The sequence below is a fragment of the Dendronephthya gigantea genome, unplaced genomic scaffold, assembly GCF_004324835.1.
Source record: "Dendronephthya gigantea isolate DGI-Jeju-01 unplaced genomic scaffold, DenGig_1.0 000045F, whole genome shotgun sequence".
In the NCBI taxonomy this organism is placed as follows: Eukaryota; Metazoa; Cnidaria; class Anthozoa; order Malacalcyonacea; family Nephtheidae; genus Dendronephthya; species Dendronephthya gigantea.
The window spans coordinates 526,686-587,633 of NW_021163055.1; the positions used below are offsets into that span (position 1 = coordinate 526,686).

The window sequence follows — 60,948 nt, forward strand, 5'->3', positions numbered from 1 at the left end:
CCAATCTGGGGCTGGGAACTGGTGGAGGACCTTTTACAGAAGCATTTAAGACGAGGCCTGAAGAAAATGAGGTATGGGGTTCTGCATACTAACTTAATATCTTCTTAACTTATCTCTCGGAATCCTGTGGAACAACTCGAGGTTCTAAAACGTTTCGTGAGTGGTGTGACACTCGATGTGATCTTTCTTATCGGAGCTTTGAATGAATAAACAAACACGTTAAGTTCTACTTATTTTACGAAAAGTTGCTTTCCATAAACACTTGAAAAAACGTTCACTTTAATTGGCGTAAAATAATATACGAATCATTATACGAAGCACTATATATTGCATGTAAACAATGTAAACTTGTGTTCCAGATTAACGCGTTCATTACACACAGTTCTCGACCAGTGGCTTTAATACGGTGGTTTTTTAATAGAAAAATTTTTCGCCTTATTTTCTTTTCAATTGTGACCTGTCAAGGGAATCTGCTACAGTCGAATTCTCGCAGTTACAATTTAAAGAAATTAGGCGAGAGATTTCTGCTGATTGCAAAATCACGCCTACTGGGAATCATTTGTTTTGTAAAGCCTATCTAATACATTTTAAAACTAATCGTATCCCAACTATAATCTATATTCACTTTATGCAGTAAAATTTCTCCTTTTCAGTCTCATTAAAAACTATGCTTTTCGCTCACTTCAGTTATAACATAAAACTTCAAACTTTATAGTTGTTTACAAACTGTGCATATTTAGATATATACAGCGTATACTTATTTAGAAAGAAAAGAAAGAAAAGTATGACGAATTAAAAAAAGATAATCAAATGCTTCAAGAGTCAAAAGAAAGCGTCTACAAAGACCTTGAGAAATGTAATCAAAACATCAACCACTTGAATGACATTAAAGACGCTCTGGAAAAGAGTTTCAAGGAGTTTCCTAAGGTTCAAACTTTTTGGAGGAAATTGATGCCTATGTTCCATGAGTTTCATTATTTATTTAAACATCGTCTTGAAGTTCATGTGGGGAGGGCGGTAAGTCAGTACCGCGAAAAAGCTGACGCGACGAACGAAGAACTTAATGATAGTCAGGAAATATCAGAAATTACGCGCACGCCGATCATCGAGGAATTCAGAAAAACCATGAAAGTTGCTTTTGTAGTAAAATGGATCTCAAGATTCTACGTTAAGGTTTCAAAGAAGTATTTACTAGTTGCAATAAACGGTTTGCACAGTATGACTTGTTTGACACCTAGCGACCATGAAAGGATGAAGGTATTGTGGAAAAAATTGGAGGAAGATGCAAAGGAAGCTGAGATGGGAATTCCAAAAATTGCTGAAGAAAGAGAAAAAGAATTGAGAAATGAGTTATCTCGTCATAAATTGTAAGTTCGTCCACTACAGTCTCTTTCATCCATATAGGAAACATGAGATTAGACGATTTTTGGTAAGCAATACTTTTATATCTGGTATTATATGGTATTGAGCACTCTCTAGTATTTCGTAAACCAAACGACATTTATATATATATATATATATATATATTACCGTTGTTCGAAAGGCGCTTAATTAACGGCGGTTAAGTGTAAAATGGAAAACACATGTTCAATTATCTATTTAATAAAACAACTGAGCTGAAATATTTCGATGTAAATAGTTTAATTTTGATTGGTGGAACATATTTAATGGATAAAATGGAGGTTCAGTTTTTCACAAGATGTATTAGAGTGTTTTTAAACTTTGGCCCATGCATTGACGTTTATAAGCTAAACACTTTTTGAACATCTGCGGCCCCTGATTGCAGGTTTTTGCAGAAATACAATGCGGAACAGGCCGGTTGGTAGGGTATTCTTAGCTAACTTAGTATATGTAATTTGGTAATTGTAATAAACTTAATATACTGTACTATATTACAGTATTCAAGGATAAACTAATTGAGAAGCTGAAGACTTATAGCTATAAAGAAATAAAAGACGCGAAAAGAAATGTCACATAATTATAGAAACTACCTAAAAAATCAATTTCATTATACAGATGTGGAGTATCGACTGCAAATCTGGGTGATGACGAAAAACCGTTTTCCTCTAAAGGGCTTACTGTCATTGTATGAATGTTATAACATTTTCGCATTAAATCATATATATCCTACTCTTGTCCATTCTTACTTCGCACGCTTGAGTTATTTTGAAATATCCTTGCACTATTAAGCCAAAGAACTATTACCAACTGCGTGTACGTTAAAAATTATTTCTATATAAAACGACTAATTAAGACCCATGCACTAATACATTTACATGCAATCCTTTTACACAGCAAACTGTCATGCAAATTACTTAATCAAAAACAAGCATGCATGGTTGCCGGAGGTTTTTGTTTCATTCTACCCTGGATCTTCAGTATACCTGGGGTTCCGGGAATATCCCCAGCAAAAAAATTGACCCTCCCGGGGCATATTTCCTAGAAAATTTAGCCCCCTCAAAACATATTATACTTTATAGTTTATTGCTGGGATTGGGGAGTTAGCGTTACAAATCGTTAGGGACGCAGGTATACTTGAAAATTTGCATGTATCCTCCGTTAAATGATGAATGGCAATTGAGCATTTTTTTGGCTCAAAATTGACTTTCGAAAATCAAAAAAGCTGGTCCAGGCAATTGATGCCGACGATATTTGCATTGGCACTATCGAAGATATGTACTCTGGCTGAATTCTTTGCAACGACTTACACGTAAATATAATTTTTCAAGTTTCTATCCGTCTGTTTTTTTCAATTATATCAATGCATAGAGATATATTGTGTCTCCTGGAGATATATTGTGTCTCAAGCATGTATTATAGTAGTAAGGACGTTCGGCGCTTAGTTTTAGACGAATTTAATCATCATTGAAGCATCATTTAATCATTTAAATAAAATCTGCTTCCGTTATGATGCATGGTAGAGGGAAAGAAAGGGTAAATCGTGACAGGTTGGGTATAACAAAGTTACCGGCTTGATGAATACTGCATGTCCTATTCAAACTGAACGAGCACGGAGCTTACATGCATGACCATAATTATAGCGTGTTATCGAACTGACCAGAGAAAGTAATTGTTCGTCAAAAAGAAACTGCATGCATGCAGTCATTCATAAATGAATTAAAATGGAGGTTGATTTTGGACCGACAATATTAGGTAACCAGCTTAACTACTGCTTATTGTGTTGCTTATAATTTGAAGACTTCGTTCTTGTTTCATTTCACGAAACGCCGCCGGTGTTAATGTTTTCAGCAGCTTAGCCATGCAGCCTATCAAAATCAACAGCCAGGCTACGACACTAATGTTTTTGTCCCATTTCCAAGAAAAAGCCTATAAACAACTTTTAAATATGCATATGCCACACGTACGTACGTACATAGCAATGCAAAGTAACTTGAAAGCAAGCCGGAAAGAGCGCGTTATTGAACTCTCGTATAAAAAATGCCCTGGAGTGAAGCTCAGAGGAATAGGTTAGCTGCAGAGAAAAGCGTGCTGGATCATTTCTTTCCTGGCAGTGTGAAATGGATTGATCCAACTGGCGATACGAAAGTGGAGATAAATTTGAAAACAAACAACGACAACGAATACACTCTCAGGATTTACATCGGCGATTTTCCAAATTCGATTCCTGATATGGTCGTCGTATCCTCGCCAAAACCCATGCCTGATTGGGGGTTTTTGGTGCACACTTTAGGAAAACGTGACGGGTATTTGCAAATTTGCCACTATCACCCCAGCCAATGGACGGATCGTTCGTCGCTGTATGAAGTCATTATGAAAGGAAGAATTTGGCTCGAAGCCTACGAAGGTCATTTGAGAACAGGGAAACCTATGAGTTATTTCCTTCGAGAAATGGGTACTAGCGGAAGTTTTCCATCTTCGCCAGAAAGTTGGAGTTTCTTGCCGAATCTAACCAGTAGAACAGAGAATAGTATTTACAGTAGTTGCGTATGTCAGTGAGATGAATCATAAATAATTTTAGAAGACTGTTTGCGAGGCTAACTGTTTTGCCTTCGAGACAAAATGTACACAAATAAAAGAAAGATACTCCTTAATTGTTGAGCCAATGGACGTTGCCGACTTAAACAACGACAATCGCACACGGCACACTCTTCATATACAGTTATGCGATAGTTCTGACATTTTAGTAGTATAGTAGTAAACAAATAATGTCTTGATGTATATTGCCAAAAGGCAATTGTAACATAGCTCTCGTTCGTTGTCATGATAATTGATTTCTGTCTGATATATTGCACGACAGCCTAAAGCTTCTATACAACGACATTGTATAATGTCGAATTCACAGTTTGGGTTACAAAGTTTGGTTTAGCTTGGGTTGCATATCACGTACTGATGGCAATATCTCGAGGCCTAAATTTGAAAGTATTGTACTGTTAACATTGCATCTTGATTTTCAAAATCCCTAAAATCTAGCCATTCATTTCACGAAGAAAGTAGTTCATCGGCTGGCCCGTTCTCAAATGACCTTCGTAAGCTTCGAGCCAAACTCTTCCTTTCATAATGACTTCATACAGCGACGAACGATCCGTCCACTGACTTCTGTGATAGTGGCATATTCTCAAATACTCGTCACGTCTTCCTAAAGTGTGCGCCGTAGACGAAAACCCGCAATCAGGCATGGGTTTGGGTGAGGACACAACGACCATAGGAACTGAATTTGGAAAACCACCACCGCCGACGTAAATCCTCGTTGTCATTGTTCGTTTTCAATTTTACTTCCACCTTTGTGTCGCCCATAGGGTCGATCCATTTCACACAACCAGGAAAGAAATGATCCAGCACGCTTTTCTCTGCTGCTAAACGTTTCTTTGAACTTCATTCCAAGGCACGTTTTGATCCCAGAAATAAAAAATATGAAGAAACACTCTTTGGTGAGGCTTTAGCTCGTCCACAGCAAGGGTCATTCAACATTTCCTAATTCTCAGTATTCGTTTTCCAGGAATCAAACTAACGAATCAACATCCAGGTCTCTCGGAATCGGATATGAATGAGCGCGTAGCTATCTGTTACACCAAAATAACTGTAACAAATTCACGAGTTTAAGATCTGAGTACCAAAGCTGTGTAGCATTCGAACAATATTTAATAAAAAATGGCTACGACGCTGACGTTTTTAATTTATCCTATTTCTGGGAAAAAGCGTATCAACAACTTCCAAATATGCATATACCATCGTAGTGCCAGGGTTGCCAACTTGGCTCTTTTTAAGCCAAATTTCTCGATTTTGGCTTATTTTTCTCGCGCTTGGCTTAAGTAAACTTAATTCGTTTGGCTTAAATTTATTATCTGGCTTATTTTGGCTTCTTTTTATAAAATGGAGTTAGAAATCATATATTCGTATTTTTCAATCAAATATAGCTTTTTGTTTTATGATTGATTCAATTTGACCCACTTCCAGCCAATGACAGCAAAGCTCAGACCCTTCTTACTTCGTTGCCGCTGTCATCGTGGACGTCCGACAATCACAAAAAATATTAGATTTTGAAAAAACTAATAAAGTACTTTAAAAACTCGATTGACCTTGCGCGATTTGAACGCGCGCATTCACGCGTGCACACGCTTGAAATGTACACGTCTCCAGGGCGAATATGATGTTTCTAAGGTGAAATTATTCAGTTTTCTCTCAAATACACTTTAAAAATGTTTGAGACTGTGGAGTTACTTGAGTAACAAGTCGACAAAACTGTATGCACTATATATATACTGGGCGATGATAATAAGTTACACAAAGACAAAGTCAAAAACTATAGTAAATTTGTAGTTTCATAGATAATATAACAAAGTCACAACATTTTGAGTGTAAATTTGTAGTCTGCTAATCTTTTTGTCAGACAAAACGGTATCATAGACTTCTCCCCAATCCCCTCATTATAATTTAGTGTTTGGCTCTTTTTGGCTTATTTTGATATTCGGTTTGGCTTTCTCTGTCGCACAAGACCTGGCAACCTGCATCGTACGTATAGCAACACAAATAAACCGCTGAAACCAAGTTAGGAAAGAGCACGTTACATATTGATCCTCGTATCAAAAAATATTCAAGATATGCCCTGGAATGAAGCTCAGAGGAAGCGGTTAGCCGCTGAAAAGACCGTACTGGATCATTACTTTCCTGGCTGCGTGAAGTGGATCGACCCAACTGGCGATACGAAAGTGGAATTAAGTGAGGTTGAACACAAACAACAACAACCAGTACACTCTCAGGATTTACCTCGGTGATTTTCCAAATTCAGTCCCTGTTATGGTCGTTGTCTCCTCACCCAAACCAATGCCTGAGTGGGGAGTTGCAAATCATACTTCACTATATCACGATAGTCAGTGGACGGATCGTTCGTCGCTGTATGAAGTGGTTATGAAAGGAAGAGTTTGGTTCGAAGCCTACGAAGGTCATTTGAGAACAGGCCAGTCTATGAGTTACTTCCTTCGGGAAATGAGCAGTAATGGAAGTTTGCCATGTTCGCCAGAAAGTTCCGTGTCGAGTCGACCCAGGGGAACAGAGAGTAGTTGTGTGTGTCAGTGAGATGAATCATGAACAATTTTAGGAGACTGCAGTGCATGTGCAAAAGCCAACTGTTTTGCCTTCGAGACAAAACGTGCACAAATCATTTAAAGATAGTAGCATCATCACAATATTCATTTCATTTAAAGATATTGTGGACTCGAAACTGCATACAATATAGAACATTGATATCTAAATATGGTTATACTATGTATAGTTGCGTTGACAACAATGTCGATTCCACATGCAGTTGGGGTTATATCTTTGGTTTAGTTCGGGTTGCATGGCATGAATATCACTTATTTATTTATATGTCTCGAGCCTAAATTTAAAGACCTTATCTTGATTTCTCATTTGAAAGTTCCATTTATTTATTGCACAAAAATGGTCGCAATGAATAAGTGGAAACAAAGTTATTGTTAGAAGTTTATAAAAGTGTCTGAAATGTCCAAGGCATTATTAGTAAAACCCGCGTGGTCTTCCACTAACACGATAAGGCAAAGTATCACAGCCCTCTTTGTATCAACAACAGATCAAAGCGCTAACAATTACTTTCACTATTTCATACAAAAAACGTATCCGGACTTCCAGGAAAAACCACAGGGGGGTTCGTCGTAAACAGTGGTGTTTTATTGCAACTTGCTGTAACTCGATCAGCTTCAGCTCAAATTGTCCACCATTCCAATAATTATGCGATCAATTTTATACTAGATTTGGCTGAAGTTTGAATGAGAGAGAGAGAGAGTGAAGCTATAACTGCAAGGAGATCACCATTTAGTTATGACTATAGTACAACAAACTTTCGAGTGTCGACCTTCCACCAAAAATATGATTTCTTTGTCATGGTACATTTTAACGACTAATCACAGATAAATTCTGAGTAATAACTTCACGGATTTCAAGAATAATTGAGGTTCAAAAAGTATGCAAATTTATTAAAGTGAAACTAAACAAATACTTATAATTTTTATGCGACAATTGTTCATATAAAATATACTAATGGAATAAATATCTAGTGTATTATGAAATAAAGTAAGGGCCTGTAAGGCAGGTTCACAGGGAACGTGAAGTTCGTCTTTATAAACACATACAAGTGTTTTAAAACAAATACAACTCAATTGTTTACGAGAAAATTTATGCATTAGCTAGAAGCCATAACAATAGCCAACAGCTAGTCTGTTTATTGATTATTCCGTGCCTTCTTCACGCCAGGATTATTTCATCCGTTGTAGACCATGTCTATTTAAAACTGAAACAACTAAGTTGAAATTTAATCTTTAATATACTCAAATACAATGGTGTATGGACCTCACGGTGACATTGAAGCTATACCGGTTGCTGCATGGGGACGAAAGCGTGATGACAATCGGACATGAAATCGCCGATGTAAACCCTGATAGTGTACTGCATGGTTTTCTGCAGGGGTTATTCAATATTTCCAAATTCCTAGTACTCGTTTTCTCGCAGATATGAACAACCGCATGTCTGTCCAAATAAATCACTGTCTACCTGGGTATAGTCACTCGCACCTACACCAAATAATTGACAAATTCAACAGTGTAAGGGCCAGCCAGCCCTTATAATATATTATACTGTTTTCGACATTCAGCCATATAGATATGAAAATTAAGACTACAGCGGGGCGTATAATTTAGAACAGTACTCGTCAAGGATGATGAATATCATAATTGGAAAAGGCCGAGTAACATGTCGTTTTTCAACGTGGCACTGAAAATCTTTATACCTGAAAACAAACATTGCCACGTTCAGGCTCCCTGCGGTTATATTTTTTCATGTTTTCCGTTTGCCATTAAAATTGAACAATTCAGATGCAACTATGCAAACAAGAAAAACCACTAGTGATATTTTTTCCGCGAAGTGAATTTCTTCTTTTGTGTATTTCAGCAGTTTGTCTCAGATGGTACAGTTGACAGCTAAGAAACGACGAACTTATAAACCCTTCAATCTTGGGAAAAACAATAATATAAATTCAAAATCATTTTAAATTCAAAACACCTTAATAACAACGCCATTGCATGGTTATAGATTTGAAAAGAATATTTTTACATTAAAATCTACAAATGCGATACTGATTTTAAGCTGTAGTAATTTATTCTGCACACCCCTATATATCCACCACTGCTGCATTTGTATAATAAAAAATGAATTACCCCTGTAACTGTATCCATAGAGCATGATTGCATTTTATAAAATATCATGAAAATGCAACAATATTTGGAGAAACTAATTATAGAAAATCAAAAGAGCCCTAATTTAATTGCAAAATTCTGCGTATATATTGGGCCTGATGAGTCCCTGAAGGAACAGTATAAAGTGAATGGCTCCTAGCGCTCCACCAAGGCCACACCAAGTAGGTTAGTATAGCTAGGTCTTTATCATATTTGAAAACTAAAATTGTTGAGTTTCAACATTTTCTGAGATCGACAGGTCTTAAACTTCTCCGAAGTACACATATATACGATGCACAGTAAATTCCGTAAATTCTTTGAAATAGAAAAACAACTTCGGACAACACGTACAATTCATATAAACTAGGATAATTTCCGGACTGTTTGAGAAGTTAAAAAAAGCGAAATATATACTTGAGAATTATACCAGCACAGCTTTAATTATTTCTGTACGTTTCTGTTAGCTTTTCCGTATATTTTGATAACACAACATCAAGCTAGGTCTCAAGCTACCTTCAATGAACTTTAAACCAGTTTAAACAGGTTAATTAAGCACAACCAGCTGCGACAAAATGAAAAAGTGCGTCAAAATAGAAATCAGTTAAGTATAGAGAAAATTTGGAGAATTTAAAGCGGTTTCAACGCCAAAGCTCCATTGGCCTAAGAGCGAAACTGTCAAAGGAGGAGGCGAAAATAAGACGCGAAAATGTCATTAGCAGTTTGTTAAAGAGCAATAAACAGGAAAGGTTAGTGAAAGTGCGAAAGCTGTGAGGTGAACTTACGCGGCCGCGGACCACTAGTTGATTGTGTTTATAAGATATAAAACGATGATAACAATCATGATGATAGGCAAAAGCCAATCAATGTATTACATGGGTTTAACATGATAAAGAATAAAAGTTAACACATTTAGGGCTACCACACATGTCATGTCATGTTACTTGCATGAAGCATCAAAATATCCTCAAAATATCCTCAAACAAGTTTAGGCTAAGTCGAAAGCATTTCATCGCTCAATTTACGCCAAAATTAGTAGACAAGAAAATTTCTTTAGAAATACATTATGTCGTGATGTGCCTATACATATTGAGTTTTCCTAGTGACAATGTTCACTCTAAAATTAAACACGAAAACGTCTTTAGAAATACTTTATGTTGTACAGATTTCGATTTCGACAACTGCTTGTGATCAACGAAATCGGGCTAAGTACAATTCTTGGTATTCCAGAGCACGGTCAGTGATTTTCTCATATTAACATGCACACATCTTTACATTTCACGTAGAGTTTAACAATTTCAACATTTTTTTCGTTTCGGGTCTTTGTCTCTGTGCAATCTATCACCAATATTGATTTGTAAACGTGGCTATATCTATCTTGTTTAAACCGGTTAAACAATTGCATCTTCTGTAGATTGGTTATGCAAAATAGTTCTATAATTTGATCTCAAAACGAAAGTAGAATTGGTATTGTAGAATTGAGCTTTAATTATTTCTGTACGATTCTGTTAGCTTTTCTGTATATTTTGATACCACAACATCAAGCTAGGTCTCAAGCTAACCTCACAGCTGACTTCAACATATGTTCCACAGCGAATATTATTATTTATGCGGTTCATTGCTAAAGAAAAGTTCAAAATTATTCTTTCCTTGCATCGACAGACAATTTCGTCATGTAGTGGTTGGATGTAAAAGCACTAATTGCAGCGAATCGTGATTTTTCTAGCAAAAGGTACACTATAATTTGTTCGATACCTTCAATGAATCTTGTTTAAACCGGTTGAACACAGCTGCGTCGAAAAAGTTGCGTCAGAATAGAAGTCAGTGAAGTATAGAAAAAATTTTGGGAATTTTAAGTTGAAACTCACAAAATTTACCAACGCCAAAGCTTGTTCGGCACAAGAGTGTAACTGTAAAAGGAGGAGATGAAAATAAGACGCGGAAATAAAATTGCAGTGATTAGCAGACGAGTGTGTTAAAGAGCAATAAACGAGAAAGGTTAGTGAACGTGTGAAAGCTTTAACTTTACGAGGCCGGGCCACTGGCTGATTGTGTTTATAAGATATAAAACGACGATAGCAATGATGATAGGAAAAAGCCAATGTATTACATGCCTTTGGGTTTGATATGATAAAGAATAAAAGTTAAAATATTTAGAGCTACTACACATGTCATGTTACTGAAGCATCAAAATAACTAAAAACATTTTGACTGTACTCTTCAACTGGTATAGCTAAAAGATAATGTGCTATATTTAATACATGTTCATGGTATTTTTAATCTGAACTAGTATATATTATATCCCAAGACAAAGTCGAAAGCATGTTTTCCTTGTTTCATATTATTTTGACTGTAATGTGGAGGTTGTGTTTTTCTATAGTATGACAAAATTTACACCAAAATTTATTTATAGATAAAAATTATGTTGTAATGTACCATGAGTTTATCTATAGTGACAAAGTGTTTACGCCAAAATTAAACACAAAAAGTTGCGTCAAAGTATAGTGAAGTAAAAATTTAGGGAATCTCAAGTTTCAACTCACAAATTTACTGTGAGGTGAACTTTACGAGGCCGGACCACTGGTTGTGTTTTTAAAATATAAAACGACGATAACAATCACGAAGGCAAAAGCCGATCAATGTATTACATGGGTTTGACATGATATAGAGAATAAAAGTTAACACATTTAGAGCTACTATATACATATGTCATGTTACTGAAGCATCAAAATAAATAAAAACTTTTTGACTGTAATCTTCAACTTGTATAGCTATAAACTGTAGCTATATCCCCAGACAAAGTCGAAAGCATATTTCATTTTTAGACCGTGATTTGGAAGTTGTGTTTCTCTAGTGCATGACAAAATTTACGCCAAATGTTGTAATGTTGTGATGTGTCTACATATTGAGAGTTTCTAGTGACAATGTTCACGCTAAAATTCAAACACGAAAACGTCTTTAGAAATACTTTATGTTGTACAGATTTCGATTTCGACAACTGCTTGTGATCAACGAAATCGGGCTAAGTACAATTCTTGGTATTCCAGAGCACGGTCAGTGATTTTCTCATATTAACATGCATACATCTTTACATTTCACGTAGAGTTTAACAATTTCAACATTTTTTTTGTTTTGGGTCTTTGTCTCTGCAGTGCAATCTATCACCAATATTGATTTGTAAGCGGTTTTATATTGGCCATTCCAACTATACCACATACTTCGCCTATATATAGCAGCGTCGTTAAATAAGTGTTTTGAAGTATTCGTAATACCATATCCAAAATACAATAATAATGCCATTCTCTGAGAAGAACAGTTTAGAACTGATAGAGCTATCCAGTATAAATAAAGTTAGTTTAGTTTATGTTTCCTCCTGTAGTAACACTGGATCAATTGATAGGAGATGATCCTAATATTTACTGGAGCCCTGACCTATAGGAAATTCGCGCAATGTGAAAAAATTTTCGAAATAATAGGGGGAAGCTCAGGCTATGAAATGTAGTTTTGATTTTTAAGAGTGATGTATAATAATTCTCTTTGATTCCATTCACTTTGTGGTGACAAACACAGAAAGACAAAAATACCTGCATGATCATAACTACGTAGCATCGTTTATTCAGAGGGGCTGGGCATGCATATAATTCACAAATAAGCTGGCAAAGCCTACTGGGATTGCGAATTCTTTGTCTGAACCTGTCTTGAACCTGTTTTTACATATATTCTATGACCAAATATGGACAAAACGAATATGCAAAGTCATTCCGCCCCTGCACTTTACCAAAAAAACCATTTCTATATATACCCTTGGGAAGAGTATATGTACTAAGTTATTAAGGGGCTAACCGCCTAGCATACAACATATGACTTGACATAACACAGAATTTCCTAATACAAACAGGTGCAACAGCTGCAGTGAACTTTCAAAAACAAGAGTGAAGATAGAGAAGAATTGAGCATATCAACAGTAGTGACAAACGAGCAAGCAATTAACTCTGATCAAAATAGGAAGGTTGGTAAAGCTATACTTTATCTAAGTAATTTCTGCCCATGAGTTAATTTACCATCATTCCTGAGTTACGATGACCAAAACAAGCCGACTTCAACTTCAGTCTTTTTTACCCACGGTATTATTAATAGCGTTGTTTGATATTTCAAACTGTAAAGCTTGCGTGCATGTTGAGGGATTTTTCACGGACAAAGTTTACGTAATGCACGCTCAGTGCGGACTGCGGAGACCTAAATTATCTTTATTTTGATACTGGATAGCTCTATCAGTTCTAAACTGTTCTTCCTAGAGGTCCAGTAAGGATCTTCTGTTATTGATCTAGTGTTACTACAGGAGGAAACCTAAACTAAACTAACTATATTTTAACTGGATAGCCCTATCACTTCTAAACTGTTCTTGATAGAAGTTGATCATCATCTCTTATTGATCTACAGAATGAAACTTAAACTATTGTTCAATTTTATCCCTTGTTTTAAGTAATCGTAATTATACCTATATTCTCTTGGCATAAAATAGTGAACTTGCTTTAAGAAACAGAATTAGGGGGTTAAGTGCAGAACGGCTTCATATACCCCCAGCCGACTTAAAAATAATGCTTCACAGCAAATTTTATTGTTTAAATGAATTTGATCGATACCTTCAACAAATCTTGTTTAAACCGGTTAAACAGCTGCATCTTTTGTAGATCGAAAATAACCATATATGGACAGGTTTGTTGTGCAAAACAGAAATCAGTGTGCATGGCAGAGAAAAGAATTTAAGGAATTTTAGTTCTATATAATTTGAGCTCAAAACGAAAGTAGAATTGGTATTGTAGAATTGAGCTTTAATTATTTCTGTACGTTTCTGTTAGCTTTTCTGTATATTTTGATACCACAACATCAAGCTAGGTCTCAAGCTAACCTGCACAGCTGACTTCAACATATGTTCCACAGCGAATATTATTGTTTATGCGATTCATTGCTAAAGAAAAGTTCAAAATTATTCTTTCCCTGTATTGACAGACGATTTCGTCATGCAGTGGTTGGATGTAGCTAAAAGCACTAATTGCGTCGAATTGTCATTTTTTAAGAAAAAATTACACTATAATTTGTTCGATACCCTCAATGAGTCTCGTTTAAACCGGTTAAACACAGCTGCGTCAAAAAAAAGTTGCGTCAGAATAGAAATCAGTGAAGTATAGAAAAAATTTAGGGAATTTTAATTTCAAACTCACAAATTTACCAACGCCAAAGCTCGATCGGCACAAGGGTGAAACTGTCAAAGGAGGAGATGAAAATAAGACGCGGAAATAAAATTGCAGTGATTGGCAGACGAGTGTGTTAAAGAGCAATAAACGGGAAAGGTTATAGTGAAAGTGTGAAAGCCTTAACTTTACTAGGCCGGGCCACTGGCTGATTGTGTTTATAAGATATAAAACGACGATAGCAATGATAATAGGAAAAAGCCAATGTATTACATGCCTTTGGGTTTGATATGATAAAGAATAAAAGTTAACACATTTAGAGCTACTACACATGTCATGTTACTGAAGCATCAAAATAACTAACAATGTTTTGATTATACACTTCAACTGGTAGAGCTAAAAAATAATGTGCTATATTTAATACATGTACATGGTATTTTTAATCTGAACTAGTATATATTATATCCCAAGACAAAGTCGAAAGCATTTTTTCCTTGTTTCATATTATTTTGACTGTAATGTGGAGGTTGTGTTTTTCTATAGTATGACAAAATTTACACCAAAATTTATTTATAGATAAAAATTATGTTGTAATGTGCCATGAGTTTATCTATAGTGACAAAGTATTTACGCCAAAATTAAACACGAAAAGTTGCGTCGAAGTATAGTGAACTAAAAATTTAGGGAATTTCAAGTTTCAACTAAGGCAAAATTTGCTGTGAGGTGAACTTTACGAGGCCGGACCACTGGTTGTGTTTTTAAAATATAAAACGACGATAACAATCACGAAGGCAAAAGCCGATCAATATTGTATTACATGGGTTTGACATGATATAGAGAATAAGAGTTAACGAATTTAGAGCTACTATATACATATGTCATGTCACTGAAGCATCAAAATAACTAAAAACTTTTTGACTATACTCTTAAACTTGTATAGCTATACACTGTAGCTATATCCCCAGACAAAGTCGAAAGCATACACGTTTACCTTGTTTCATTTTTAGACCGTATTAAAAGCGGATGTTGCATGTGCTTTTCTAGTGCATGACAAAATTTACGCCAAAATTAGTAGACAATAAAATTTCTTTAGAAATACATTAATTATATGTCGTGATGTGCCTACATATTGAGAGTTTCTAGTGACAATGTTCACTCTAAAATTCAAACACGAAAACGTCTTTAAAAATACTTTATGTTGTACAGATTTCGATTTCGACAACTGCTTGTGATCAACGAAATCGGGCTAAGTACAATTCTTGGTATTCCAGAGCACGTTCAGTGATTTCTCATGACATGCAAATAAGCTGACAAAGCCTAATGGGATTGCGAATTCTTTTTCCTTTTACAGGTTTGAACCTGTTTTTACATATATTCTATCAACAATTTCCTAATACAAACAGGTGCAACTGCTGCAGTAAAACTTTCAAAAATAAGAGTGAAGATAGAGAAGAATTGAGCATATCAACAGTAGTGACAAACGAGCAAGCAATTAACTCTGATCGAAATAGAAAAGTTGGTAAAGCTATGCTTTATATAAGTAATTTCTGCCCATGAGTTAATTTACCATCATTCCTGAGTTATGATGACCAAAACAAGCCGACTTCAACTTCAGTCTTCTCTGCCGACGGTATTACAACAATAGGGTAGTTTGATATTTTGAAACTGTAAAGCTCGTGCATGTTCAGTAATTTTTACAGTTAATCAGCACAATTAGTGCGGACTATCGAGATCTAAACTAACTTTATTTTCCACTGGATAGCTCTATCATTTCTATATGTTTATTTCTCTTCTCCCATGGATCAATTGTTTCAATTATTTTGAGTACATCATACACTTTAATCATCCTTTCATGAGTAAATGAAAATATTGAATGTATATACTCAACTATACAGATCAAAACGGAGTAAACGAAGAATGTACTCAAATCTTCAGTAATCAGGGTCTCAAACATTTATTCAAGAAATTAGTCAGAACACTTTACACGTATTTAAGCCTTGAGTTAACTATAAAATAACTTTTAAACGAATAAAGAGGTCGACAACAACAATGCGCAAAAACATGCAGAGCGAAAGATCAGCCCGTTCGATAAAGAAAACAAATGCGCCCACACACGATTAATCCTCGCAAAATCTCAACCGAAAGCCAAAACATGTCCAGATTCAATTAACAGGGAATATGAGGCATCGCATCAAACCTTGCATAGCAAAGAAACCTGCATGAGGAGTTAATTCTACATGTTGGCACAAATTAACCTGGCGGCTGGCTGACCAAACTACCAAAGTCCTAAGGACATTGTTACTGGGACATTTTGAATATCGCCAAAGAAGAAGAAAGCACTGATCAGGAATCATCTTACCTGAAGTCATTGTGAGGACTGATTAAGTTATGAAGTCCAAGTTATGAACCTAAAATAGGTAAGATCACTGCCAAATTAAATGAGTTTTGCACAGAGGATACTATTTGCCTTTTGAGCATAAAAATATACAAGTAAGCCAGATACATTCGGCTATTGAGAACAAATCAGATAATATAAGAGAGAATATAAGAAATTTACCAGAAATTTTTGGGAATAAGCGTCATTAAGCGACCATAGTCTGATTTATATAGCTATTATATGTCGGAAATTGTCTATTCGAAGAAAAGAGCCATTAAAATAACTATAACAATACAAACACGATAAAAATATGTTTCTTTAGGAAAATAGAAGAGAGATAAAAAAGGATTACTTTACAGAGAGATTGAGTAAAATTAGGAATAACCGGAAGGACATGTGGAAAGTCATCATCGGATACAGTACTGTACAGAAATAAGCTAACAAAAACCGCGGTTAACCTAGGTCACACCTCAGCCTGGTCACGGTTGAACCGAGGTCAGACCGAGGTCCACTCGTGGTGAGACGGAGGTTAAACACCGGCCTGACAGACATTTCTTAAGATTTTCTCGATATGGTTATTGTGTTGTCGTTTTCAGCTGTTCGTAAAATTCCGTTCCGGAGCGAACGGCAACCGCGGTCGTATTTTTCCCTTGTGGTCCTTTGCGGTTTCTATCGGTCGACCGCAACCGAACCGCAACTTGTCCTGATCGCAAACCGAATCGCAAACGCAGTGTTAGGGTATTTCAGGACAGTACTGTAAGTAATAAAACTACCTTCCAAACCGCCTAACATATTTAAATGCATCAATGTTCGCCGATGATACGAATATTACAAAAAATAGTAATTCAAAATAATATCTGTTCAAAATCAATTAAATAATGACTTAATTGGAAAGGATACATACAGGTAGCTGCTTTAACCAAAAAATTAACTCTTAATACAGGAAAAAATGAAGATATGATAATAGGCATCAACAAGATTAGGAAATAATAAGAATTTATTGTCGTTGACTTTTGTTGAAAAATCATATAATTGCAATTGTCTCCAAGGTTTCAAAAGGAATTGGTGTAATAAGACGTATGAAAGCTTATATACGGCATGCAATGAGGACTTTGGTGCAAATTTATAATGCTATAATTTTACCCCATTTCGCCTATTGTAGTCTTATTTGAGATAACTCCTGCAATTATTTGATTAAAAAGTTACAAATAATGCAGGATCACAACGGGTAAATCGTATGAAATAAGATCAAGCGATAGGATGAAAACAAAAAAGCAATTCTCATGCATGTAAAGTAAGATACAACTGCGTAAATCAAGCAATAGCTCAATGTTTGAAGTAAGGGGTAATCAGAGTTTTCAAATTCCGACGCCTAAAATCAATTTTATAATTATGAAAAAGAGAATAAGTTATTCTGGAGCGATGCTGTGGAATACTTAGTTTGCCAAATGTTGTAGTCGTCGGTTAAAAAATGTTCTCAATAGCCAAATATAATGATTTTTCATGAGTGCGTGATATATGATGTGTAATTATACTTTCTTTTGTTTTTTTAATTTACATTTATGTAAAATATATATCTAGTTATAGCTAGGTAAATTTCATGTATATACCAGTCCCTTTTATACTTTACATGCAAACGGCCCCTTGAAAATAATTTTTAATGAAGGACTACATTAAAAAGTTTAAATAATAAGGAGTGTTTTACATGCATACAATTCAAAATTACTTAATTGAGAGATTAGCACTGAAGTCAAGGGATGTTTTTATCTCTGTTATTTAGTTAGTTATGTTGTTTATCTTCCGCAAATATTAATTAGTATTGTGAGACAGATGTATGAAAAATTGCACCGCGTGTATAACAGGGCTTTAAAGAAAAGAAATTAGAAGAACTTCTCACGTGCGTGGAATAAGTGCTTAATAGGAAAGCGGCATAATTTTTATTTAAAATATACGAGTTAACGTTGATGTATATTATTGACAATTATTGGATGAGATTGAGTGTGATATCGAGAATTATCAAGCGGAAGTTTGCATTATTCGCCGAAGCAAAGAGAGGAAGCCTGCGTCATTATTGACCAAATAACTAGCGGCAAAAAATTACGTCACCTACGGATAATTTTCAATGTCGTGTAGGTGGCAAGACATTGAGAATTATCTGTAGGTTTTTAGCCAATCACAATCGAGATTGCATTAGTAATGCATAATAAATACATATTATATGCTCATGCACTTTTTGAGATTAAACATTGAGTAGAGATTAATTTTACTTACACAAGATGGCGTGCAGAAAATGTCCCTTGCGAAGCTTTGACTGATAGTGATAACTATTTAGACCAAAGTGCAATTTGTAAATTTTTATTACCTAATAGTCTAACATCGAATCGCTTATGCTTCAAAATATCAGATCAAAATGTTGTGTGGCTGTTGCAGCAATCCAAAAAACCAAAATTCTCATTTGTCCAAGTTAGAATTTTAAATACAAACGTTTTGCTTAACATTTACAAAACATTTTACATTTACAAAATTTTAGCTACTTTTTCCACCAATGTGCCCCAGTCGAAGTTCACGCATATATATTTGAAACAATATCCTCTTATGGTTAGCATTGGACATTTTGGGGGCACCCTGTACAGAGTGAGTAAAAAAAACTGACACCTTTGAAACTCAAATTGGCTGCGAACTTATGGCTGGAATATGACAATTCCCATGTACAATCAACAAAAACGATTTGATAAAACTGTTCTTTTGTATTTACAGAGCTTAGAATGCATTTTAACTCCCAATGGGAACAAACTTTATGTTTTGGGTTAATTAATTTGATATGCTTCGTATACCCATGAGATATTTTAGGCAACTTCTGTCCCATTACAGCCGCTATGCGGCTAATTTGAATTTCAAAGGTGTCAGTTTTTTTTTACTCATCCCGTATATGCTAATGCATTTTTTCTATCCAACAGATTGAAATGCCTTACTCAGAGGATTTGAAGTTATCTTCTATATCAAGTGCCTGCCAGGTTCTAACTCGGGCGCCATCCATCGTTACAGCAACTTTAGGCCATCTGTTACATACTTCGGCAAAAGATGATTTCAGTTTAAAGGAACATTGCCCAAATGCAAAGCTCAAATATATCAGGCATCCAGATTCGTTCCGTGCGTGCATAGTTCAGATTTCCAATGACGTCTGCGAGGCGTTTGAAGCAGCACACAGGAGCATGAATCTTATTTCCGTGAAATCTGAACACATTGTTACGGACGTGAAAAGAGCATTGGAATTTACAGAGAGTGGCACTCGTCATGAATGGAAACTCGCCCTGCATTATCTTCGCAATGCTCAAACGATTTGCCAGGATTGTGTGAAGATAGCCGCCCCCATAACGGAAGAATTTGAAAAAGTCGACAAAACGGTAAGGGAGCTTGACGAAATCCTTGCTGGATCGGAGGGGAAAATCTACCAAGAAGTAGAGTCAACAAGAAAAGAAATTGATGAAACTAATAAAAAGACAGAACAGATGATGGAGAGTGAAAAGGAACAAGTCGAAATGTGTGATGGAGCAAAAAAAGAATACGAAGATGCAGCCGCAGCTTGTCCATCACCTTGGATAGATACTTTAGTTACATTACTTGATAGTTTCACACACCTCGCTATCAATACCACATTAGAATCAGTGAAGCAAACAACGATGCTACCGCCCGAGGTATGTATAGCTTCATTTTTTGTTTTTAAACGCTTTTAAACTCTTCACGTACATGTTGTTTAAAAACACATGCGCGCTATACTCTAACGTCGTTGTTTAAATTAAACATTTCTATTAGGTTTTAACGTCCACTTTGGGATTGGGAACTGGTGGAGGGCCTTTTACAAAAGCGTTTAAGGATAAGCCTGAAGAAAAAGAGGTATAGGTACTGCATACTAGCGAAGTATCTTCTTAACTTATCTCTCGAAATGTAAATCCAGTGGAAGAATTCACGGTTCTATAAAGGATGTGGCATTTCGAGAAGGGGGGAATTCACCAACCTTTATTATTTGTGAGTGGTGTGACACTCGATGTTACCTTATCGGAAATTTGTACCACAGTAATGCGATAATACATTACCTGAATCTTGAGAGGGGAGAGAAAGGTAAATTATGGGAGATATACACATGCAGTTAGGGGGCATCCTCCCCCAAGACAATTTTGAATTTCAGAGTGCAGCAAATGCAATTCCCTCCGTTTTGGGGGTGAGACTTTTGCAATAAATAGCCAAAACATTTTTCTGAAAGAGGATTATATACTTCCAACAATAGTTTAATTTCATTCTGGTAGCATTTTGGGAGCCCGGCCCTTGCAACACTGGGACGTACGGCAGATTATACGTTTGATTGCAAAATCCCGCCAAGTGCATGCATGAAAATCGTTTGTTTTCAGTAAAGCCCACTTAATATGATTCATCCGTTTAAAACTTTTTTACCCCATGCAACTATAATCTATATTCACTAAAGTTCTCCTTTGCAGTCCTATTGAAAATTAGTTATACCCGGCTACACATGCTTTACACTCACTTCAGTTAAAACATAAAACTTAAAACTTTAGTTGTTTACAAACTATGCATATTTAAACATTGCGTATACTTATTTAGAAAAAAAAGAAAGAAGAGTATGAAGAATTAAAAAAAGCTAAACAAACGCTTCAAGAGTTAAAGGAAATCGCCTCTAAAGACCTTGAGAAATCTAATCAAAAGATCAGCAACTTGAATAAAAATAAAGACGCTCTGGAAACGAGTATCACGGAGTTTTCTAAGGTTAAAGAATTTTGGAGCCAATTGAAGATTATGTTTCAAACGTTTCATGACTTAATTAACGTTCATCTTGAACAAAATATGAGCAAGGTCATACGCGACGGAGAAAAAGTTAAAGCAACGAACGAAGAGCTTAATGATTGCCAGAAAATGTCATATAATACGCGCAAGCCGATCATTGAAGATTCCAAACAAGCCATGAAAGTTGCTTGTGTGGTAAAATGGATCTCAGGATTCTTCGTTGAGGTTTCAAAAAAGTATTTACTGGTTGAAATATACGGTTTGCAGAGTATCACTCGTTTGAAATCAAGTAGCGACCATGCAAGGATGGAGGAGTTAGGGAGAAAATTGAAGGAAGATGCAAAGGAAGCCGAGAGGAGAATTCCAATAATTGCTGAAGAAAGAGAAAAAGAATTGAGAAATGAGTTATCTCATCATCGTTTGTAGCTAAGCATAGTTCAGATCACATATGTGACGATTCAGTTTAAAAAGGTGAATCAGTGCACAAAAAGTCAACCTATTACTGCAACTAAAATATATTATACGTATTTAATAATTACACGTAATTATAACACGTATATATAAAACTCGAATTAGGCACAATGTCATCGTAATGTAGTTTAATCAAAGATTGTTTTGTATTACTTTATTCCAGCGACATTTCCACATTTGAAATCAGCAATCTTTACATAAATGCATGGAAACGTTTGGTATTTTTTCGCACCATTAAGAACTTGTATATGTAGCCATATGTTGTGACGTTTTTCATAATAATAATTCATATACCATTCTACTCTTGTCTATACTTGAATTTGTTATCAATGCACTGTGTTAGTTTTAAGACAGAGTCACATTAACCTCTGCATGATAACAAAGGTAATGGGATTTTGCCGCCAGATAAGACAGTTAGGATTTACATATACATTCACGTTTACATACATTTACGAAACAAATTAGCTTAAGTATCTAAAAGACCACTTCATCATAACATTTCAGATCGAAAAATTTCCAATTCCCAATTCTTCTTCAATTCCCAATTTGTGCTGGACTTCAAGGGATACATTATTCTTGCCTAAACTATATATACAAATCACAAGCAGGAACGCTTTTTATTATAACCTAAGAAATAGAGTATCGTTCCTCCTGTTTTCAGAAATCTAAGTACTGTTAAGTTCATTTACCACGCAAAAGGTTTTGATGGCAAATATCCCGAACTGAACCTCATAATAGTCATAAAATAAAATATGTAGTTAATCAAATTCTGTATAATCAAACTTCACCTTGAATATTGTGTAGTGTTGTGGTATATGCATATATTGCAAGATATTTTTTCCGTGGCAGCCAGGCCCGTGCATAAAAGCTCAGCACAATAATTATGGCGTCGCTCAAACTAAATGAGATCTTTAATATATAAAATACTGTCCATTATTATAATTCATCTTAGGGCAGATGAATTCCGAAATCAGAATATCTTACGAAAAGTATTAGTTTCAAAGAACTTAAAATATAGGACTCATTGTCACTATAGAGATAGTAATCAATAGGCATTTTTTAACAGTAATATTTCTAACGACAGCCTGTTAAATCACAACTTGTTGTCAGTGTTATATACTTACATAAATGTTAAGAAATGTTAAAAATTTGTGTATGTATAGTTAGTGCATATTAATCCATATTTTTCAGATTATACTGACAAATTTGTAGTTTTAATCAGATCCTACTTGGAAACCAGCAATTTGTTGACGTATATATATCCTAATGCATTTCTTCGATCTAACAGATAAAATGGCTCAGTTAGACGACTCGATTCAAGAAACAACTCCCGTTATGGATGATGAAGAAATGGTATCTTTTATATCAAGTGCCTGCAAGCCTCTAGGTCTGGCGTCATCCACCGTTATAGCAACATTGGGCCGTTTGTTACTTACATCGGCAAAACAGGATTTCAGTTTAAAGGAACATTGTGAAAGTACAAATTTCAAATATATCAAGTATCCAGATTCCTTCCGCGCATGTCTAGTTCAGGTTTCCAATGGCGTCTGCGATGCGTTTGATGCAGCACACAGGAGCATGAAGCGTATTTCCGTGAAATCTGAAATCTTTGCTACGGACGTGAAAAGGGCATTGGAATTTATGGAGAGTGGCACTCATCAGGAATGGGTACTCGCCCTGCATTATCTTAAAAACGCTAAAAAGAATTGCCTGGAATGTGTAGAGATCGCCGCTCCTATAACGGAACAACTTGAAGAAATCGGCAAAACGATAGACGAACTAAATGAAGTCCTCGAAAAGTCTGATGAAGCAAAAAAAGAATACCAAGATGCAGCCGAAGCTTCTCCTTCACCTTGGGAAACTGTTGATCGTATCACACACAAACTCATTGATCGTATCACACACTTCGCTATCAATTTCGCAGTAGAATTATTTAGACAAACAATGATACCACAGACACAGGTATGTACAGGGTTGTTTTTTTGTTTTAACACAGTTTAAACTCTTCGCATGTAGCCATGAAAATGCACACGAGCTATACTCCATATAACGTTGTTGTTTGAACCTCTATTTTAGGCCTCAACGCCCAAAGTGGAACTGAGAACGAGTGGGGGACCTTTTACGGGAAAAAATGAGGTATGGGGTACTGCGTACTAAATATCATCTTAACTTATTTCTCGAAATTTAAATCCAGTGGAAGGACTCAAGGTTCTAAAGGACGTGGCATTTCGGGACCGGGGCGGGATTCTCCAACCGCGTTATACCCGTCACGGCAGTTTCGTAGGTTGTGTGTGACACTCGATGCAACCTTTATTTCTTATCGAACCTTTGAATGAATATACAAATAAGTTAGGTTCTACTTATTTTAGGACAAGTTGTTTTTCATAGACAACATGTGTACTTCATTACACACAGCTCTCGACGAGTGCCTTCAATATGGCGGTTTTCCACTAAAACGAACAACCCTTGATTTTCTTTTCAATTAATTTTGACCTGTGAAGGGAATCTGTTACAGTCGAATTCTCGCAATTTGAAAAATTAGGCGAGTCCCGCCTAGTGCATGGAAATCGTTGGTTTTGTAAAGCCAATTTAATATAACGATGCATCGATATTTTTTATCCCAACTGATAGCGATCAATATTGACTTTTATATGCAGTAAAAGTCTAAATGGCTGCAGAAAAGTGTTCTTGAGCTCTATTCCTGCTTTGCAGTCTGATTAATAACTATTTGTTTTTAACCTCAATTATAACATAAAACATCAAACTTCAGTTGTTTAAAACAATGCATATTTAATAATTTTCTTGTATGATTGCATGGCGACTTTAGTAATTATAATAACTTGTAGGTACAAAAAAAATATGCATAAATTAAATGCATATTTAGACATAGCGCATACTTATTTAGAGTGAAAAGAAAGAAAAAAAAGAGAACCAAAGCCTTGAGTCAAAGATCAAAGACGCTCTGGAAGAGGGTACGCGAGTTTCTAAGGTTAAAAAATTTGGAGGCAATTGAAGATTATGTTTCAAACGTTTCATGATTTAATGAAAGATCGTCTTCGAGAAAATGCGAACAAGGCCTTAGGGTTCGGCAAATTAGCTGAAGCAACAAACGAAGAGCTTAATGGTTGCCAGAAAATCTCATATAATACGCGCAAGACGATCATTGAAGATTCCAAATACGCCATGAAAATTGCTTGTATGGTAAAATGGATCTCAGGATTCTACGTTGAGGTTTCAGATAAGTATTTACTGGTTGGAGTGAATGGTTTGCAAAGTTTCGCTGGTTTGAGATCAAGTAGCGGCCATGCAAGGATGGGTGAAGTATGCAGAAAATTGGAGGAAGATGCAAAGAAAGCTGAGAAGGGAATTCCAAAAATTGCTGAAGAAAGAGAAAAAGATTTGAGAAATGAGTTTTCAGTCATAATCAGTTGTAAGCAAAGTTGAGATAACATCTGAAGATTTTAAAAAGGTTTGAAACAGTGCACAAAAATTCTACCTATTACTGCAACTAAAATATTATATATATTTACTAATTTCATTGGTGCGCTTGGACGCATGGAAATTGATTTATAAATAACATGCATATATAACGTGTGTTCTGATTGGTCGAAGCCCGTGTTTGGATCAGGCCATGCAAACACGGAAATTTAAAATTTTTAAAAATTTAAATTTAGATTCAGGCCTTGCCGTTGTTATTTTATAAAACAACTACTTAATGGTTTCCGTGTTCGGATGGCCTGATCAAAACACTAGGGAATGTTGCTCGAGTTAAGAAAAGTAATTGTAATTGTATAATTACATAATTTAAGTAATTGTATAATATACTCGATTTTTACTAATTAGAACACCCGTACAATAATATAATCGAAGATGCTCTGATATTGGTGTGAGGCACAGTGTCACGTAGTTTATAATCAAATATCGTTTTACATCACTTTATTCCACCGACATTTAACTACGTTTGAAATCAACAGTCTTCATCATGCAGTAACCGTTTAGTAATTTTTAGCAGCATTAAGAACTTTCATGTATATATGTAATATGCAATATGTAATCTTTTTCATAATAATTCATATATTATCTTATCCTTGTCTATATTTGCATTTCTTTTCAATGCACTGCGGTTCTCTTAACTATAGATATTCCTCCCCTAAAGAGTATGTTAATTAAGACCAGACATGCACATCTGGAGATTCGGATCTGCGCCGTCATGCCATGTTACTATATATATATAGACAGATTCACATTAATGTCTGGCAACCAAGGTAATGGATTTTGCCGTCGAATAAAGTGGTTAGGTTCATTAAATCTCAATGTCAAAAAGGTCGATCACGTTTATATATAGCTACATTCACGAAACAAATTAGCTATAAACATACCTAAAAGATCACCTATTCATAACATTTCAGAGTCGTGCTCTTTGCGAGGCACGTATACACATTATTGCGTATTCAATTAACAGTTATTGTTGAAGTACATGCTAATGCATATTTTTTATCTAAATGCGTGGAAATGAAGATTTGAAGAGCAATAAAATTTCATCTTTGCATGGAACAAACAATTATTAAAGGATTCTGGATTTAGGAATGCTAATCAAAGGTATACCAAACAACGAGGATTTTAAAGCGATTAAAAATCCACTATTCGGTGGATAGCGCTATCAAGCTTTCATACAAGTGATACAACCGGCTCCTGGCAATTTGGCTAATATATATAGTAGTAAATAAATACAGTGTCTGGGTGTATATCGTTAAAAGGGAATTGTAGCTATAGCATTATAGCTTTTCAGTTCTCGTTGTCATGCAGATATATTGCGCGACAGATTATGTATGCCTATTATGCAACGACACTGAATGTCGAATTCACAGTTTGGGTTACAAAGTTTGGTTTAGTTTGGGTTGCATATCATCTACTGATACAGTATCTTCAGGCCTGAATTTGGAAGTATTTTACACATTTCATCTTGATTTTCCAAAATGAAAGTCCCATTTCAGTATTCATTACACGGAAATAGTCTAGATTGTTCAACGAGGACAAAGCCGTTGATAAGCCATTTACAGAAGTGCCTACGTTAAAGTTTTCAAGCGTGTAAAATAAAGTGCATTTTGTCCTCCAAGTTCCCCACATCGCATCGCGACATGTCAATGGTTCAACGACCGACATAAAATATAAACCTGACGTAAGCACACATGCAAGTTATATAGATGATTCTGAATGGACCTAAGGTCCCTAACAAATATAATTATATTCTAGATACAGCAGAGCTTTTTATTGATTGTTTCATCTTAAAATAAACTTCGCACTTTTGAGGTAGCATAAAAAAAATACAAAAACGTATCTATATATACACAGAAGTGATATCCTTGTGTTGTAAACATGGATTGTTACAGTTATTGTAAGTTATTTATCTCCACTGACATTCTCATCTTCGCGACGATTTTTCAACGCTCAAAATATTAGAATTTATGCAGTATCACTTTCACTTTGCATATACCGCAATACCCAAATACTTAAATTGGACAGGTTTTTCTAAGAACAAAAAACCGAGACCATTTCACACAACCAGGAAAGTAATAATCCATGCAGCACGATCTTCTCTGCAGCTAACCTATTAATTTGAATTTCATTCCAAGGCATGTTTTGTAACCAGAGATGAAATGGATGAAGAAACACACTTTAATATTATGTATACACCAAATTATAATGGCATTAGCTCGTACACAGCAGGGGTTATTCAACATTTCCTAATTCCTAGTATCCCTTTTTCTGGAATCAAACCAAAGAGTCATGCAACAGCCACAAAGTTAATGAGACACTACATGCTCCCGCACCCTGTTTCAATGTTGGGTAGCGATTGTTTTCACTATTCGAGGTGTTAGTCTTTTAACTGTTGAAATACAACATTGAGATAGGGGAAACGGGTGTCAACAATGAGATAGGGGGAACGGGTGTCAAGATTAAGATAGGGAAAAGGGGGTCAACATTGAGATAGGGGGAAGAGGGGCCAACATTGAGATAGGGGAAAGGGGGGGTCAACATTGAGATAGGGGGAAGGGGGGTCAACATTGAGATAGGGGGGTCAACATTGAGATAGGGGGAAGGGGGGTCAACATTGAGATTGGGGGAACGGGTATCAACATTAAGATAGGGAGAAGGGGGGTCAACATTGAGTTAGGGGGAATAGGGGCCAACATTGAGATAGGGGGTAGAGGGATCAACATTGAAAACTCATGGTGGCACATATTATATTGCATGGGATTGCAGGTCTCGCAGATATGAATACCCGCATGCCTGTTTAAATGACGCACCCAAATAAATCACAGTCTACTTGGGTATAGTCATCTGCACCTACACCAAATAATTGACAAATTCACCAGTGTAAGGGCCCTTATAATATATACTGTTTTCGACATTTTCGTTTTAAATTCAGCCATATGGATATGAAAATTAGGACCACAGGGGGACGTATAATTTAGAAACAGTACTCGGAGCCGGAAGCGGAAACGAAACAGAGGTGAATTTTTTTAAATCCAAAGGCATAACGTATGCTTGCATCGACTCGTGCGCGCATGATCATCGCAAAAAATTAAAATATAAGCTCGATAAGTCCGAAAATCATCCACTACAGTTCGTTTTATCCGTATATATAGGAATCTTCAGGTCGTATAAACAAAATCATAAATAAAGTATACTGCTTACTAAAAATTTTAAAAGTTTTATCCGTGTAGGAATCTTTAGGCGGCCCACAACTTAAGCCATAATATGAATAAGACGACCACAAAGCGAACTTGGTCAGGTTCGCGACGCAGACGCGACCACAAAGCGTGTATTTAAACTATCCGCGCACACAAAACGGGACCTAGGGGGAGGGGGTAGCTAGCTACCACTCAAAACCTGAGTTGTCTGAAATGAAAGATTGATTTACAAGACTGAATGATTTACAAATATTAATCAACACTCTCTTCTTTCCAATTTTCTTCAATGAATTATCAATTCTCTTTACGTACTGTTTAACAAACAAGGGAAAGTGTTTATCGAGTGTATATAAAGCCTCTAAAAAGCCACTAAGTCCACGTGATGCATTTTGGTTGCTATGATTTGTCAACTAGCTAATAAATTATTACATATGTTTGAAGCTTCTATATATAAGTTCATCACTCAGCTGTTTATTTTGTCAGCGTGTCTCGTTTCCATGACACCCAGGCCTGTTGACAGACTGGGGGACCGCAAGCATGCACCGTTAGCGAGTTTAACTTACTTAGGAAAATTAATTGCGCAATTATAAAGGTCAAAATGTGCTCAAATTTAAGATTTTTTATCATCATAGCATGCAGCACAATTACAAAAAGAAAATTTCTAATATTAAGAAAAGGTTTTAATATTCAGTCGCACAAACAGCTAGCTATAAACAAACGCTACCATGGAAACTCTTTTTTGAGGTTTACAGGTCTTAAACTTCTTCAAGCACGCTACACGATGCGCAGTAAATTCCGCAGATTCTTTGATTGAGAATTATAGGAATATATTCTGGTATATTAACATGAATACTTAAGACCTATACCTATATATACCTATATACATTTACGACCTATCCGTAGCTTTTGGTCAGGTATTCGACGCAGACGGGACCACAAAGCGGGTATTTAAACTATCCGCGCACACGAAACGAGACCTAGGGTGAGGGGGTAGCTAGCTACCACTCAAAATCTGAGTTGTCTGAAATCAAAGATTGATTTACAAGACTGAATGATTTACAAATATTGATCAACAACACTCTCGTCTTTCCAATTTTCTTCAATGAATTATTAATTCTTTTTACAAACCGTTTAACAAACAAAGGAAGGTGTTCATTGGGTATTTATAAAGCCACTATATCCACGTGATGCATATTGGTTGCTATGATTTGTCAGCTGGCTAATAAATTATTACAAGTCCCATTACCCAGCTGTTTATATTGTCAGCGAGTCACTAGTTACCGTGACAGATCTTGCTCTAACTTACAACTGGTGGCAACGTTGCGTTCTCGCCAAGGACTTGATTTGTTTTTAATTTGGATTGCTTTGACTTTAAGTAATCTTTCGATGTAAGAATATTTCAAGCTGAGAGTTTGGTAAGTGGGAATTATCATTGTTAGTATGGTAATGTAAATGCGTTGAATTACACTACAGGAGAACAGGTGTCCTAGCAAACTTGAGCCTAGAATGCTGTATTCCTTTTTATTATTGAAATTACTGAACAAAGACAGAACGTTTATGATATAGACATATTTTTTTAGCATTCGTACAGTAAACAATTTAATTAAACTCATTGGCAATGCTAGCCGTTGTTAAAAATAACGGATGAATTATCACGCGGTCATTATCACTGCTCTGTAAGTGCCGAGTCTTTAAATAGTAGAATTAAGAAGTAAACATACCATGTCAACTGAATTGTGCTCACAACATGCATTTGTAGTAAACTATGCAAAACGTATACAGGTTTCGATTTTGCGTGGTTTTGGTAGCACGTTTTGAAATCGTTCGCAGTGACTCCGATGTACCTGGCTGGTGGATCGTTGTTGCCCCGGGACACTTCGGGTTGATACACTACGTTTGATGTGAGGCATTTACCTTGAGCTGGGCATTTTTCCGATCGTCTGCAGTTGCATTGTCGTGAGTTGTTTGCGTCGTCTGTGTTTGCGTTTGTCTGTTTTGTGTGTTTACTTAGTATTTTCTTGTTGTGCTTGTTTATGAATGAGAGCATGTTGCCAAGGCAGCCGTAGCTAATTCGTACGTTATGTCGGTTGAAGATTCACGTGGAGTTTGTTGGAAGGTGGGAAGTGTTTGTTTAACAGTTGTAGGAATTGTTGTCCGGTGTTCGTTTTTACGCTCTTCGAGTAAGGGGGCTTGTACCAGTTGTATTGCGTTGCCGTTTCCGTCTTTGGGTTGCGTTGCGATTCTTGATGTTGTCATTGTTAGTTGGTTGCTCGTACGTGAGTGTTGCGTCGTAGTTGCTTTGTCTCAGTGCGTTGTTGTACAGTTGAGATGCAGCGTCATAAGTTGTTTTGTCGCATGATAGTTTGTTGATTCGTTTGTTGATGGATGATGGAAGTTGTCGTTGATGGCAGGTGGGTGATTGGAAAGGCGGTCGATGCATAGTGGGTCGTGGTTTTCTGTAGGGTTAGTATGTTCCGTCAGTCAAGTCAGGTGTGACGTCAAGGAAATTTCCCGCTTCAAGTTAGCCGTGGCGGTGATTTTCAGCCCGAGATTCTTAAAAGTTTCGCTCAACTGTTTTCTAGCTTTGTCAGCTAATCTGCCTGACGTAGTACGTATAGCGGCGAGGCCGTCATCACGGTACAGTCCGACGTTCTTCAGTTGCCCTTTCAGTTTACTCAGGATAAATAAACCAACGCGTTCGCAGATTTCGGCCCCATCAAAACTGCCCATCGTTACATCGAAAGCATCTGCGGTGTTTGTCCACGTCTGGTTGTTGTTATAGATAATAGCGATTGCTTGGCGTATAACTTCATTACATAACAGCTTAGTTTCCAGGTGCGCGTTTCTGTTGGCTTTTCTGTATATTTTGATACCCCACTATTAAGCTACCTTCAATGAATCTTTAAACCAGTTTAAACCGGTTAATTTAACACATCCAGGTGCGGCAAAAAAGTGCGTCAAAATAGAAATCAGTGAAGTATAGAGAAAAATGTACTGAATTTGGAGAGTTTCGTTTCATCTCGTTTCCTTTTTTAGACTGTAATGTGGATGTTGTTAGTTAGTTTCACAGGTTTAAACCTGTTTTTGTATATACATAAATTCCATCGCCAAATATAGACAAATATTACCCGTGGGAAGTAATAATAGGCTAACCGCCTAACATACAACATATGACTTAATATAACACACAGAAATTTCTAATATTAACAGGCGCAACTGCTGTCCTGAAACTTGCGAAATAAAAGTGGAAGTAATAAAAGAAAAATTGTTTAACAACGAGCAAGCAACTTTTAATTAGCCACGGCAGGAAGGTTGGTAACCAATGCTTTATTTAAGTAATTTCTGTCCATTAATTAATTTAGCATAATTCCTGCACGAGTTATGATGCGTATTGAAGACCAAAACGTTAAACCAACTATAACTTTAGACTATTTATTTTCCTTGTTTTATATTTTCAACTGTAAAGTTTGTGTTGAGATTTTTCAGGGACAAAGTTTAGGTAATGCACAATTAGTGCAGGCTGCATGCGGAGACCTACCAACTTTATTTATACTGGATAGCTCTATCAGTTCTAAACTGTTCTTCCTAGAGTTCCAGTAAGGATCATCTCTTATTGATCCAGTGTTACTACGGGAGGAAACCTAAACTAAACTAACTTTATTTAGACTGGATAACTCTATCAGTTCTAAACTGTTCTTCCTAGAGGTCCAGTAAGGATCATCTCTTATTGATCCAGTGTTACTACAGGAGGAAACCTAAACTACTTTTCCCGTGTTTTAAGTAATCGTTACGACGTCAGAACTACTTGAAAAACTGAGACGGTTTTACTTCTGTTCTATGTAGATCAATTTACAGTTTAATTATTCAGTAAATGGAAATATTGGGTAATATTAGTAAATGGAAATATTGGGTAATATTAGTAAATGGAAATATTGGGTAATATTAGTAAGTGGAAATATTGGGTTTGCTCAACTACATCTCGAGTAAAGCTAAAAATTTACTCAAAACGGAGTAAATGAAGAATGTGCTCTGAAATTAGTCAGAATGCATATTATGAAATTGAAATTAATCCTAAACTAATTATTCAGTAATTTATAGAATACGAAATTCTATAAGGAAGGCTGTATTGACCAATATGAGAAAAGCGTTGATAAATCCCCTCAGAGGAAAAAAACAAATGTATTCCGAAAGCTAGTAATCCGTTTGAAGAACAGAAACTGAGGACTTACTCAAACTCACACTCACCGAGGGTGACAAAGTAATTGTGCCATCATTCATCAATGAGATATATCAGTCTCGTTTTCACGGTCGTTCACGCCGTTTCAATTTTGAAATTCAATAAAAACCGCCACAAATCGGAAGCCAGGATTTCTGATCCGAGCCTTTGTTTGTTTCCTCGCCAGAGGAATCGCGGCCTCGGGGAACGAGATTGTGAGACATATATGTTATTTACCGACTGCGAGGTCAGGATAGAAAAATATTTTCCCTTTCCCCATGGCCTGTACCCATGGAAGCAAGGCGATATATATAGACAAACGGGCCGGGCGCTTCGTAGTCCTGATTGGAAACACGTCAATCATCATGTCACCCAACACTACAGACACAGCGGTAAACTATCAAAGGAAAAGTGAACGTTTAAAAGATTGATCCGTAATGAAGAAAGATTGTGCTCATCAGCATTGTGGTCACTAAAAAGGTTAGTGATAGCTATAGTATAGCTAGATTTCTAACAACCTCCACTTTCGCGCGCAAACATGCATGCATGATCATGCGAGGGGAAACTGTGAATGACCAGTTTTTCTTATAAAATTTAACGTATAAGCATAAATAACAAGGGGAAGGGGAACGTTATTTGATTTGCTGTACCATGAAAGCCGTAAATGGAAACGGCAAACCAGGATTTCTGAAGCTCAACAAATTCGGGAAACCGCTGTTTATTAGGCCTCTGTATCAAAAAAAGAAAAATCGTGTATTCTTTTAAATCTAGCTGGATAAGATGCAGTTGAAAGATACGATTTGTTAAGCTTCAACGAAGACTAAGATAGAGATGATCTAGAGTCCTATAGACAGTGTCCTGCGTTTGGGAAAATCTGTCATAATTGCAATAAAATCACTTTGACAGAGCATGTCTCATTTGTAAAAGGAAACAGAAAAGAATGACAATTCTCTTGATATCCTAGAGAAAGAGTTATTTACTGGCACTGTTACTACAGTTGAAGTGCCAACAATCAACCAAGCTAGGCTGGAACAAAATCAACCAAGCTAGGCTGGGAAAAAAACACTCTGCGCAAGGTAAGGAGGTATCTTCTTATGGTGGATTTCGAACTTGACTATAGAACCACCACCTTAAAGAGTACCACCTCCAAGTCAGTTATTTGAAAAATGAAATTTCAGATAGCGAGACATGGTATCTTTGAAGAGTTCATCACAGATAATGGTCCTCGATCAGTTTGGAAGCCAGGGGCCAGTTGTTCAAAGCTAGGTTAGCGCTAATTCTGGGTTAAATTTTAATCCAGTGTTTTAGCTTGCCTGGTTACCCAAAGAGTAAGGGAATGGCAGAATGAGCTGTTCAAACCGCCAAATTAATTATGAAGAAGGCTAAGGAAGACGATACGGATCCTTAGTTGGGACTATTCAATTTCAGAAACACACCAAAAGATGTAACAATTGGTAGGCCGGTGCAAAGATTTACGGGAAGAAGAAAGAAAACTCTACTGCCTGTTGGAGTTAAAAAGGCGTACAGGTGTCTGACAACGCCTGTTGGAGTTCCAACCGATGAATCCAGTTCAAGTTCAGGAGCTTTAGAACAGAAAAAGGGTGGAGCAGAAGACGTTTTATGATAGAAGTGCGAGGCCACTGGACGTGTTGAAGAGAGGGGATGTTGTGCGTGTTTTGACTGACAAAGGATTTCAAAAGAAGGGAGTTATTGTGGAACGCTTACCACAGCCACGAGTAGTTTTTGGACAAGTCGAACAAAGTTCAGTGTCGACGTAATATGGGTCACCTATTAAAAACAAGCGAAAATTCGAAAGAGAAAAACAGATTGAGAACAAAAGAGAAGTCGCAGATTGATATCCACGCGATATGGACATATTTTGTCAAAACATCCATGCAGCTTTTAAGATTTACCTATGACTATACAATTTGAATATTAACTTTATTTAGTGCATATATGCATGCTTTTGGCTAGTTAGGAATTTTCTCTATCCAATGAACCGTTTGTTAAAGACAGAAAAAAAATACCGAAAATAAAAGAATGTGAAACGTTTTGTAAGGTTTATGGGAAGTAAATATATCAAGCCTGGTGTATTACAAAAGCTAAATGGTGTCTGTAACTAAATGTCGCTACCACATGTATAGTCATTCCAAACGACCGTTTATCAGATGTGATGTTGGGCAGCGTTTGTTGATAGGTTTAGAGCAACTAACGGTGCGTATAGTTGCTGTGACTGTTGACGTATTAAAGTACACAATCTGTTCCTTGACCCTGGGTCACGAATGTCGTTAAGGTTCCCATTGTGAAAGACGCGTAAACACGCGTTAAAATCTGAATTCTTTTCTATACTGCTTTTGAAGGACTTATAGGTGAATAAATTAGTTACAAATAAAACGAAGCTATTTTCCGCAGATAGTATTGTGAGACAAGTTGAAAAATTGCACCGTGAAACAGAACCTTAAAAAATTAGCCGCATTCCTCCCATGCTTGCATGCACGTACAGGAAAGCAGTCTAATTTTTATTTTTTTGGCGATTTACCACCCAAAAAATCGTAGAGATTTTACTATTCTGTATCTTACACCATTCATCACTACATTGTTGGGCCATTTGTTATTTTAAGATATTTATAGTAAATCAGGCTCTGCAGTGTCAAACTTGACCATGAATATTGGGTATAGTGTGGTGGTATATGCATAATATATATAATAAATAAAAAATTAAAATCTACTGAAAAAAAAATAAAAATACATACCATAAATATCATGCATGAATATTTCGAACAAATATACTGAGAATGCGCCAGAATGTGCTAATCCTTTTTTTCGATCCAACAGATGGCAAAGGCTGATAAAAAAGATTCGATTGAAAAAACTATTGATGAAACGATTGATGAAAAGATGTTATCTTCTATAACAAGTACCTGCAAGACTCTAACTCAGGCGCCATCCACCGTTACAACATCATTGGGCCATTTGTTACTTATTTCGGCAAGACAGGATTTCAGTTTAAAGGAATGTTGCCCAAATGCAAAGTTCCAATATATCAAGTTTCCAGATTCCTTCCGCGCATGTCTAGTTCAGATTTCCAATGGCGTCTGCGATGCGTTTTATGCAGCACACAGGAGCATGAATCGTATTTCAGTGAAATCTGAACACATTGCGACTTACGCGAAAGCAGCATTGGAATTAATGGAGAAAGGCACTGATCCGGAATGGAGAATCGCCCTGCATCGTCTTCAGAACGCTAAAGAGAGTTGCCAGGAATGCGTGGAAGCAGCCGCATCCATAGCGGAAGAATTTGAAAAAGTCGGTAAAGTGACAAACGAGCTTCAAGAAGCCCTCATTGGAACGGAAGGAGAAACCAAGTTTGAAGAAAAGTCAACAAGAAATAAAATTGAAGAAGCTCGTAAAAAGATGGAACGGATAACTGAGAGTGAAAAAAATCTGGACGAAAAGTGGAATGAGGCGAAAAAAGAATACGCAGCCGTAGCTTCTCTATCGCCTTGGAAAATTATGCTTTGTGAATTCATTGATAGTGTGTCACATCTCCCAATAAATTTAACAATAGAGTCATTGAAGGAAGCCGTGGGACCACAGATGCAGGTAAGTATAGAGTGGGTTTTTGTTTCAAGACTTTTTTAGCCTTTCCCATGTAGCTTGATTGTATATTCTAACGTCCTTGTTTAAATTGAACATATCTATTTTAGATGTCAACGCCCAATTTGGAACTGGGAAGACATGGAGGACCTTTTACAGAAGCACTTAAGGGCGAGTATGAAGAAAGAAAGGTATTGGGAAATTAGTTAAGAAAATATTTAGTATGCGAAATGTAAATCGGTGGCCCTAAACAGTGCATGTTATCTGAAAAACATACTTCAGTGCAAATTGATGAGAGAGTAAATAATTATACGATGCACTGTATATTACATATCAGCAATGTTAGCTAATAAACTAAACATTGTGTTCCATAACAACACATGTACTTCATTACACACAGTCGACCAGTGGCAATGACTTACGGCAGTTTTCCAGTAGAACAAATGAAAATTTTCGCTTAGTTTTTTTTCTAATTATAGCCTATCATGCAAGGGGATCTGCTGCATGCAGTCGAACTTTCGAAATTACAAAATCCCGCGTAGTGGAAACCACTCTGTTCTGTAAAGCCTATTTAACAAAACTCATCTTTTAAAAAAAAATTTAATCCTAACTAATAGCGGTCTATACTAGCTTTATGTAATAAAGTCTAAATAGCCGCATAGGGTAGTCTTATTAAAAACTATTTGTACCTCCAAATGCCCCGCTTTTCGTTCACTACATGTAAAACTTTATACTTTATAGTTGTTTACAAACTATGCATAGTTAGACATAATGTATACCTATATTTAGAGAGAAAAGAAAGTAAAGTATGACGAGTGCACCACAAATCGCAATGAAGCTAAAGAAACGCTTAAAGAGTCAAAGGAAAATGCCTCTAAAGACCTTGAGAAATTTAACCAAAGGATCAACGACATAAATAATATTAAAGAAGTTCTGCAACATAGTATGGAGAAATTTTATTGGGTTAAAACATTTTGGAGGGAATTGAATACTATGTTCGAAACCTTTCATGACTTAATAAAAGAACGTATTGAAAAAAATGTGAGCAATGCCTTAGAGTGTGGTGAAGTGATGAACGAAGAACTTCGTGATGGCCAGGAAATGCCAAAGATTACGGGCAAGCAGATCATTGCGGATTCCAAAAACGCCAGGAAGGTTGCTTGTATCGTAAAATGGATCTCAAGATTCTACGTTGAAGTCTCAAATAAGTATTTACTGGTTGGAGTGGACGGTTTGCACAGTATCAGTCTTTTGGAATCAACTGACGACCATGCAAGGATGGAGGAATTATGGAGAAAATTGGAGGAAGATGCAAAGGAAGCTGAGAGGGAAATTCCAAAACTTGCTGAAGAAAGAAAAGAAGATCTGAGAAATTAGACATCTCAACATCATTTGTAAGCACAGTTCAGATAACACGTGATAATTTAAAAAAAGTTTGAAAGAGCGCACAGAATTCACAAATAAAATAGCTACATTTAATAATTTTTATAACAACGTTTGCATGGAAATTTTATAATGTTCACTCGATTTTTCCTATAATTAAATATGCATCCAATAATCGAAGATGCACTGAGGCACAGTGACTTTATGAATGTTGTTTAATCAAAGATTGCTTTGCATTACTTTATTCCAAGGACATTTAACTAGATCTTAAATAAACAATCTTTATATTTGCGTGGAACCGTTTGGTAATTTTCAGCAGCATTAAGAACTTGTATATGTATATGTTGTAACCTTTTCCATAATGATAATTCATATGTATAATATAATAGTAATAATACTATCCGTGTCTATCTTTGCATTTGTTTTCAATCAAATGCGGTTGCTTTATTCCTGCGCTAAAAAGTATAACGGCGTTAATTGTGATTCGATGGGTTGAAAACTATCTGAAGATTCTTGAGTCTGCGCGGTTACATTTATATAATAACGTTAAGAATTGAAGCAATTTCATTGGTCGAGAGCCATGATATATAAGAGGACAGACCTACGGTATGACACTGAATTTGATCAGTCATCGCTTGTTTATTTTGTCAGCCAATCACATTTTAGCACGTGACTTAAGCTAGCCAATAGCATTTTTTCAATGCTATAGATCCTGTAGACATGTACGCGTGAAATAAGGAAAATTTAAAAACTTTGACAATTTTTCAAGTGTTGGGAAAACTATTTGCCTGTTTAATTTTTGGATTTATTTCGATTTTATTATATAAAAAAAATACCGGGTGTCCCAAATAAGTATTTTTAATTCAACATAACTAACAAACAAACTAAAGAATTGCAATCAAATAACCCATATTGTTATTACAATGTCTAACTTAAAGTTTGATATATTACATATGAGTAGTTTCTGAGATATTCGCGTTTAAAGACACAGTAACTTTTGAAATTTGTCAAAAGTCAGCAAAAATGGCCTGTTAAATTTGTTTCAACGATACCGGTTTGAAACATCGTTTCTTGTAATTTATTTTTTTAGTTTTTTGAGAAAATTCCTTTTTTACTTATTCATCTGGAAATTCATGTCCTCGATGCGCGTCGTTCCCTTTACGCTGGACTCCGAGGCACACATTCTTCCGTTAATAGGAAAATACAAGCAAAAAACTGAAGAAAGCTTCTTATGGTAAGTATCGTTAAGAAAGAGAATCGTTCATCCGTAAACTAATGAACTACGTCTACGACTTTCTGTCCTGCAAAATAATTATATAGTTTATATTATGTAGTATATATCTTTATTCGGTCTCGTTTCCTCGATCTTCCTAACGTTTTTTACAAGTTTTGGGCATAATTCATGAAGCCTGAGATTCGGGTCGATATTTACCCATATTTTTCAGATTATAAATATTTGTAGTTTATGAAATATTTCTTGGTGGATAAGCGTGAATTGATGTTATATATGCATGAATATTTCGAACAAATATACTGAGAATGCGCCAGACTTTTATTATATAAACTGTTGAAGCCGGTATATGCTAATGCTTTTTTCGATCTAACAGATGGAAATAGATGAATTAGAATGTTCGACTGAGGATTCAACTTCCGCTTCATTTCATCGACGTTTACTATCCTCAATACCAAGTATCTGCAAGACTCTAACTCAGGCACCGTCCATCTTTATAACAAGATTGGGCCGTTTGTTACTTATTTCGGCAAGACAGGATTTCAGTTTAAAGGAACTTTGCCCGAGTACAAATTTCGAATATATCAAGTTTCCAGATTCCTTCCGCGCTTGTCTAGTTCAGATTTCCAATGGCGTTGGACTTGCGTTTGATGCAGTACACAGGAGCATGATTCGTATTTCCGTGAAATGTGAACACATTGTTATGGAAGCGAAAGCAGCCTTGGAATTAATGGAGAAAGGCACTCGTCAGGAACGGAAAATCGCCCTGCGTCGTCTTCAGAACGCTAAAGAGAGTTGCCAGGAATGCGTGGAAGCAGCTGAATCCATAACGGAAGAATTTAAAAAAGTCGGTAAAGTGACAAGCGAGCTTCACGAAGCACTCATTGGAACGAAAGAACAAACCGAGGATGAAGAAAAGTCAACAAGAAATAAAATTGAGGAAGCTCGTAAAAAGATGGAACGGATAACTGAGAGTGAAAAAAATCTGGACGAAAAGTGGGATGAGGCGAAAAAAAAAAACGAAGATGCAGCCGCAGCTTCTCCATTACTTCAGTGGAGTATTTTTCCTGACTTGTCTAGTGTGGCACGTCAAGCAGTTAATGTCATAGTAGCATTGAAAAGAACCATTATGATACAGGTATGTATAGGATCGTTTTTTGTTGTTTCGAAATGCAGATTTAAAATGCACACGGACAATTTCCATTTAAGGTTTCAACCAGTGAAACAGCAGGGTCGAGTTCTACAACGTCCGAACAAAAGGATGAAAATGAAATTGGTCAAAAAACTGGACGATCGGTATGTTATATCGTACATAAGGCAACAATTATTGATACATGTATTCGTGTGAACGTTTTCTGCATCTATTGATGTCATTTTTTAGGGGAGGCTAGAGATTTTCGCCCTTCTAGCCTTTCCTTTAGGGGAGACAGGTATCTTAATTATCAGCTTTGAATGGAGATAAATACACGAGACTGCTCTATTTACTGTTCGGATAACTTAGGAAGGTATCCTCAGATGCAGTGGGACACACAAAAAACTCTGCCTATAAAACGTATAACATATATAGAGATTACTTCATGGTTGGCGAGTGCGTACGATTTTTATGCACGAGTTGTGAAGGATCGGAATACGAACGAGTGAGCGCGGCGAACGAGTGAGTTTGCGATCCTTCGCAACGAGTGCATAATAAAAATCGTACAAACGAGCCAACCATGAATTAATTTGTTTATTAAATGTGTATAGAGATCAATTTGATAACGACACGCTTTTAATATATACAAAAACACAGCGAGCAACAAAATCGAAACTTTATGCATGAAAACATATTTATTACCGTTCAGTTTCTTTGTAATTTTGTTCAATAGAAGTTAGACATTCTTTCCGAAAGATTTGAGAATGTGCTGAATGTTAAAATATCTTGAATATGAGAATTATGTTTTGAATCTCACTCCCATATTTCGACACCATCTTGAAAGAAAATGTAAACAAATTGCCGCCAAAATGACATACGACAATTTTTCACGTGTGAAGAATATCGTACGTCCAATCAAAAGCCGTGTATGGCATTTTTTCACACGTGAAAAACATCGTACGTCCAATCAAATTGCATGAAATTAATTTGCACAGTGAAATACGATTTTTATTTCATCATTCTGCTGTGCATAAATCTCTATACACATATAATAAACGGTTCTATCCCTTGGTACAAAGTTGCGTTTGTTCACCAACCACTGAATACAATTAATGATGATTGAACCTATTCAGACAAAGGATCAGGATATGTGGCAATATCCTAACATCGATGATGATCAAGGAATATTCGATCTTGACACTCGCTTAAATAAGGTGATGCATCACTGGGAGATTGTTCGGGAAATATTCCAAAATGTAACCGAGAAATATCTTAAAGGAGCATGCAAAGAACTTCTTGATGGCCAGGAAATGTCAGATAATACGCGCGGGAGGCTCATTCAGGATTCCAAAAACGCCATAAACGTAGCTTGTATGGTGCATTTGATCTCAAGTGTATATGTCGAAGCTTCAAATAAGTATTTACTGGTTGGAGTGGACAGTTTGCACAGTATCACTCTTTTGGAATCAAGTAGCGACGATGCAAGGATGGAGGAAGTACAGAGAAAATTGAAGGAAGATGCAAAGGAAGCTGAGGGGGAAATTTCAAAAATTTTTGAAAAAAAAAGGAAACTATGCATAAAAGAGACCGATGATCTAGTGGATTTGTATTGGTCCTATATGTAAAGATCCTGAAAAGATTCGAAACAACGCAGTGATATGAGTAAGTGTAAAATCTTATCATTTTAAATAAGCAATTTTTTTGACATTGTTGTGTGAAACCGTATACATACATAAACAATTTATTTAAAAACACAATTCTCATCACAAAGAATTTATTTTTTTTCATTCCAGAGAAGCGTCAAGAGAGACAGCTGACTCGTCCCCAGTCGCGTCTTTTTTATGAAATATCATACAGCTATAGTGAAGATATGGAGCCGCTATTTAATTTGAGATCAGTTGATCAACTGGAGCGCAAAAATGTATGCAGAAAAACATATTGCGTCTCCATATGATGCAAATAACGGTAGTTTGAAACTTTCCCGTCATTTGTTGAAAAGTATATTTAAAATCCACAATTTCACAAAACAAGTTAAAAATTTGAACATAAAATACTAAAATGCAATACTAGGCTCACCTACACCTCGTGTTTTACAAGCTTCTCTCGAAATCGTGCATCATTACACCAAAAACGCACGCGCCTCGTTTTTTAATTTTTTACTAAAAATTTTTTACTGAAAATATTACTATTCTTTATTATATAATATGCAGTACGTGTTTTATTGCCGAATCAGCCATTGTGAAACGCGATAATAACAGATGATCGTGTTTGATCCACCAATCAGGAGATAAAAAATTCCATATTTCCGCGCATACTTGCAAATATTATATCGTCTTGATATATTCTGATCGCAGTCTGCCGACTAAAATCGCTTAAAAATGACATCGCACACGCAAGGCTTTAGTCGACCGACTAAAATCGTACGACAAAAAATGGCATCTTGTGCGCCAGGCTTATTGAGAAACACAATTTCACACAGTTGTTACTGGAGATCTGGGTATCAAGTTTATAGCAAATATTGTAATACAATTGAGGGATGTTAATTTGTAAAGAGTGTTCACAATGCTCAGAAAACGTTATCGATCGTAAGAAATGTTCGTATTTGTCAACTTTAGATGCCTCAGAAGTAGATTTGCATTGCATGTTGCAATGGCAAGGAAAGTTGGGTACTGTTACACAGTCATAATGCAGTCATATTTGGAAGGTAGATGTAGTAAGGACGTTCGGTACTTAGTCTTAAACGAATTCAATCATCATTGAAGCATCATTTAAATCACTTAAAAAAGACCCCAATTGGCTTCCGTTATGATGCATGTTGGAGGGAAAGAAGGGTTAAAATTGTGACGGGTTGGGTATAACAAAGTTACCGGCTTGATGAATACTGCTTGTCCTATAGCAAACTGAACGAGCACAGAGCTTACATGACCATAATTATAGCGTGTTATCGATCTGACCAGAGTAAGTAATTGTTCGTCAAAAAGAAACTGCATGCATGCAGTCATTCATAAATAAATGATAATGGAGGTTGATTTTGGACCGACAATATTAGGTAACCAGCTTAACTACCGCTTATTGTGTTGCTTATAATTTGAAGACTTCGCTCTTGTTTCATTTCACGAAACACCGCCGGTGTTAATGTTTACAGCAGCTTAGCCAGCCTATCGAAATCAACAGCCAGGCTACGACATGTTTTTGCTAATGTTTTTGCCCCATTTCCAAGAAAAAGACTATAAACAACTTTTAAATATGCATATGCCACACGTACGTACGTAGCCATGCAAATAGACTTGAAACCAAGTCGGGAAGGAACGCGTTATTGAACTCTCGTATAAAAAATGCCCTGGAGTGAAGCTCAGAGAAATAGGTTAGCTGCAGAGAAAAGTGTGCTGGATCATTTCTTTCCTGGCAGTGTGAAATGGATTGATCCAACTGGCGATACAAAAGTGGAGATAAATTTGAAAACCAACAACGACAACGAATACACTCTCAGGGTTTACATCGGCGATTTTCCAAATTCGATTCCTGATATGGTCGTCATATCCTCGCCAAAACCCATGCCTGATTGGGGGTTTTTGGCGCACACTTTAGGAAAACGTGACGGGTATTTGCAAATTTGCCACTATCACCCCAGCCAATGGACGGATCGTTCGTCGCTGTATGAAGTCATTATGAAAGGAAGAGTTTGGCTCGAAGCCTACGAAGGTCATTTGAGAACAGGGAAACCTATGAGTTATTTCCTTCGAGAAATGGGTGCTAGCGAAAGTTTTCCATCTTCGCCAGAAAGTTCGAGTTCCTTGCCGAATCTAACCAGTAGAACAGAGAGTAGTATTTACAGTAGTTGCGTATGTCAGTGAGATGAATCATGAATAATTCTAGAAGACTGTTGCGAGGCTAACTGTTTTGCCTTCGAGACAAAATGTACACAAATAAATGAAAGACACTCCTTAATTGTTGAGCCAACCGACGTTGCCGACTTAAACAACGACAGTCGCACACGGCACACTCTTAATATACAGTTATGCGATAGCTCTGACATTTTAGCTAGTATAGTAGTAAACAAATAATGTCTTGATGTATATTGCCAAAAGGCAATTGTAACATTATAGCTCTCGTTCGTTGTCATGATATATTTCTGTCTGATATATTGCACGACAGCCTGATGGCTTCTGTACAACGACATTGTATAATGTCGAATTCACAGTTTGGGTTACAAAGTTTGGTTTAATTTGGGTTGCACATCACGTACTAATGGCAATATCTCGAAATTTGAAAGTATTTTACTGTTAACATTGCATCTTGATTTTTCAAAATGAAAGTCCAATTTATTCATTGCACCGAAATAGTCTCGATTGTTCAACGAGGACAAAGCTGTTGATAAGCCATTTACAGAAGTGCCTACGTTATAAAGTTTTCAAGCGTGTAAAATAAAGTACATTTTGTCCTCCATGTTTCCCACATTGCATCGCGACAATGTTCAACGAGCGACATAAACCTGACGTAAGCACACATACAAGTTCTATAGATGATTCTAAATGGACCTAAGGTCCCTAAACAAACATAATTATATTCTAGATACAGCAGAGCTTTTTATTGATTGTTTTATCTTAAAATAACAAAAATACAAACACGTATCTATACATAAACAAAAGTTATATCCTTGTGTTGTAAACCTGGATTGTTAGAGAAGATTAATTGTAAGTTATTTAACAATTTTGTGACTTAGTTATCTCCACTGACATTCTCATCTTCGCGACGATTTCCCAACGCTCAAAATATTAGAATGTATGCAGTATCAGTATCAGTATCAGTATCACTTTCACTTTGCATGAGACTGAATTTGATACATTTTGCAAAAGCTGCATGCATGGTGGTGACTTATCTCGACGAGAACTATTAAACTGTCGCTGTTTTTGCAATACAAAATATCGCCTCAGTTTAAAAGTATATCGCCTCATTTATTGATAAATGATTTATCTATAAGCCAGATCACGTTTTTATACCGCAATACCCAAATATTTAAATAGGACAGGCTTTCTAAGAACAAAAAACAGAGACCATTTTACACAGCAAGGAAAGAAATCATCCAGCACGCTCTTCTCTGCAGCTAACCTATTCCTTTAAATTTCATTCAAAGGCATGTTGTGTAACCAGAGATAAAATGGATGAAGAAACACACTTTGGTAATATGTATACACCAAATTATAATGGCATCAGCTCGTATACAGCAGGGGTTATTCAACATTTCCTAATTCCAGCCTCGTACCCAGGCGCTTTAATAGTAGAATATATAACGTTGCATTCAGTTATTGTATAGTCCTAATTCCTAGTATCCGTTTTCCTAGTATCCTAGTATTGAGATAGGGGGAAGGGGTGTCAACATTGAGATAGGGGGAAGGGGTGTCAAGATTAAAAACGCATGGTGGCACATATTATATTGCATGAGATTGCAGATCTCGCAGATATGAATAACCGCATGCCTGTTTAAATAACGCAGCCAAATAAATCACTGTCTACCTGGAATAGTCATTGGCACCTACACCGAATAATTAACAAATTCATCAGTGTACGTAAGGGCCAGGCCTTATAATATGTACTGTTTTCGACATTTTCGTTTTAAGTTCAGCCATATATGGATATGAAAATTAAGACCAGCACTCGTCAAGGATGATGAATATCATAATTGGAAAAGGCCGAGTAACATGCCGTTTTTCAACGTGGCACTGAAAATCTTTACATTAAAACAAACATTGCCACGTTCAGGCTCCCCGCAGTTATATTTAATTAACTTGTTTCATGTTTTCCATTTGCCATGAAAAATTGAACAATTCAGATGCAATATCAATATGCAAACAAGAAAAACCACAAGCCATATTTTTTTGCGCGAAGCGAATTTCTTCTTTTGTGTAATCGCATGTCGAACTTATTACCCTTCAATTTTGGGAAAAACAATTATATTATAATAACTACAGTAAAACACACAATTTGATTGGTCAATAGGATCAGGTAATCCTGCACGAGGAATTTAAAATGCACTCGCGGGATTTTCGCGGGATTCTCAAAATATTGTTGTTTTACTGTAGTTATTTTATAAAACAATTACAAAATGTTTTCCGTGTCATCCATGCACTCGGGATGCTGCTCGACTTTCGGGAAGCGGAAAATGCAGCTCGTGTTTTTTTTACGCTTTCCAAAAGTCTCGCAACATCCCTCGTGCTTGGATCATTTAATGTATTCGTACAATAAAAAATTATTTCCCCCTGTGACTGCATGCATGGAGAATGATTGCAGTTTATAAAATTTCACATGAACGAAGATTTAATTGCAAAATTCTACGTATAAATTGGACCTGATGAGTCACTGAAGGCACAGTATAAAGTGAATGGCTCCTGACCTAGCACTCAACCAAGGCCACGACAAGTAAGGTTAGTATAGCTAGGTCTTTATCATATTCGAAAACTAAAATATTTTTGAAGTCTATAATATAAAATACCTTTGTATTTTAAACTGTGAATCGCGTTTTGTGTTTTCTATTGATATAAATTACGCCTGATAACCCGACTGCATATTATAGTCTAGCGAATTTATTATTTTTGCTTGGCCTGAAGTAGTAAACTTTAAAGGTGAAAATGTGCTCAAATTTAAGATGTTTTTTATCATCATATCATGCAGCACAATTACAAAAAGAAAAGTTCTAATATTAGGAAAAAGTTTTAATATTCAGTCGCACAAACAGCTAGCTATAAACAAATGCTACCATGGAAACTCTTTTTTGAGGATGACAGGTCTTAAACTTCTTGAAGTACACATATACGATGCGCAGTAAATTCCGTAGATCCTTTTAAATAGAAAAACAACTTTGGATAAACAATTCACAAAAACTAGGATAATTCACGGGACTGTTTGAGATGTTAAAAAAAGCGAAATGTGCGAATTTTGAGAATTATATGAGTAATATTTTACCTTTTTTTCATGGAAAACGGATAATCGAAGAAGTGGAAACTAATAAACAGAGGTGAATTTTTTTAAACCCAAAGGCATAACGTAAGCTTGCATCGACTCGTGCGCTCATGATCATCGCATAAAAATAAAATATAAGCTCCACATGCTTCTGCCAGGTGCATGGGGTTATGGAATCTTTAAACCGGTCTTACAGCGTCTTCGATTCAGATCGAAAATAACCATAGGACAGATTGAATGTGCAAAATACAAATCAGTGAAGTATAGAAAAGAATTTAGGGAATTTCAATTTCTAATTTGAACTCGCAGAATTTGCCAATGCCAACAGCTCGTTTGGTACCACAGTGAAACTGTCAAAGAAAGGTGGAATTGTTATTCTAAACGGCGTAAAGTTAATACCTAATATTCGACCATGTAAAGTTATTCCATGCAGCACAGCTTTTATTATTTCTGCATGCATGTACGTTTCTGTTAGCTTTTCTGCATATTTTGATAACACAATATTAAGCTAGGTTTCAAAGCTACCTTCAATGAATCTTTAAACCAGTTTAAACAGGTTAATCAAACACATCCAGTTGCGGAAAAAAAGTGCGTCAAAATAGAAATCAGTGAAGTATAGAGAAATATTTAGTGTGTTATAAAGAGCAATAAACAGGAAAGGTTAGTGAAAGTGTGAAAGCTGTGAGGTGAACTCACGCGGCCACGGACCACTATGTCTATAGCTGTTGTGTTTATATATGATATAAAATGACGATAACAATCATGATAGGCAAAAGCCAATGTATTACATGGGTTTGACATGATAAAGAATAAAAGTTAACACATTTAGGGCTACAACACATGTCATGTTACTTGCATGAAGTATCAAAATAACTAAAAACCATTTGACTATATACTCGTTAACTGATAGCTAAAAATCACCATGAGTCATCATATATGTGTTTTTTTTAATCTGAACTATATACTCCTCAAACAAGTCAAAAGCATATTTCATTTTTAGGCTGTGATGTGGATGTTGTGTTTTTCTAGTGCATGACAACATTAACGACAAAATTTGTAGACAAGAAAATTTCCTTAGAAATACATTATGTCGTGATAGACTCCGCTTATTAATAACAAAAAACAACGTATTAGATGCTTCGTGGATTTATTACACAGCTAGCGAGTGTCATATTTCAAAACACACAACTTCGTACTCCCATATATTATTCCTTTATGATAGCAATACAGTAGTTCCCTCTAACTCGAACTCGCTTAACTGGAACTCCTCGCTAACTCGTAGTTTTGCTTGGTGTTAGTATTATATGTCGTGTGTGCCTACATATTGAGAGTTTCTAGTGACAATGTTCACGCTAAAATTAAACACGCAAACGTCTTTAGAAATATTCTATGTTGTACAGATTTCGATTTCGACAACTGCTTGTGATCAACGAAATCGGGCTAAGTACAATTCCTGGTATGCCAGAGCAGTCAGTGATTTTCTGATTTACATGTATGCATCTTTACGTTTCACGCGAAGTTTAATAATTTCAACATTTTTTTGTTTCGGGTCTGTAATACCAAAAGAATGCGTTCAGGAATGCTCGGATTTCCTCCTGTAGTAACACTGGATCAACAAGAGATGATCCTTACTGGACCTCTAGGAAGAACAGTTTAGAACTGATAGAGCTATCCAGTATAAATAAAGTTAGTTTAGTTTAAATTTCTTCCTGTAGTAACACTGGATCAATAAGAGATGATCCTTACTGCATGGACATCTAGGAAGAACAGTTCAGAACTGATAGAGCTACTCAGTATAAATAAAGTTAGTTTAGTTTAGGTTTCTCCTGTAGCAACACTGAATCAATTGATAAGAGATGGTCCTTATATTTACTGGAGCCCTCACCTATAGGAAATTCGCGCAATGTGACAAGATTGACGAAATAATAGGGGGATATAAAATGTTCAGGATATAAAATGTAGTTTTGATTTATAAGAGTGATGTATAATAATTCTCTTTGATTCAATTCACTTTGTGGTGACAAACACAGAAAGACGAAAATACCTGTATGATCAGTCATAATTTACGTAGCATCGTTTATCATGTATTCAGAGGGGATGGACATGCATATAATTCACAAATAAGCTGGCAAAGCGTACTGGGATTGCGAATTATTTTTCCTTTTACAGGTTTGAACCTGTTTTTACATACATTCTATGACCAAATATATGGACAAAAAGGTTGACATTCCGCCCCTGCCCTTTACCAAAAAAAACATTTCTATATACCTTTGTAAAGAGTATATGTACTAAGCTAATAAGGGGCTAACCGCCTGGCAAACAACACATGACTTGACAACACAGAATTTCCTAATACAAACAGGTGCAACTGCTGCAATGAAAACTTTCAAAAGTAAGAGTGAAGATAGAGAAGAATTGAGCATATCAACAGTAGCGAAAAACGAGCAAGCAATTGACTCTGATCGCAATAGAAAGGTTGGTAAAGCTATGATTTATCTAAGTAATTTTGCCCATCAGTAAATTTAGCATCATTCCTGAGTTATGATGACCAAAACAAGCCGACTTCAACTTCAGTTTTTTTTACCCACTGACTGGGAAGACCTAAACTAACTTTATTTATACACAGCGGCGGATCTAAGATTTTTCAAACATAAGTCCAGATTGGGAAATTTTGAGAAAATTTTTCAAATCGGCAAATCGGAATTTTGATTAGTTCGGCTCATTTTAGAGATCATAACAATTCCCAGGAAAGACATATTAAACTCCGCTTATTAATAACAAAAACAACGTATTAGATGCTTCGTGGATTTATTGATACAGCTAGCGAGGGTCATATTTCAAAAAACACAACTTCGTACTCCCATATATTATCCCCTTATGATAGCAATACACAGTAGTCCCCCTCTAACTCGAACTCGCTTAACTCGAACTCCTCGCTAACTCGAACTAAATCCAATTCCCCTTGAATTTCACAGTGTTTTTTATAATAATTTACTCCGCTTAACTCGAACTCGCTTAACTCGAACTCCTCGCTAATTCGAACAACTTTTGTTTTCCCTTGGTCAAATATATCCGTTAACTCTAACTTTGGTTTCGAATCATAGATCAGCAAACTTTAAAATGTGAGAAGATAGCATTTTGACAGCTGGAATCTATCGAAATAACAACAAGTTAATTAATGAAAATGTATAATTGATTTCAGAATTTCAAAAGATTTTCTGTAGTGCCACGGTCGTTATTGATCTAATTTTTTTAGTTCCTTTTGTATTCTTTCGATCTTTTTTAATTTTAAAACGTCGTTCACTCTCGGTGACCATTCATATTGGCAGGCCTGATATCTCTTGAAGAATGATTTGATTGAATTTTATACCTTATTATAACATGTATAAAATGAACAGTATAAAATGTAGTTTTGATTAAAAAGAATAATGTATAATAATTATCTTTAATTCAATTCACTTTGTGGTAACAAACACAGAAAGACGAAAATACCTGCATGTATGATCATAATTTACGTAGCATCGTTTATCATGTATTCAGAGGGGATGGACATGCAAATAATTCAGAAATAAACTGGCAAAGCCTACTGGGATTGCAAATTCTTTTTCCTTTTACAGGTTTGAACCTGTTTTTACATACATTCTATGACCAAATATATGGACAAAAGGGTTGACATTCCGCCCCTGCCCTTTACCAAAAAAAACATTTCTATATACCTTTGTAAAGAGTATATTTTCTAAGCTAATAAGAGGCTAACCGCCTGGCAAACAACACATGACTTGACAACACAGAATTTCCTAATACAAACAGGTGCAACTGCTGCAATGAAAACTTTCAAAAGTAAGGGTAAAAATTAGAGAAGAATTGAGCATATCAATAGTAGTGAAAAACGAGCAAGCAATTGACTCTGATCGCAATAGAAAGGTTGGTAAAGCTATGATTTATCTAAGTAATTTCTGCCCATGAGTTAATTTAGCATCATTCCTAAGTTATGATGACCAAAACAAACCGACTTCAACTTCAGTCTTTTTTACCCACGGTATTATTATAATAGCGTTTTTTGATATTTTAAACTGTAAAGCTCGCGTGCATGTTGAGGGATTTTTCACGGACAAAGTTTACGTAATGCACGCTTAGTGCGGACTGCGGAGACCTAAACTAACTTTATTTATACACAGAGGCGGATCTAGTATTTTTAGAAAAAAAAGTCCAGATTGCCAAATTTTGAGAAAATTTTTCAAATCGGCAAATCGGAATTTTGATTAATTCGGCTCATTTTAGGGATCATCACAATGCCCAGGAAAGACATACTAGACTCCGCTTATTAATAACAAAAAACAACGTATCAGATGCCTCGTGCCTCTTGGATTTATTAACACAGCTAGCGAGTGTCATATTTCAAAACACACAACTTCGTACTCCCATATATTATCCCCTTATGATAGCAATACAGTAATCCCCCCCTAACTCGAACTCGCTTAACTCGAACTCCTCGCTAATTCGAAAAACTTTTGTTTTGCCTTGCTCAAATATATCCGTTAACTCTAACTTTGGTTTCGAATCATAGATCAGCAAACTTTAAAATGTGAGAAGATAGCATTTTGACAACTGCAAACTATCGAAATAACAACAAGTTAATGAAAATGTATGATTGATTTCAAAATTTTAAAAGATTTTCTGTAGTGCCACGGTCTTAAGATTATATATAGCTACTTTGGTAAAAACCTTGGATTTTTTAGAACAATAAATAGATTTTTGCTTGTCCGGAGCAAATTGTGCAAAGTTTGATTCTATAATTATATACAACTGACTATTTGGCACCCAACGGGATAATGGCGCGGCGTACCAGCTTGTTTCAACCTGTTTCTGCTCGTGTATTTGTAACGTGTACCTGTTCGGTCAAGTTCCTTGGCTATAATAGAGTTACAACCGCGTTTGTAAAATGTTATTTACCGACTATTGACGAGTATTGTAGATAGCTTGTATTGCTGATGTTATAAAATGATATAAAAACGAAACTAATTATGGCAACACAGACACAATGATCGGCAGTATCACTTTCACTTTGAGATTGCATGAATTCCATACGTTTTGCACAAGGTGGTGATAAGATAACACAAAATATCGCCTCATTTTAAAAGTATATTGCCTCATTTATTGGATTTGCTTAACTTAATAAGCTTTTTCAGGCTCGATTTCAAAAATATTTTTATACAATACCTAAATAATAGAACAAGAATAATTCTGGAATAATTAACATTCTCAGGTAAATATCATGCAAGTATATACATAAATACAACAAAAATAAATACATCGCGCAGTCTTTTTCTCTAGAGAGGGTAGCACATTGTAGCTAGACCGCGTCAATATTTAGGTTTCTATGTCTTTAATTCCGCATGGGGCAATATATATTCATCGTTAAAATTAATATAGTATAGAAAAAAATTTAGGGAATTTCAATTTCAATTTCTAATTTGAACTCACAGAATTTGTTAATGCCAATAGCTCGTTTGGTATACAACAGTGAAACTGTATAAGAAAGGTGGAATTGTTATTCTCAAACGGCGTAAAGTTAATACCTAATATTCGACCATGTAAATTTATTCCAGCACAGCTTTAATTATTTCTGTACGTTTCTGTTAGCTTTTCTGTATATTTTGATAACACAATATTAAACCAGTTTAAACAGGTGAATTAAACACATCCAGTCGCGGCAAAAAAGTGCGTCAAAATAGAAATCAGTGAAGTATAGAGTATAATTTAATGAATTTAAAGAGTTTCGTTTCATCTCGTTTCATTTTTAGACTGTAATGTGGATATTGTGGAATTGTTAGTTAGTTTTACAGGTTTAAACCTGTTTTTGTATACATATACATAAATTCCATCGCCAAATATAGACAAAACGAATAGGATAATCATCCCCCCCTGCAATTTACCAAAAAAGCATTTCCATATTACCCGTGGAAAGTAATAATGGGCTAACCGCCTAACATACAACATATGACTTGACATAACACACAGAAATTTCTAATATTAACAGGCGCAACTGCTGTCCTGAAACTTGCGAAATAAAAGTGGAAGTAATAAAAGAAGAATTGTTTAACAACGAGCAAGCAACTTTTAATTAGCCACGGCAGGAAGGTTGGTAACCAATGCTTTATTTAAGTAATTTCTGTCCATTAATTAATTTAGAATAATTCGTGCACGAGTTATGATGCGCATTCAAGACCAAAACGTTAAATCGACTATATAACTTCAGACTGCTTATTTTCCTTTTTATATTTTCAACTGTAAAGCTTGTGTTGAGATTTTTCAGGGACAGAGTTTAGGTACTGCACGATTAGTGCAGGCTGCATGCAGAGACCTATATTGTACTGGATAGTTCTGTTCTTCCTGTTCTTCCTAGAGGTCCAGTAAGGATCATCTCTTATTGATCCAGTGTTACTACAGGAGGAAACCTAAACTAAACTAACTTTATCAGTTCTAAACTGTTCTTCCTAGAGGTCCAGTAAGGATCATCTCTTATTGATCCAGTGTTACTACAGGAAGAAACCTAAACTAAACTAACTTTATTTATACTGGATAGCTCTATCAGTTCTAAACTGTTCTTCCTAGAGGTCCAGTAAGGATCGTCTCTTATTGATCCAGTGTTACTACAGGAGGAAACCTAAACTACTTTTATATTACTATATAACTACTTGAAACAAAAAAATTAAGACGGTTTTACTTCTGTTCTATATGTAGATCAATTTACAGTTTAATTATTCATCTATGCATGAATAAATGGAATTATTATATACACAAGCGCCAGGTATGAGGTATGCTGCAATTTCATTGGTTGGCTACTAGACAGATATTAGCTCATATCTGTCTAGTAGAGAAAGTAAACAAAATGGCGGAAAGATTTGGGGAGTTGAGTGAAATAGAAATCCAAGCCTAGTTGATAATAGCACACCAAAATGCACCGAAAGGGCGACAAAGTTTGTGTATATAATAAAACAGTTATATCAGCTCATATACGACTCGAGTTCGCAGAATAACTGTTAAATATTACTCAACTACATCTTGAGTAAAGCTAAAAATTTACTCAAAACGGAGTAAACGAAGAATGTGCTCTGAAATTAGTCACAATGCATATTATGAAATTGAAATTAATCCTAAACTAAATATTCAGTAATTTATAAAATGCGAAATTCTATAAGGAAGGCTGTATGTATTGACCAATATGAGAAAAGCGTTGATAAATCCCCTCAGAGGCAAAAAAACAAAATGTATTCCGAAAGAAAGTAATCCGTTTGAAGAACAGAAACTGAGGACTCACTCAAACTCACACTCACTGAGGGTGACATAGTAATTGTGCAATCATTCATCAATGAGATATATCAATCTTGTTTTCACGGTCGTTCACGCTGTTTCAATTTTGAAATTCAATAAAAACCGCTACAAATTGGAAGCCAGGATTTCTGATTTGAGCCTTTGTTTGTTTCCTCGCCAGAGGAATCGCGGGCTCGGGGAACGAGATTGTGAGATATACGACTGCGAGGTCGGGATAGAAAAATATTTTCCCTTTCCCCATGGCCTGTACCATGGAAGCTTTTTCAAATTATAACGATATGCAGGCCGTTATTCCGCTACTTGCAAGCGTTTGAAACAAAGCGATATATATATAGACAAACCGGCCGGGCGCTTCGTAGTCCTGATTGGAGACACGTCAATCATCATGCACAGAACACTACAGACACAGCGGTAAACTGTCAAAGGAGAAGTGAACGCTTAAAAGATTCATCCATATAATGAAGAGAGTGTGCTCATCAGCATTGTGGTCAATAAAAAGGTTAGTGATAGCTATAGTATAGCTAGATTTATATCTAACAACTTTCCCTTTGGTGCACAAAGGAAGCGAGGGGAAACGTATAATATATAAATATATAAAAATATATATATATATATATATAATAATTATATAAATATTAATATATATATAATATATATATTTATATATACACCCATTTGCAAAAACGTTGGCCGCAGATAGATAGATAGATAGATACTCGAAGTCTATATATATATGAAATATATATATATTATATATATAAAACAAAAATGACAAACTGGTTTATTCCATTAAAACTTTATTACGACAAATTTGTTTCGTATGGCAAGCAAAGCTTACCACACTCGTCAGGTAACAACCACGAGTGTGGTAAGCTTTGCTTGCCATACGAAACAAATTTGTCGTAATAAAGTTTTAATGGAATAAACCAGTTTGTCATTCTTGTTATTAACCGCTCTACCATACGGTTTGAGCACTCTATACCTACATGATTTCGAACTGGATACTTGTTATCTTCATACTGATTTATATTTATATATATATTATATATATTATAATATATATATATATATATATATATATATATATATATATATAAATTTAACGTATTAGCATAAATAACAGGCGGAGGAGGAAGGGGAACGTTATTTGATTTGCTGTACAATGAAAGCCATAAATGCAAGCGGCAAACCAGGACTTCTGAAGCTAAACAAATTTGGGAAACCACTGTTTATTAAGCCTCTGTATCAAAGAAAGAAATTCGTGTATTCTTTTAAACCTAGCTGGATAAGATGCAGTTGAAATATACGATTCGTTAAGCTTCAACGAAGACTAAGATAGAGATGATCTAGAGTTCTAGACAGTGTCCTGCGTTTGGGAAAACCTGTCATAATTGCAATAAAATCATTTTGCCAGAGCATGTCTCGTTGGTAAAAGGAACCAGAAAAGAATGACAATTCTCTTGATGTCCTAAAGAAAAAGTTATTTACTGGCACTGTTACTACAGTTGAAATTCCAACAAGGCAGTAAATGAAAAAAGATAAGTGTGACGTGTTACCACGAAGAACTTTCAACAAAATCAACCAAGGCTGGGGGGAAATCACTCTCCGCAAGGTAAAAAGGTATCTTCTTATGGTGGATTTCGAACTTGACTATAGAACCACCACCTTAAAGAGTATAACCTCCAAGTCAGTTATTTGAAAAATGAAATTTCAGATAGCGAGACATGGTATCTTTGAAAAGTTCATCACAGATAATGGTCCTCAGTTTAGAAGCCAGGGGCCAGTTGTTCAAAGCTAGGTTAGTGCTAACCCTGGGTTAAATTTTAATCCAGTGTTTTAGTTTATGTGCTTCTGCACGACTGTTCGTTTTAAAACTTCAGAAAATATTACTTCTATCGGTTCAGAATATATTTATGATAAAACATATTCAACTTTACAAAAAAGCGATTGAAAAAATAATGTAAAAACTTGCTTTAACCTAAGGTTTAGGTAACCGCCTTTTGAACAACCGGCCCCAGGAGTTCCACAGTTTTTTGGTGAAGTACAAGTTCCGTCATGTCACTAGCTTGCCTGGTTACCCAAAGAGTAACGGAACGGCAGAACGAGCTGTTCAAACCGCTTAATTAATTATGAAGAAGGCTAAGGAAGACGATACGGATCCTTATTTGGGACTATTCAATTTTAGAAACACACCAAAAGTTGTAACAATTGGTAGTCCGGTGCAAAGATTTACGGGAAGAAGAACGAAACTTACGAAAGAAGAAACTCTACTGCCTGTCGGAGTTGAACAGGCGTACAGGTGTCTGAGGACGCTTGTTGGAGTTCCAACCCATGAATCCAGTTCCAAACTTCCAGTTCAAGAGCGTTTAGGGCAGAAAAAGGGTGCAGCAGAACTGCAGAAGACGTTTTATGATAGAAGTGCGAGGCCACTGGACGTGTTGAAGAGAGGGGATGTTGTGCGTATTTAGACTGACAAAGGATTTCAAAAGAAGGGAGTTATTGTGCAACGCTTACCACAGCCACGAGTAGTTTTTGGACAAGTCGAACAAAGTTTAGTGTCGACGTAATATGAGTCACCTGTTAAAAACAAGTGAAAATTCGAAAGAGAAAAACAGATTGAGAACAAAAGAGAAGTTGCAGATTGATATCCACGTGATATGGACGTATTTTGTCAAAACATCCATGCAGCTTTTGAGATTTATCTATGACTATGCAATTTGAATATTAACTTTATTTAGTGTATATATGCATGCTTTTGGCTAGTTAGGAATTTTCTCTATCCAATGAACCGTTTGTTAAAGACAGAAAAAAAATACCGAAAATAAAAGAATGTGAAACGTTTTGTAAGGTTTATGGGGAGTAAATATACCAAGCCTGGTGCATTACAAAAGCTAAAGGGTGTCTGTAACTAAATGTCGCTACCACATGAAGTCATTCCAAACGACCGTTTATTAGATTTGATGTTGGGTAGCGTGTGTTGATAGGTTTAGAGCAACTAACGGTGCGTATAGTTGCTGTGACTGTTGACGCATTAAAGTACATAATGTGTTCCTTGACCCTGGGTCACGAATATCGTTAAGGTTCCCATTGTGAAATACGCGTAAACACACGTTAAAGTCTGAATTCTTTTCTATACCGCTTTTGAAGGACTTAGTGAATAAATTAGTTACAAATGAAACGAAGCTATTTTGCCCAGATATTAATCAGTATTGTGAGACAAGCTGTATGAAAAATTGCACCGTGCAACAGGCAGGGCATTAAAAAATGTCTCTTACGCCATTCATCACTACATTGTTGGGCTATTTGTTATTTTAAGATATGTAGTAAATCAGGTTCTGCAGTGTCAAACTTGACCATGAATATTGGGTATAGTGTGGTGGTATATGCATAATATATATAATAAATAAAAAATCTACCGAAAATAAAATAAAAATGCGTATGAAATATTTTTCATATATTATGCATGAATATTTCGAACAAATGTACTGAGAATGCGCCGGAATGTGCTAATGCTTTTTTTCGATCCAACAGATGGCAAAGGCTGATATAAAAGATGCGATTGAAGAAACTACTCCCGTTATGGATGATGAAATTGAAACGATGTTACTTTCTATAACAAGTATCTGCACGACTCTAACTCAGGCCCCATCCACCGTTACAACATCATTGGGCCATTTGTTACATATTTCCGCAGGACAGGATTTCAGTTTAAAGGAATTTTGCCCAAATGCAAAGTTCGAATATATCAAGTTTCCAGATTCCTTCCGCGCATGTCTAGTTCAGATTTCCAATGGCGTCTGCGATGCGTTTGATGCAGCACACAGGAGCATGAAGCGTATTTCCATGAAATCTGAACACATTGTTGCGGATGCGAAAGCAGCTATGGAATTAATGGAGAAAGGCACTCGTCAGGAATGGAAAATCGCCCTGCATCGTCTTCAGAAGGCTAAGGACAGTTGCCAGGAATGCGTGAAAGCAGCCGCATCCATAACGGAAGAATTTGAAAAAGTCGGTACACACGAGCTTCAAGAAGCCCTCGTTGGAACGAAAGGAGGAACCGACTTTGAAGAAGAGTCAACAAGAAATAAAATTGAGGAAGCTCGTAAAGAGATGGAACGGATAACTGAGAGTGAAAAAAATCTGGACGAAAAGTGGGATGAGGCGAGAAAAGAATACGAAGATGCAGCCGCAGCTCCTCTATCACCTTGGAAAATTATGTTTTGTAAATTCATCGATACTGTGACAAAACTCGCAATCGATCTCGCAGTAGTATCATTCAACGAAGCCGTGGGACCACAGATGCAGGTAAGTATAGAGTCGATTTTTGCTTCAAGACGTTTTAAACCTTTCCCAATTCCCATGTAGTTTGAACTGAATGTATATTCTAATGTCCTTGTTTAAATTGAAAATATATATTTTAGGTGTCAACGCCCAATTTAGAACTGGGAAAGCATGAAGGACCTTTTACAGAAGCACTTAAGGGCCAGTATGAAGAAAAAAAGGTATTGCATACTAAATATCATCTTAACTTATTTCTCGAAATGTAAATCGGTGGCACTAAACAGTGAATGTTATAACTAAACAGTGCATGTTATCTGAAAAACATACTTAAGTGCCAATTAATGAGAGAGTAAATCATTATACGATGCACTGTACATTACATATCGGCAATGTTGATAAACTAAACATTGTGTTCCAGAACAACATGTGTACTTCATTACACACATGTAGTAGACCAGCTAGTGTCAATGACTTACGGTAGTTTTCCACTAGAACAAAAGAAATTTTTCGCTTGGTTTTCTTTCCAATTATGGCCTATCATGCAAGGGAATCTGCTGCATGCAGTCGAATTTTCGAAATTACAAAATCCCGCGTAGTGGAAACCGCTCTGTTCTGTAAAGCCTATTCAACAAAACTCATCTTTTTAAAATTTTTTTAATCCCAACTAATAGCGGTCTATACTAGCTTTATGTAACAAAAGTCTAAATAGCCGCAAAGGGTAGTCTCATTAAAAACTATTCGTACTTCAAAATGCCCCGCTTTTCGTTCACTTCATGTAAAACTTTATGCTTTATAGTTGTTGACAAACCATGCATAGTTAGACATAACGTATATATACCTATTCAGAGAGAAAAGAAAGAACAGTTTGACGAGTGCACCACAAATCATAATGAAGCTAAACAAACGCTTAAAGAGACAAAGGAAAGCGCCTCTGAAAACCTTGAGAAATTTAATCAAAGGATCGACGACTTGAATAATATTAAACAAGTTCTGAAACATAGTATGCAGAAATTTCATTGGGTTAAAGCATTTTGGAGGGAATTGAATTTTATGTTTCAAACCTTTCATGACTTAATAGAAGAACGTATTGAAGAAAATGTGAGCAAGGCCTTAGAGTGTGGCAAAGCGATGAACGAAGAACTTCGTGATGATCAGGAAATGCCAAAGATTACGCCCAAGCAGATCATTGCGGATTCCAGAAACGCCAGGAACGTTGCTTGTATGGTAAAATGGATCTCAAGATTCTATGTTGATGTCTCAAATAAGTATTTACTGGTTGGAGTGGAAGGTTTGCAAAGTATCACTCTTTTGGAATCAAGTAGCGACCATGAAAAGATGGAGGAATTATGGAGAAAATTGGAAAAAGATGCAAAGGACGCTAAGAGGGAAATTCCAGAAATTGCTGAAAAAAGAAAAGAAGATCTGAGAATCGAGTTATCTCAACATCATTTGTAAGCACAGTTCAGATAACACGTGATGATTTAAAAAAAGTTTGAAACAGCGCAAAGAATTCACAAATAAAATAGCTACATTTAATAATTTTATAACTACGTTTGCATGGAAATTTTAAAATGTACACTCGATTTTTCTTATATTTAAATATGCATGCAATAATCGAAGATGCTCTGAGGCACAGTGACTGTATGAATGTTATTTAATCAAAGATTCCTTTGCATTACTTTATTTCAAGAACATTTAACTAAATTTTAAATAAACAATCTTTATATATGCGTGGAACCGTTTGGTAATTTTTAGCAGCATTAAGAACTTGTATATGTATATGTTGTAACCTTTTCCATAATGATAATTCATATGTATAATATAATAGTAATAATACTATCCGTGTCTATCTTTGTATTTGTTTTCAATGAAATGCAGTTGTTTTATTCCTGCGCTAAAAAGTATAACGGCGTTAATTGTGATTCGATGAGTTGAAAACTATCTAGAGACTCTTGAATCTGCGCTGTTATACATTTATATAATAACGTTAAGAATTCAAGCAATTTAATTGGTCGAGAGCCATGATCTATAAGAGGGCAGACGCACGGAATGACACCGAATTTGATGAGTCATCGCTTGTTTAATTTGTCAGCCAATCACATTTTAGCACGTGTCTCAAGCTAGTCAATAGCATTTTTTCAATGCTATAGATCATGTAGACATGATGTACGCGTGAAAAACGTTGACAATTTTCCATGTGTTGCCTGTTTAATTTTTGAATTTAGTATATAAAACAAATACCGGGTGTCCCAAAAAAGTACCTATTTTTAACTCAACATAACTTACAAACGAACTAAAGAATTACAATCAAATAATCCATATTTAGTTGAGTATATTACATATGAAGTTTGCCGGAACGAGTAGTTTCCGAGATATTCGCGTTTGAAAACACAGTAACGTTTTGAAATTTGGCCTGTTAAATTTGTTTCAACAACACCGGTTCGTAACACGTTTCTTGTAACTTATTTTTAGTTTCTCGAGAAAATTCGTTTTTACTTGTTTTTACTTGTTTAAAAAAAAATCTCGTTCCCGAGCCCGCGATTCCTCTGGCGAGGAAACAAAGGCGGATATTGGATAATCGAAAT

At 35.9% G+C, this 60,948-nt stretch overlaps 4 protein-coding genes across 4 annotated transcripts; all 4 read left to right on the forward strand.

The window, feature by feature from the left end:
- The first annotated feature begins 12,615 nt into the window (after positions 1-12,615).
- On the forward strand, positions 12,616-22,581 carry LOC114527585. The gene is made up of 4 exons (XM_028549278.1): positions 12,616-12,708; positions 19,226-19,963; positions 20,082-20,162; positions 20,886-22,581. The coding sequence occupies exons 2-4, from the start codon at positions 19,232-19,234 to the stop codon at positions 21,489-21,491; spliced, it is 1,419 nt and encodes a 472-aa protein (XP_028405079.1). The 5' UTR covers positions 12,616-12,708; positions 19,226-19,231; the 3' UTR covers positions 21,492-22,581.
- A 6,961-nt stretch (positions 22,582-29,542) lies between these two features.
- LOC114527584 lies at positions 29,543-41,970 on the forward strand. The gene is made up of 7 exons (XM_028549277.1): positions 29,543-29,646; positions 31,442-31,542; positions 38,518-38,661; positions 39,035-39,796; positions 39,868-39,954; positions 40,924-41,452; positions 41,584-41,970. Exons 3-6 carry the CDS (start codon positions 38,659-38,661, stop codon positions 41,413-41,415), a joined length of 1,344 nt encoding a protein of 447 aa, XP_028405078.1. The 5' UTR covers positions 29,543-29,646; positions 31,442-31,542; positions 38,518-38,658; the 3' UTR covers positions 41,416-41,452; positions 41,584-41,970.
- LOC114527688 lies at positions 35,283-37,742 on the forward strand. The gene is made up of 3 exons (XM_028549394.1): positions 35,283-36,050; positions 36,155-36,235; positions 36,834-37,742. The coding sequence occupies exons 1-3, from the start codon at positions 35,283-35,285 to the stop codon at positions 37,419-37,421; spliced, it is 1,437 nt and encodes a 478-aa protein (XP_028405195.1). The 3' UTR covers positions 37,422-37,742.
- Positions 41,971-43,125: 1,155 nt separating the features above from the next.
- Positions 43,126-43,644, forward strand: LOC114527689. Its single transcript, XM_028549396.1, has one exon. It carries the CDS (start codon positions 43,126-43,128, stop codon positions 43,642-43,644), a length of 519 nt encoding a protein of 172 aa, XP_028405197.1.
- Positions 43,645-60,948: the final 17,304 nt, after the last annotated feature.

What these genes read in the sequence shown, in the direction of transcription:
- LOC114527585 (XM_028549278.1), top strand. Translation starts at nt 19,232, where the DNA reads ATGCCTTACTCAGAGGATTTGAAGTTATCTTCTATATCAAGTGCCTGC. An exon ending in CAACGATGCTACCGCCCGAG is followed by an intron (nt 19,964 to 20,081) that starts GTATGTATAGCT and finishes CATTTCTATTAG; the next exon opens with GTTTTAACGTCCACTTTGGG. An exon ending in ATAAGCCTGAAGAAAAAGAG is followed by an intron (nt 20,163 to 20,885) that starts GTATAGGTACTG and finishes ATACTTATTTAG; the next exon opens with AAAAAAAAGAAAGAAGAGTA.
- LOC114527688 (XM_028549394.1), top strand. Translation starts at nt 35,283, where the DNA reads ATGGCAAAGGCTGATAAAAAAGATTCGATTGAAAAAACTATTGATGAA. An exon ending in CCGTGGGACCACAGATGCAG is followed by an intron (nt 36,051 to 36,154) that starts GTAAGTATAGAG and finishes TATCTATTTTAG; the next exon opens with ATGTCAACGCCCAATTTGGA. An exon ending in GCGAGTATGAAGAAAGAAAG is followed by an intron (nt 36,236 to 36,833) that starts GTATTGGGAAAT and finishes ACCTATATTTAG; the next exon opens with AGAGAAAAGAAAGTAAAGTA.
- LOC114527584 (XM_028549277.1), top strand. An exon ending in AAAGAACCATTATGATACAG is followed by an intron (nt 39,797 to 39,867) that starts GTATGTATAGGA and finishes TTTCCATTTAAG; the next exon opens with GTTTCAACCAGTGAAACAGC. An exon ending in GTCAAAAAACTGGACGATCG is followed by an intron (nt 39,955 to 40,923) that starts GTATGTTATATC and finishes GAACCTATTCAG; the next exon opens with ACAAAGGATCAGGATATGTG.
- LOC114527689 (XM_028549396.1), top strand. Translation starts at nt 43,126, where the DNA reads ATGCCCTGGAGTGAAGCTCAGAGAAATAGGTTAGCTGCAGAGAAAAGT.